Genomic DNA, 72,089 nt, shown 5'->3' on the forward strand with positions numbered 1-72,089 from the left:
GGGCATGCACAGTGCATATCCTTGCCTCTCACTCCCCTCCTTCCAGCTTCTTCAGACTGTGCGGCGTCATGGCCGTGGCATGCTATTATTGATCAGCTGACGGCGCACAGTCTGAAGAAGGCTGAGGGAGATGAGAGAGAGGCGGAGGTTAAGATATGCACTGCGCATGTCCATGGATCACAGGCCCGCAGTGGGATTAAATCAGAAGACACTACGAGGCGGGATCTCGTCCAGCGCGGCCGCACAGGCGCAGCCAGCCTGACACCAAATGATGTCAGAAGATGGGCAGCGCAAAATGTGTGCATGGACAAGGGCTAACATAAAAGCGCAGGCTCCGGGACAGATTCAAACAACGCTGAGGAGGCGGCGCACGGTGCCAAGGGGGTAAGAATGACAGCTGTGCTCCGTCACATGACAAAGGAAAGTCCCTCCGACCGGACGGTTTAACGGTGTGAGGGGACACATTTCATAAGTGTCAAGTTCAGCGTATGCAAGGAGCACCACAAAAAGAGCCACTTTTTCCTTTTGCATCATTATTACTGCTGCACAAGGTGGCTCTTTCAGTAACAAACGCCTTGGGGGGGGGGGGACAGGTTCCTTTAAATTTAAGTTGTTGTGCCTGCGTGGCGGTCGCATGACACGTTGCCGTATACACAGCAGGGGAGCAGCAGGCATTACTGAACCCCACTAACACATTGGCGAGGTGTTTGGCTCTGTGCGGACAGCACTTCTGGACAACAACTAGCGGTGTTGTAGCCCAGGGACAGCAGGAGGAGGAGGTGTAGGAGATAGGAGGGATTGCCACACACACAGCTGGGGAACAGCTGACGTTACTGAACCCCAATAACAGAAGAGCGACTGTTGATTGTGCGTACAGCACTACCAGGCAACAACTAGCGGTGTTGGAGCCCAGGGACAGCAGGAGGAGGAGGTGGAGGAGATAGGAGGGATTGCCACACACACAGCTGGGGAACAGCTGATGTTACTGAACCCCAATAACAGAGGAGCGACTGTTGACTGTGCGTACAGCACTACCAGGCAACAACTAGCGGTGTTGGAGCCCAGGGACAGCAGGAGGAGGAGGTGGAGGAGATAGGAGGGATTGCCACACACACAGCTGGGGAACAGCTGACGTTACTGAACCCCAATAACAGAGGAGCGACTGTTGACTGTGCGTACAGCACTACCAGGCAACAACTAGCGGTGTTGGAGCCCAGGGACAGCAGGAGGAGGAGGTGGAGGAGATAGGAGGGATTGCCACACACACAGCTGGGGAACAGCTGACGTTACTGAACCCCAATAACAGAGGAGCGACTGTTGACTGTGCGTACAGCACTACCAGGCAACAACTAGCGGTGTTGGAGCCCAGGGACAGCAGGAGGAGGAGGTGGAGGAGATAGGAGGGATTGCCACACACACAGCTGGGGAACAGCTGACGTTACTGAACCCCAATAACAGAGGAGCGACTGTTGACTGTGCGTACAGCACTACCAGGCAACAACTAGCGGTGTTGGAGCCCAGGGACAGCAGGAGGAGGAGGTGGAGGAGATAGGAGGGATTGCCACACACACAGCTGGGGAACAGCTGACGTTACTGAACCCCAATAACAGAGGAGCGACTGTTGACTGTGCATACAGCACTACCAGGCAACAACTAGCGGTGTTGGAGCCCAGGGACAGCAGGAGGAGGAGAGGAACACAGTGTAGGCCGAAGCCTGATTGGAGAAAGTCGAAAGGGAACCTTTAACCCCCCCCAAGGCGTTTGTAGCTGAAAGAGCCAGCTTGTGCAGCACAAAGGATGCAAAAGGAAAAGGTGGCTCTTTTCATTATGCTCCTTGCACACACAGAACTAAACACTTATAAAATGTGTCCCCTGATACCGTGAGACCGTCCCGGAGGTGGGACTTTCCTTCGTAATATGACACAGCACAGCTGTCATTCCTACCCCCTTGGCGCCATGCCCCGGCTCCTCAGCGTTGTTTGATTCCGTCCCAGAGCCTGCGCTGTTATGTTATCCTTTGGCCAGGCACACTTAGCGCTGCCCATCTTCTGACATCATTTGGTGTCAGGCTAGCTGCGCCTGTGCGGCCGCGCTGGCCGAGAGCCCGCCTCGCAGAGTCATCTAATGTAATCCCACCGCGGGCCTGGGATCCGTGGCCATGCGCAGTGCATATCCTCGCCTCTCACTCCCCTCCCTACGGCTTCTTCAGACTGTGCGGCATCACGGCCGTGGCATGCTATTAGGGATCAGCTGACGGCGCACAGTCTGAAGAAGGCGTAGGGAGATGAGTGAGAGGCGGAGGTTCAGATATGCACTGCGCATGTCCATGGATCTCAGGCCCCCAGTGGGATTAAATCAGAAGACACTGCGAGGCGGGCTCTCGGCCAGCGCGGCCGCACAGGCGCAGTCAGCCTGACACCAAATGATGTCAAAAGAGGGGCAGCGCTAAGTGTGCCTGGCCAAGGGATAACATAACAGCGCAGGCTCCGGGACGGAATCAAACAACGCTGAGGAGTCGGGGCACGGCGCCAAGGGGGTAGGAATGACAGCTGTGCTGCGTCATATTACGAAGGAAAGTCCCACCTCCGGGACGGTTTTACGGTATCAGTGAACACATTTTATAAGTGTTAAAGGGAACCTGTCACCACGTTTTTGGAAGATGGGATAAAAATAGCGTTAAATAGGGGCAGAGGTGGGCGTTACATTAGTGTGTGTGTTATGCGTTTATTACCCACCTAAGTTGCCGAAATAACTTTGCAAAGTCTCCGTTTTCGCCTGTCAATCAGGCTGGTCAGGTCGCATGGGCGTTGTCTTCCCCCAGATTTGGCGTAGTTTTCCGTTGGTGGCGTAGTGGTGTGCGCATGCCCAAAGTCCGGAATCCTCTTCCAGGGGATTTAAAATAGCGCGGTGTTCGTTATTGCATTGGTGATCGGTGGGCGCGGCCATCTTCCTTTGGCCGCGCGTGCGCAGAAGCGGCGCTCTGCTGGCCGCGGCTTCAGGAAAATGGCCGCCGCGATATCCATCTGCGCACGCGCGGCATCCCGCGGCCATTTTCCTGAAGCCGCGGCCAGCAGAGCGCCGCTTCTGCGCACGCGCGGCCAAAGGAAGATGGCCGCGCCCACCGATCACCAATGCAATAACGAACACCGCGCTATTTTAAATCCCCTGGAAGAGGATTCCGGACTTTGGGCATGCGCACACCACTACGCCACCAACGGAAAACTACGCCAAATCTGGGTGAAGACACCACGCCCATGTGACCTGACCAGCCTGATTGACAGGCGAAAACGGAGACTTTGCAAAGTTATTTCGGCAACTTAGGTGGGTAATAAACGCATAACACACACACTAATGTAACGCCCACCTCTGCCCCTATTTAACGCTATTTTTATCCCATCTTCCAAAAACGTGGTGACAGGTTCCCTTTAAGTTCTGCGTGTGCAAGGAGCTAAACAAAAATAGCTACCTTTTCCTTGTGCAGCATTACTGCTGCACAAGGTGGCTCTTTCAGTAACAAACGCCTTGGGGGGGGGGACAGGTTCCCTTACATTTCAGTTGTTGTGTCAGCGTGGCGGTCGCAGGACACATTGCTGGCTACACAGCTGGGGATCAGCTGACATTACTGAAACCCAATAACACTGGGTCGTATGTTTTGACTGTGCAGACGGCACTTCTGAGCCTCAACTGGCAGTGTTGGAGCCCAGGAATTAAAGTTCAGGTGGTAGAAAGATGAACACAACAGGAGACCTGGATACTGTAGACAGTCACCTAATTATTTAATCAGGAAGAGGAGTGGCAAATTCCTGCGAGATCCAGGCCTTGTTCATTTTCAGGAAAGTAAGCCGGTCAACGTTATCGGAGGATAGTCGCATGCGACGGTCAGTTAGTACACCACCTGCAGAACTAAAGACGCGTTCCGATAATACACTAGCCGCAGGGCAAGCCAGCACCTCCAATGCATACTGGTTTAGCTCTGGCCATGTATCCAGCTTTGAGACCCAAAACTTGAAAGGGGAAGAGCCGTCTGGGAGTACAGCAAGAGGGCAAGACATGTAGTCTGTCACCATCTGACGGAACCGTTGCCTCCTGCTGACTGGAGCCGTCTATGATGGTGTAGACTTTTGTGGCGGGCACAAAAAACTGTGCCACAGTTGGGCCATACTGGTCTTGCCTTGGGCAGAGGCACTGCTTCTGCTCCCTCTTTGTGCAGAGCCTCCTCGACTGCCTGGACGCACTGAGCTGCTTTGTAATGCACTAGCAGCACTTCTCTCACTTGGAATGGAGAAGATGATGGAATTCACCAGTGTGTCTTGGTACTCCCGCATTTTTTGCTCCCGGTTCAACGGTGTGATGAGTAGTGTTGAGCGATACCGTCCGATACTTGAAAGTATCGGTATCGGAAAGTATCGGCCGATACCGGCAAAGTATCGGATCCAATCCGATACCGATACCCGATACCAATACAAGTCAATGGGACTCATGTATCGGACGGTATCCCTGATGGTTCCCAGGGTCTGAAGGAGAGGAAACTCTCCTTCAGGCCCTGGGAACCATATTAATGTGTAAAATAAAGAATTAAAATAAAAAATATTGCTATACTCACCTCTCCGACGCAGCCTGCACCTTACCGAGGGAACCGGCAGCGTTGTTTGCTTAAAATTCGCGCTTTAACTTCCTTACGCGAAGTCCCGGCTTGTGATTGGTCGCGCGCCGCCCTTGTGGCCGGGACGCAACCAATCACAGCAAGCCGTGACGTAATTTCAGGTCCTTCAGGATTTTAAAATTACGTTCCGGCGTTGTGATTGGTTGCGTCGCGGTCACATGGGCGACGCAACCAATCACAAGCCGTGACGTCACAGGAGGCAGGAGACGCGCGCATTTTAAAATACGCGCGTGTCCAGCCTCCCGTGACGTCACGGCTTGTGATTGGTTGCGTCGCCCATGTGACCGCGACGCAACCAATAACAACGCCGGAACGTAATTTTAAAATCCTGAAGGACCTGAAATTACGTCACGGCTTGCTGTGATTGGTTGCGTCGCGGTCACATGGGCGACGCAACCAATCACAAGCCGTGACGTCACGGGAGGCTGGACACGCGCGCATTTTAAAATGCGTGCGTCTCCTGCCTCCCGTGACGTCACGGCTTGTGATTGGTTGCGTCGCCCATGTGACCGCGACGCAACCAATCACAACGCCGGAACGTAATTTTAAAATCCTGAAGGACCTGAAATTACGTCACGGCTTGCTGTGATTGGTTGCGTCCCGGCCACATGGGCGGCGCGCGACCAATCACAAGCCGGGACTTCGCGTAAGGAAGTTAAAGCGCGAATTTTAAGCAAACAACGCTGCCGGTTCCCTCGGTAAGGTGCAGGCTGCGTCGGAGAGGTTAGTATAGCAATATTTTTTATTTTAATTCTTTATTTTACACATTAATGTTGTTTCGATACCGATACCCGATACCACAAAAGTATCGGAATACCGGTATCGGAATTCCGATACAGCAAATATCGGCCGATACCCGATACTTGCGTTATCGGAATGCTCAACACTAGTGATGAGGCTTTCTACGTTGTCCCGCTAGCGAGGATCGAGGAGGGTGAACACCCAATAATCAGACATGTTGAGAATGTGGGCGATGCAGCGGTCGTTTCTCAGGCACTGCAGCATGTAATCCACCATGTGCTGCAGACTGCCAACTGGCCAAGAAACGCTGTCCCCTGCTGGAGGCGTAATCTCTGCCCGCTCGTCATCACCCCACCCTCGCTGTACACACTGAGTACTGGACAATTGTGTAACTCCCTCCTCTGGACGGATGTCTTCCTCCTCCATTGACTCCTCCTCATCCTCCTCACAAAGTGTCCCCTGCCTACGCGTTTGTGAGGAACCACGTGGCGCTGACTGTCCAGAAGATGATGGAAATGGTGAATCCTCATCCTCCACCTCTTCCACAACATCATCCCTTAGCGTTTGCAGTGATTTTTCAAGCAGGCAGATAAGGGGGACAGTCATGCTGACTAGTGCATCATCTGCACTCGCCATCCGCGTGGAATAATCAAAGGGACGCAAAACCTGGCAGACGTCCTTCATAGTGGCCTGTTGTGAATCTGCTTTTGGGCTCCTTCTGGTGGTGGCTAGTGGTACTGGTGACTCGGGTGTGTTTTCTTTCTCAGTTCACCTGTTTTCATCAGTAGTGGGGAGTTCCTATTTATTCCTGCTCTTCAGTCATTGCCTTGCCGGCCATCAATGTAACCAGAGCCTTTCTGTTGCATGTTCCTGCTCCTAGACTACTGATCAGCTAAGTTGGACTCTTAGTCCTAAGTTTGTTTGCATTTTTTGTTCCAGTTTACAGTTATATCATTCTCTGTAGCTGGAAGCTCTTGTGGGCTGAAATTACCACTCCGGTGTCATGAGTTGACACATGAGTCTTAAAGTAATTTCAGGATGGTATTTTAAAAGGGTTTTCAGCTGACCGTGCAGTTCCCTTTTGTATCTTTCTACTATCTAGTAAGCGGACCTCGCTTTGCTGAACCTACCTTCATACTGCGTATGTCTTTTCCTCTGAACTCACCGTCAATATATGTGGGGGGCTTCTGTCTCCTTTTCGGGGGAATTTCCCTAGAGGTAAGCCAGGTCTGTTTTTTCCTCTACTAGGGTTAGTTAGTCCTCCGGCTGGCGAGAGACGTCTAGGGATAAAACGTAGGCACGCCCCCCGGCCACTATTAGTTGTGTGGTAGGTTTAGCTCACGGTCAGCTCGAGATTCCATCACCCAAGAGCTCGTCCATTATTTATGTGTCCTGACGTTCCCCTGCCATTGGGAACCATGACAGTGGCCCACTCTCTGGTTGTGAAGTCTGAACGGCGTGGAGTGCGACTTCTTTGCGCCTGATGCAGCTGGTACTCCATTACAGCTTGCTGCTGCTCACACAACCGCTCCAACATATGTAACGTGGAATTCCACCTGGTAGGTAGGTCACATATGATGCGATGTTCCGGCAGGCGGTGTCGGCGCTGCAGAGCCGCAATGCGCGATTTTGCCGTGCTGGAATGCCGCAAGTGAGCACACTCTAGGCGGACCTTGTGCAGCAGTGCATCAAGATCCGGATGGTCCCTCAAAAAACTCTGCACGACCAAATTGAGCACATGTGCCAGACATGGGATGTGAGTGAGGTTGCCGAGGCCCAGAGCTGCCACCAGATTTCGGCCATTATCACACACTACCATGCCTGGCTGGAGATTCGCTGCCACAAACCACACATCGCTCTCCTGCTTGATGGCATTCCAGAGCTCCTGCGCTGTGTGGCTTCGATTCCCCAAAGAAATTAATTTCAAGACGGCCTGTTGACGTTTGGCCATGGCTGTGCTCATGTCGGTTGTAACAGGTAAACGTTCATCACAGGTCCATGTGGAGGTGGACTGTGACGGCTCCTGCAGCGATGATTCTGAGGAACTGGTGTAAGAGGAAGAGTCAATGCGTACAGAATGGATTCCTGCAATCCTTGGAGTGGGCAGGACACGTCCTGTGCCACTCGCACGATCTGTACCCGGCTCAACGACATTAACCCAATGGGCAGTGAGGGAAAGGTATCGCCCCTGTCCATGTTGACTGGTCCACGCATCGGTGGTGAGGTGGACCTTGCTACTGACGGCGTTCAGTAGCGTGTGTTTTATGTGTAACTCCACATGCTTGTGCAGGGCAGGGACAGCTTGCCTGCTGAAGTAAAAGCGGCTGGGCACATTGTACTGTGGGACTGCCAATGACATCAAGTCACGGAAGCTGTCAGTCTTCACCAGCCTGAATGACAGCATTTCCAGTGACAGAAGTTTGGCAATGCCTGCAGTCAGAGCCTGTGCTCGTTGGTGGTTTGACGAGAAAGGACGCCTTTTCTCCCATGCCTGTACTACCGATGGCTGTAGACTGGGCTGGGAGTGTGTGGATGACTGGGAAAGTGGTGCTGCGGGTGGAATTACAGTGGGTCTCTGGACAACAGTGCCAGAGGTTCTTCCACGGCGATCCTGGGAGGAAGCCGAACCAGCTGTGTGTGAGCTGGAGGAAGAGGCAACACGAGCTGAAGAGGTGGTAGCTGCCGCTGTTGGTTGGCCAAGCTCTTCAGTGTATTTTTCTAACTCCACCGTGTGCCTGTTGCGCACATGTTTCCACATGTTGGAGGTATTGAGGTTGCTGACATTTCGACCTCTTTTGACTTTGTGATGACACACCTTGCATTTGACATAGCAAATGTCATCTGCAACTGTGTCAAAAAAGGGCCAGACACTGCAAGTCTTGGGAGCGCCCTTTTTGGCTTTTGGAACAGACATGCTCCTAACGGGTGCCAAAGTGGAGGCTACAGGCTGCGCAGTCTTCCCCCTCCCTCTACCTCTTTGGCCCGTTCTAGGAATCTCTTCCTCGGAGCTGCTCCCACCACCTTCCTGTCCCTCATGCCACGATGGGTCAAGGACCTCATCATCTACACTACCCTCTGCCACCAACTGCTCCTCCTGGGTAGTCTCAGCAGCAGAGCACGCACCAGAAAGTGGCACCTGAGTGTCATCATCAGCGGATGCGGCCTGCGATGTGGTGACCGGAGGCACTGGCCCACCCGCCTCTTCAGACTCAGAGAGAAAAAGCTGTTGGGCATCAATGCACCCTGCCTCTTCTTCCATTTCTCCAATGCTGCTTGGCTGGCCCCCTGTTTCCAAGCCAAGAGATTCAGAGAACAGAAGTAGAGACGGCTCCTGTCCTGGGCTCTCTGTCTGCCTGGCCAATTTGGCAGGTGGTGAAGAGACAGATGGCTGCTCTCCAGTGCTCTGTGTCTGAGAGGATGTGGCACTAATTGAAGTCGATGCGTTAGCTGACATCCATCCGACAACGGCTTCAATTTGGTCTTCACGCAGCAGCGGTGTACGGCGCTCTGCGACAAAGCTGCGCATGAAGGACTGTTCCCTGGTGAAACTGGGTGCTGAGGAGTCACCGGTGCCCGCAGCAGGCACAGAATCCCCACGTCCTCTCCCTGCTCCGCGCCCACGCCCACGTGCCTTACTCCCTGCCTTCTTCATCTTGGTTGACTGATAAAGATAAGCAGAAAAGTACTAACGGCTTTGTGTGCTTATTCCTGAACAGCTCCGAGTCCTAACAGGTATAGGAAACACTAATTTTCTAAAGTATGGACTAGACTTTAATATGAGCTAATGTGGCCTACACAAATGTAAAGTGGTGTGTTTGGTGAACTTTATTATTTATTTATTTTTTGGAGGCTGAACTGACAACAGAGAGAGCTGCAGTCACACGGAGACCGTGCAGACAGCCGTAAACGGCGCTGCAAGGCCCTAAAAACCTCCTCTACTTTATCCTATGTAGTGTTTTTCCACAAGTTAGCTGGATACGGGTGGAAAGACACTAATAGGAATTTTTTTAAAAAATGTGCAGCAGCCTGCACTACTTAAAACAAAAGGAAAATTGATTTTACGGTATGACGCAGTGAAGAACCCTGAGCTGGATACAACCAGGCTTTAGCTGCTCACAGACTACAGGGCGAGCTGCAGTCACACGGAGACCGTGCAGACAGCCGTAAACGGCGCTGCAAGGCCCAAAAAACCTCCTCTACTTTATCCTATGTAGTGTTTTTCCACAAGTTAGCTGGATACGGGTGGAAAGACACTAATAGGAATTTTTTGAAAAAATGTGCAGCAGCCTGCACTACTTAAAACAAAAGGAAAATTGATTTGACGGTATGACGCAGTGAAGAACCCTGAGCTGGATACAACCAGGCTATGGCTGCTCACAGACTACAGGGCGAGCTGCAGTCACACGGAGACCGTGCAGACAGCCGTAAACGGCGCTGCAAGGCCCAAAAAACCTCCTCTACTTTATCCTATGTAGAGTTTTTCCACAAGTTAGCTGGATACGGGTGGAAAGACACTAATAGGAATTTTTTGAAAAAATGTGCAGCAGCCTGCACTACTTAAAACAAAAGGAAAATTGATTTTACGGTATGAGGCAGTGAACAACCCTGAGCTGGATACAACCAGGCTATGGCTGCTCACAGACTACAGGGCAAGCTGCAGTCACACGGAGACCGTGCAGACAGCCGTAAACGGCGCTGCAAGGCCCAAAAAACCTCCTCTACTTTATCCTATGTAGTGTTTTTCCACAAGTTAGCTGGATACGGGTGGAAAGTCACTAATAGGAATTATTACAAAAAATGAGCAGCAGACTACACTACTTGAAAAAAAAAAAAGAACAGTATGAGGCAATGAACCACCCTCCCTGAACTGAATACAACCAGCTATGGATGGCCTATGGCTGCACACAGACTAGAGAGTGGGCTGCACTCACACACACACACACACACACACACCTTGCAGATCGCTGTGAAAACAGCGCTGCAAGGCAAAAGCAAGGTGATTAGTAGGTGAACACAGCGGTTGCTAAATTAGCCTTGGAAATGCACAAAGAAGCAAATCGCTATCTCTAAACTGGCCCTCAGTCAGCAAACAGCATCCTGTCACTAACTGAATTCACAGCAGAGTGAGCAAAAAATGGCTCCAGCGACTTTTAAACTGCATCCTGACATCATTTCAGCAGCCAATCACAGCCTTGCCAGTAGTTTCATGCCCTCCATGCTGAACAGGATGTGTCCACACTTGGAATTATTCTCATTGGCTGATTTCGTGCAAATTTGTGCAGTTTGAATCCTGGGAACTTCCGATTCCGGTATCCGATACGCGGCAAGTATCGGATCTCGGTATCGGAATTCCGATACCGCTAAGTATCGGCCGATACCTGATACTTGCGGTATCGGAATGCTCAACACTATTTGAGACCTAAAATTTTTCCATATTTTGGTCCACAGAGTCATGTGAGGTCTTGTTTTTTGCAGGACGAGTTGATGTTTTTGTTGGTAACATTTTCACACGTGACAGTTTTTGATCGCTTTTTATTCTGAGTTTTTGTGAGGCAGAATGACCAAAAACCAGGTATTCATGAATTTCATTTGGGGGAGGCGCTTTTCCACGTTTGGTAAAATTGATAAAGCAGTTTTATTCTTTGGGTCAGTACGATTACAGCAATATCTCATTTATATCATTTTTTTATGTTTTGGCGCTTTTATACGATAAAAGCTATTTTATAGAGAAAATAATTATTTTGGCATCGCTTTATTCTGAGGACTATAACTTTTTTATTTTTTTGCTGATGATGCTGTATGGTGGCTCGTTTTTTGCGGGACAAGATGCCGTTTTCAGTCGTATGATGGTTATTTATATCCGTCTTTTTGATCGCGTGTTATTCCACCTTTTGTTCGCGGTATGATAATAAAGCATTGTTTTTTGCCTCGTTTTTTTTTTTTCTTATGGTGTTCACTGAAGGGGTTAACTAGTGGGACAGTTTTATAGGTTGGGTCGTTACGGATGCGGCGATACTAAATATGTGTACTTTTATTGTTTTTTTTTTTATTTAGATAAAGAAATGTATTTATGGGAATAATATATATATTTTTTTCTTTATTTAGGATTTTTTTTATTTTTTTTTTACACGTGGAATTTTTTTAAAAACTTTTTTACTTTGTCCCAGGGGAAGACATCACAGATCGCTGATCTGATAGTTTGCACAGCGCTGCAGGCTTACCAGCGCCTGCTCTGGACCCGGAAGTAGTCCCTGCAGGACCCGGATGCAGCCCCGTGGCCATTTTGGATCCGGGGCCTGCAGGGATAGGAGGTAAGAGATGCTCGGAGCAACGCGATCACATCGCGTTGCTCCGAGGGTCTGAAGGAAGCCAGCAGGGAGCCCCCTCCCTGCGCGATGCTACCCTATACCGCCGGAACACTGCGATCATGTTTGATCGCAGTGTGCCGGGGGTTAATGTGCCGGGGGTTAATGTGACCGCTACTGGCACATAGAGCCGGATGTCAGCTGCGATAGTCAGCTGACACCTGGCCGCGCTCCCCCCATGAGCGCGGCCGATCCACTATGACGTACTATCCCGTTGGTGGAAATTAAGGCCCACGGCACCTCGACGGGATCTCGACGGGATAGTACGTCATATGGGATTAAGGGGTTAATTCTTATGCCATTAAACCAGAGAGATATGTCACACAAAATTGTTAATAACTAACATATCCCACATATCTACTTTACATCTGCACAATTTTTGAAGTATAATTTATTTTTTGTTAAAGGGAACCTGTCACCACGTTTTTGGAAGATGGGATAAAAATAGCGTTAAATAGGGGCAGAGGTGGGCGTTACATTAGTGTGTTTGTTATGCGTTTATTACCCACCTAAGTTGCCGAAATACCTTTGCAAAGTCTCCGTTTTCGCCTGTCAATCAGGCTGGTCTGGTCAAAAGGGCGTGTTGTCTTCCCCCAGATTTTGCGTAGTTTTCCGTTGGTGGCGTAGTGGTGTGCGCATGGCCAAGGTCCCGAATCCTCTGCCAGGGGATTTAAAAGAGCGCGCTGTTCGTTATTTCATTGGTGATCGGTGGGCGCGGCCATCTTCCTTTGGCCGCGCGTGCGCAGAAGCGGCGCTCTGCTGGCCGCGGCTTCAGGAAAATGGCCGCGGGATGCCGCGCGTGCGCAGATGGATATCGCGGCGGCCATTTTCCTGAAGCCGCGGCCAGCAGAGCACCGCTTCTGCGCACGCGCGGCCAAAGGAAGATGGCCACGCCCACCGATCACCAATGAAATAACGAACAGCGCGCTCTTTTAAATCCCCTGGCAGAGGATTCGGGACCTTGGGCACATTTTTTTTAGGGACCACATCTCATTTGAAGTCATTTTGAGGGGTCTATATGATAGAAAATTGTGACACCATTATAAAAACTTCACCCCTCAAGGTTCTTAAAACCACATTCAAAAGTTTATTAACCCTTCAGGTGTTTCACAGGAATTTTTGGAATGTTTAAATGAACATTTAACTTTTTTTCACAAAAAATTGATTTCCGCTCCAATTTGTTTTATTTTACCAAGGGTAACAGGAGAAAATGGACCCCAAATGTTGTTGTACAATTTGTCCTGAGTACGCTGATACCCCATATGTGGGGGTAAACCACTGTTTGGGCACATGGCAGAGCTCGGAAGCAAAGGAGCACTATTTGCCATTTCAATGCAAAATTGACTGTAATTGAGATGGGACGCCATATTGCGTTTGGAGAGCCTCCGATGTGCCTAAACATTGACCCCCTACAAGTGACACCATGTTGGAAAGTAGACCCCCTAAGAAACTTATCTAGATGTGTGGTGAGCACTTGGACCCATTAAGTGATTCACAGAAGTTTATAATGCAGAGCCGTAAAAATAAAAAATCATATTTTTTCGCAAAAATGTTTTTTTTGCCCCCAATTTTTTATTTTCCCAAGGGTAAGGGAAGAAATTGGACCACAAACATTGTTGTACAATTTGTCCTGAGTACGCTGATACCCTATGTGTGGGGGTAAACCATTGTTTGGGTGAATGGGAGAGCTCAGAAGGGAAGGAGCGCCGTTTGACTTTTCAATGCAAAATTTACAGGAATTGAGATGGGACGCCATGTTGCGTTTGGGGAGCCACTGATGTGCATAAACATTGAAACCCCCCACAAGTGACATCATTTTGGAAAGTAGACCCCCTAAGGAACTTATCTAGATGTGTGGTGAGCACTTTGACCCACCAAGTGCTTCACAGACGTTTGTAATGCAGAGCCGTAAAAATAAAAAAATATATTTTTTCACAAAAATGATCTTTTTGCCCCCAATTTTTTATTTTCCCAAGGGTAAGAGAAGAGATTGGATGCCAAAAGTTGTTTTACAATTTGTCCTGAGTATGCTGATACCCCATATGTGGGGGAAAACCACTGTTTGGGCGCATAGCAGAGCTCGGAAGGGAAGGAGCGCCATTTGACTTTTCAATGCAAAATTGACTGGAATTGAGATGGGACGCCATGTTGCGTTTAGAGAGCCACTGATGTGCCTAAACATTGAAACCCCCCACAAGTCACACCATTTTGGAAAGTAGACCACCTAGGGAACTCATTTAGGTGTGTTGTGAGTGCTTTAAACCCCCAAGTGTTTCACTACAGTTTTTTTTTTTTTCCCACAAAAATTATGTTTTAGCCCCCAGTTTTGAATTTTCCCAAGGGTAACAGGAGAAATTGGACCCAAAAGTTGTTGTACAATTTGTCCTGAGTACGCTGATACCCCATATGTGGGGGGAACCACCGTTTGAGCGCATGGCAGAGCTCGGAAGGGAAGGAACGCCATTTGGAATGCAGACTTAGATGGATTGGTCTGCAGGCATCACATTGCGTTTGCAGAGCCCCTAATGTATCCCAACAGTAGAAACCTCCACAAAAGACCCCATATTGGAAACTAGACCCACCAAGGAACTTATCTAGATGTGTTGTGAGTAGTGTTGAGCGATACCTTCCGATATCGGAAAGTATCGGTATCGGAAAGTATCGGCCGATACCGGCAAAATATCGGATCTCGCCGATACCGATACCCGATACCAATGCAAGTCAATGGGACAAAAATATCGGAATTAAAATAAACCCTTTCTTTCCTTGTAGGTTCATTCTACATGAAGGAAAACAACTAAGAATAATGTAGGATGTATTGGGGGAGGTGGCGGATACATTAAAGGCATAGTGGTTTAGCCCGAACAAATAGAATAGCAGGAATTTTATTTTTTTTAAGATGTTCGGAGTTACCAAGATATTGACTATGTTAAGAATTTGTTTATTTTGTCAGATATTGATGTCACTACTTCCACGCCCTTCACCTTTTTTTTTTACTTCTCCCACACTTTCTTCTTCATCATCATCAGCATCTTTGACATCAACTTCTTCTTCACCTTATTCATCTTCTTCTTCATCTTCTACCTATTATTTTTTTTTGTTACATTCTTCATATTTTTTTATTCAACTATTATTCTTCTTCATATTCTACTTCTTCATCATATTCTTATTTGTGACAGGCATTCCTGTAGTTGTTATCTATAAAAGTTTGAAGATTACACCTTCCGTTCTGCCTGTCACAAAAGAGTTACATTTGTCCGCGTTCAGTTTGGCCTGCAGCATCAGGCTTTATCCAGGGGCACCACGAGGAGGAACGGACTCACCCCCATACACTGCTTAGTCTTCTTCTGCTCATAATTTAGATAATATCTTTTGCTCTGATATTTAGTGTTATGCTTAATGTTCTTCTGCTCTTTGTTCTGCAGCCTCTTGTTCTTCTGCTTCTCGGTCTTCCATGTCGTCGTCTCCAGGGTCGTCGTCTCCGGGGTCGTCGTCATCTCAGTGGTTGTCGTCTCTGGTGTCGTCGTCATCTTAGGGGTGGTCTTCCGGGTCGTCGCCTTTAGGGTCCTGAACTTGGAAATGTAGCAGAAGGTACAAGAAGGCTGAGAAAATGCCGAGAACCAGCTGATGGAACTGGAACTCGGATGGCTACCCGAAGGTCCAAGAGCCAATGGAACTACCGAGGACCAGCTGATGTTACTGGAACCCGGTTACTAAGCAGGAGGTACCCGTGCCTGAAAGCACTGCCAAGGACCACCTGACGTTGGTGGAACTCGGATACCCAGAAGGAGGCGCCTTAGCCAAAGGCTCTACCAGGAACCAGCTGATGGTACTGGAACCAGGATGGGGACCTATTCAAGATTGTCTTCCTAGAGCCCCAACTAGCGGTGTTGGAGCAAAGGGTCAGCAGGGGGAGCAGAGTGTAGGCCGAAGCCTGCACTGGAGGCATTTGGAGGTCAGTTGTGTCTGCGTGGCGTTTGCAGGACACGATGCTGGCTACACAGCAGGGGAACAGCTGGCGTTTCTGAACCCCACTGACACATTGGCGGGTGTTTTTCTCTGTGTAGCCAGCACTTCCGGGCACCAACTGGCAGTGTTAGAGCCCAGGGTCAGCAGGAGGAGCAGAGGAGCAGAGTGTAGGCCGAAGCCTGCACTGGCGACAGCTTTGTGTCTGCGTGGCATTTGCAGGACACGTTGCCGGCTACACAGCGAGGGAACAGCTGGCGTTGCTGAACCCCACTGACACATTGGCGGGTGTTTTTCTCTGTGCAGCCAGCACTTCCAGGCACCAACTGGCGGTGTTAGAGCCCAGGCTCTGCAGGAGGAGCAGAGTGTAGGCCGAAGCCTAATTGAACCAATTTTAAAGGTAACCTTTAACCCCCCTCAGGTGTTACAAACTAGAAGAGCCACGTTGTGCAGCAGTAATGCTGCACAAGTCAAAGGTTGCTCTTTTAATTTTGCACCTTGCACACGCTGAATGAAACACGTATAACATTTAGCCCTTTATACAGTCAAACTGTGTTGGAGGCGGGAGTTTCCTTCTTAATGAGACGCAGCACAGCTGTGAAAAAAACCACCTTGGTGCTGGGCGCGGCCTCCTGAGCATCGCATTTTGCTGTACAGGAGTCTACGCTGTTGTGTTATCCCTTGGCCCTGTGCTGTTATCGCTGTCCGTCTTCTGACATCATTTCATGTCGGCCGCTGCGGTTCGCGATGCCCATGAATCCCAGGCCCGCAGTATCTTTTCATTAATTCACACTGCGGGACTGGGAATCATGGCCTTGCGCAGTAAATATGTTCGCCTCTCACTCATGTCCTTACACGTGCTTCAGACTGTGCGGCGTCAGCTGATCCCTTATCGCATGCCAAGGCCATGAAGTCGCACAGTCTGAAGAAGGCGGAAGGAGATGAGTGACAGGCGAACATATGCACTGCTCATGCCCATCAATCACACCAGTCAAAATAAATAAGACACCCAGGGGCGTTGTGTCGGGCAGGGCGGCCGCAGAGGCGCAGCCTGCCAAACAATGATGTCAGAAGACGGGCAGCGCTATCAAGGTGGCTGCTGCGCGTCATTACAAAGGAAAGTCACACCTCAGGGACGGTTTAATGGTCTCAGGGGACACATTTTATACGTGTTGAGTTCGACGTGTGCAAGGACAATAACTGAATGAGCCACCTTGTACAAATGCAGCATTACTGCTGTACAAGGTGGCTGTTACACATACAAACGCCTGGGGGGGGACAGGTTCCCTTCAATTTCAGTTGTTGTGTCGGCATGGCGTTTTTGCAGGACACGATGCCAGCTACACAGCATGGGAACAGCTGGTGTTGCTGAACCCCACTGACACATTGGCGGGTGTTTTTCTCTGTGCAGCCAGCACTTCCGGTCACCAACTGGTGGTGTTAGAGCCCAGGGTCAGCAGGAGGAGCAGAGTGTAGGCCGAAGCCTGCACTGGAGCAAGTTGAAAGTGAACCTTTAACCCCCACCCCAGGCGTTTGTTGCTGAAACAGCCATCTTGTAAAGCACTAATGCTGCAAAAGGAAAAGGTGGCTCTTTTAATTATACTCCTTTCAAAGGCTGAACTAGACACTTATGAAATGTGTCCCTTCACACCGTTAAACCGTCCCGGAGGTGGGACTTTCCTTTGTAATGTGACGCAGCTCTGCCGTCATTCCTACCCCCGTGGCACCGTGCGCCGCCTCCTCAGCTTTGTTTCATTCTGTCCTGCGCTGTTATGTTATCCCTTGGCCAGGCACACTTAGCGCTGCCCGTCTTCTGACATCATTTGGTGTCAGGCTGGCTGCGCCTGTGCGGCCGCGCTGGCCAAGATCCCGCCTCGCAGTGTCGTCTAATGTAATCCCACTGCGGGCCTGGGATCCGTGGCCATGCGCAGTACATATCCTCGCCTCTCACTCCCCTCCCTCCGGCTTCTTCAGACTGTGCGGCATCACGGCCGTGGCATGCTATTAGGGATCAGCTGACGGCGCACAGTCTGAAAAAGGCGGAGGGAGATGTGAGAGGCGGAGGTGAAGATATGCACTGTGCATGCCCATGGATCCCAGGCCCGCAGTGTGATTAAATCAGAAGACACTGCGAGGCGGGATCTCGGCCAGCGCGGCCGCACAGGTGCAGCCAGCCTGACACCAAATGATGTCAGAAGATGGGCAGCGCTAAGTGCACCTGGGCAAGGGATAACATAACAGAGCAGGCTCCGGGACAGAATCAAACAACGCTGAGGAGGTGGCGCACGGCGCCAAGGGGGTAGGAATGACAGCTGTCCTGCGACACATTACAAAGCAAAGTCCCACCTCCAGGACGGTTAAACGGTGTGAGGAGACACATTTCATAAGTGTTAGGTTCAGCGTGTGCAAGGAGCACAAAGAAAATAGGCACCTTTTCCTTGTGCAGCATTACTGCTGCACAAGGTGGCTGTTTCGGTAACAAACGTCTGGGGGGGGGACAGGTTCCCTTAAATTTCAGTAGTTGTGCCAGCGTGGCGGTCGTATGACACTGTCAAGGTTGAGACTAGGTGAGCGAGAGCTAATAACCCAGGCCCCTGCAGTTTCCCTCAGACTAGGGAAATCCTGACTGACCCTCCACCTGGAGTTTACACTGAAGGTGTGCATGTCCAGGCCTCAAACCTCTCCCTGTCTCCTGAGCTCAGCCCTAGGCTGAAACCTCTGCCCACCACCCAGTGAAGATGTTATTCCCCAATACCCACAGTTAGCACAGACAAGGATAAAGACAAATATACACCACGCCGCAGTCACTCAGGAATACACTATAAATGTGAAGGGCAAAATAAATACAAATATAGGAAGGAGTAAATAAGACAAAGGAAAATACACCACCAGCAACGAATCTCCAACCACCAGCTCTCCTCACCAGACCGAGATAACAACGCACAAGACAGAAGCTATAATCGGCGACGCCCAAAAGATCAGGAGAACTATTTAAAGGCAGTGGGCATGGCCCAGCTTCCAATCCAAGGATTAGGTAAATTAACCCCGGAACAGCTAGATAAAATCTAGCAGACGCCAATGAGCAAATAGTGGTCAAAAGCGGAATTACCGCTGTCTGTCGGATGACCTGGTTTGAACAGCGTCTGACATGACAGACACGTTGCCGGATACACAGCAGGGGAGCAGCAGGTGTTACTGAACCCCACTAACACATTGGCGAGGTGTTTGGCTCTGTGCAAACAGCACTTCCGGGCACCAACTGGTAGTGTTGGAGCCCAGGAACAGCAGGAGGAGCAGATTTGTTTTGCCAGATACACAGCTGGGAATCAGCTGACGTTACTGAAACCCAATAACATGGCAGCAAGTGTTAAATGTGCAGCCAGCACTTCCAGGCACCAACTAGCGGTGTTAGAGCCCAGGGACAGCAGGAGGAGCAGATTGGAGGTATTGCCGCACACACAGCTGGGGAACAGCTGACGTTACTGAACCCCAATAACAGAGGAGTGACTGTTGATTGTGCGGACAGCACTTCCAGGCACCAACTGGTGGTGTTAGAGCCCAGGGACAGCAGGAGGAGCAGATTGGAGGTATTGCCGCACACACAGCTGGGGAACAGCTGACGTTACTGAACCCCAATAACAGAGGAGCGACTGACTGTGCGGACAGCACTTCCAGGCACCAACTGGCGGTGTTGGAACCCAGGGACAGCAGGAGGAGCAGAGGAATACCGTGTAGGCCGAAGCCTGATAGTAGCAAGTCGAAAGGGAACCTTTAACCCCCCCCCAAGGCGTTTGTAGCTGAAAGATCCAGCTTGAGCAGTACAAAGGATGCAAAAGGAAAAGATGGCTCTTTTCATTATGCTCCTTGCAAACACAGAACTAAACACTTATAAAATGTGTCCCCTGATACCGTGAGACCGTTCCAGAGGTGGGACTTTCCTTTGTAATGGGACGAAAGTCAGCCTTCATTCCTACCCCCTTGGCACCGTGCGCTGCCTCCTCAGCATTGTTTGATTCTGTCCCAGAGCCTGCGCTGTTATGTTATCCCTTGGCCAGGCGCACTTAGCGCTGCCCATCTTCTGACATCATTTGGTGTCAGGCTGGCTGTGCCTGTGCGGCAGCACTGCCCGAGATCCCGCCTCGCAGTGTCGTCTAATGTAATCCCACTGTGGGCCTGGGATCCATGGGCATGTGCAGTGCATATCCTCGCCTCTCACTCCCCTCCCTCCGGCTTCTTCAGACTGTGCGGCGTCACGGCCGTGGCATGCTATTAGGGATCAGCTGACGGTGCACAGTCTGAAGAAGGCGGAGGGAGATGAGTGAGAGGCAGAGGTGAAGATATGCACTGCGCATGCCCATGGATCCCAGGCCCGCAGTGTGATTAAGTCAGAAGACACTGCGAGGCGGAATCTTGGCCAGCGCGGCCGCACAGGCGCAGTCAGCCTGACACCAAATGATGTCAGAAGACGGGCAGCGCTAAGTGTGCCTGGCCAAGGGATAACATAACAGCGCAGGCTCCGTGACAGAATCAAACAACGCTGAGGAGGCGGCGCACGGTGCCAAGGGGGTAGGAATGACGGCTGTGCTGCGTCACATTAGGAAGGAAAGTCCCACCTGCGGGACGGTTTTACGGTATCAGTGGACACATTTTATAAGTGTTAAGTAGGGTTGAGCGACTTTCATTTTTTAAAGATCGAGGCGGGTTTTGTGAAACCCGACTTTGTCCAGAGTCGAGTCGAGTGCAGTCGGCCGATTATCGCTAAAAGTCGGGGATCGACCGAAACACGAAACCCAATGCAAGTCAATGGGGATGCATAGTCGGCAGTGAGTGGAGGCCAGGAAAACACCTACAGTGCCCATTTTAATGCCAAAAACATCCATTCTTCTTTCTGAAGCTTGTCAATCTTAATTAACTTTATAATAATAGTTGTTCAATGGAACTTGGGGGTCATTTGGCAAAAGTTGTGGGGGGGTAGGGCTGGTTCAAGGTTTTAGTGGGCCCAGGAATCGTGGACTACGTCACGGCGGTGGAGCAGGGAGAGGTAAGTATTTCAACGTTGCAAGTGCTGTGATCCTGAGCAAGCAGGGGGGCACACTTGTTCGCATTGGCACTGGCACAGGGCCCCTCAAAGTACAGTGGTGTGTTTGCACGGCGGGGGCGCCTCCCACCAGCAGCGACACTTTTGCGTACTCTGAGGGGCCCTGTGCCAGTGACGTCGCCAACGAGTATGCCCCCCCCACCTGATGAAGGAACCTGCACTTTCATCTGCACCTTCCTCTTTGTCCCTGTGTAAGGTGGTATAACATGCGGGAAGGGGAACCTTACTTTCAGCAGGGTCAGATTCTGGCTGTGTAGAGTGCAAGGGGAATGTAGTGGTCTAGGTCAATGTACCAGCAGACTCATCTAGCAGTGGCGGGGCAATGGGCAGGATGAGGAGGAAACAGATATAGGGCCAAAGAATAAAGTAGGCTAAATGCAGTTCAAAACTGGTAACAGGACTAAACAGGCGGCATTACTTTTTTCAGTGGAGTAGCAAACCCAGGAGCAGCAGACACTGTTTTAAGGGCCCAAACACACTAATAGGCCAAATGCAGTTTAATATCTGATACTTTAGGCCAAAAGCCTAAGACTGAAGCTCAGCTTTATTCAGTTGAGGGCAAACACCAGGGAGGGGCAGACACCGTTAGTAGGCCCTAACCACCAATTTTTAAAAACACAGCACTTAATGAGAGCCAGAAGGTTGAAGCTCAGCTTTATTCAGTTGAGGACAAACACCAGGCAGGGGCAGACACCGTTAGTAGGCCGTAACCAAAGTTGAAGGCCAAATGCAGTTTAATATCTGATACTATAGGCCGAAAGCCAGAAGGTGGAAGCTCAGCTTTATTCAGTTGAGGGCAAACACCAGGGAGGGGCAGACACCGTTAGTAGGCCCTAACCACCAATTTTTAAAAACACAGCACTTAATGAGAGCCAGAAGGTTGAAGCTCAGCTTTAAACACCAGGCAGGGGCAGACACCGTTAGTAGGCCGTAACCAAAGTTGAAGGCCAAATGCAGTTTAATATCTGATACTATAGACCGAAAGCCAGAAGGTGGAAGCTCAGCTTTATTCAGTTGAGGGCAAACACCAGGGAGGGGCAGACACCGTTAGTAGGCCCTAACCACTAGTGTTGAGCGATACCGTCCGATACTTGAAAGTATCGGTATCGGAAAGTATCGGCCGATACCAGCAAAGTATCGGATCCAATCCGATACCGATACCCGATACCAATACAAGTCAATGGGACTCATGTATCGGACGGTATCCCTGATGGTTCCCAGGGTCTGAAGGAGAGGAAACTCTCCTTCAGGCCCTGGGAACCATATTAATGTGTAAAAGAAAGAATTAAAATAAAAAATATTGCTATACTCACCTCTCCGACGCAGCCTGCACCTTACCGAGGGAAGCGGCAGCGTTCTTTGTTTAAAATTCGCGCTTTTCTTTCCTTTACGTGAAGTCCCGGCTTGTGATTGGTCGCGTGCCGCCCATGTGGCCGGGACGCAACCAATCACAGCAAGCCGTGACGTAATTTCAGGTCCTTCAGGATTTTAAAATTACGTTCCGGCGTTGTGATTGGTTGCGTCGCAGTCACATGGGCGACGCAACCAATCACAGCAAGCCGTGACGTAATTTCAGGTCCTTCAGGATTTTAAAATTACGTCCCGGCTTTGTGATTGGTTGACCGCGACGCAACCAATCACAAGCCGGGAGGCTGGACACGCGCGCATTTTAAAATGCGCGCTTGTCCAACCTCCCATGACGTCCCGGCTTGTGATTGGTTGCGTCGCGGTCAACCAATCACAAGCCGGGAGGCTGGACACGCTCGCATTTTAAAATGCGCGCTTGTCCAGCCTCACGGCTTGTGATTGGTTGATCGCGACGCAACCAATCACAAGCCGGGACGTCACGGGAGGCTGGACAAGCGCGCATTTTAAAATGCGCGCGTGTCCAGCCTCCCGGCTTGTGATTGGTTGATCGCGACGCAACCAATCACAAGCCGGGACGTCACGGGAGGCTGGACAAGCACGCATTTTAAAATGCGCGCGTGTCCAGCCTCCCGTGACGTCACGGCTTGTGATTGGTTGCGTCGCCCATGTGGCCGGGACGCAACCAATCACAGCAAGCCGTGACGTAATTTCAGGTCCTTCAGGATTTTAAAATTACGTTCCGGCGTTGTGATTGGTTGCGTCGCAGTCACATGGGCGACGCAACCAATCACAGCAAGCCGTGACGTAATTTCAGGTCCTTCAGGATTTTAAAATTACGTCCCGGCTTTGTGATTGGTTGACCGCGACGCAACCAATCACAAGCCGGGAGGCTGGACACGCGCGCATTTTAAAATGCGCGCTTGTCCAACCTCCCGTGACGTCCCGGCTTGTGATTGGTTGCTTCGCGGTCAACCAATCACAAGCCGGGAGGCTGGACACGCTCGCATTTTAAAATGCGCGCTTGTCCAGCCTCACGGCTTGTGATTGGTTGATCGCGACGCAACCAATCACAAGCCGGGACGTCACGGGAGGCTGGACAAGCGCGCATTTTAAAATGCGCGCGTGTCCAGCCTCCCGGCTTGTGATTGGTTGATCGCGACGCAACCAATCACAAGCCGGGACGTCACGGGAGGCTGGACAAGCACGCATTTTAAAATGCGCGCGTGTCCAGCCTCCCGTGACGTCACGGCTTGTGATTGGTTGCGTCGCCCATGTGGCCGGGACGCAACCAATCACAGCAAGCCGTGACGTAATTTCAGGTCCTTCAGGATTTTAAAATTACGTTCCGGCGTTGTGATTGGTTGCGTCGCAGTCACATGGGCGACGCAACCAATCACAGCAAGCCGTGACGTAATTTCAGGTCCTTCAGGATTTTAAAATTACGTCCCGGCTTTGTGATTGGTTGACCGCGACGCAACCAATCACAAGCCGGGAGGCTGGACACGCGCGCATTTTAAAATGCGCGCTTGTCCAACCTCCCGTGACGTCCCGGCTTGTGATTGGTTGCTTCGCGGTCAACCAATCACAAGCCGGGAGGCTGGACACGCTCGCATTTTAAAATGCGCGCTTGTCCAGCCTCACGGCTTGTGATTGGTTGATCGCGACGCAACCAATCACAAGCCGGGACGTCACGGGAGGCTGGACAAGCGCGCATTTTAAAATGCGCGCGTGTCCAGCCTCCCGGCTTGTGATTGGTTGATCGCGACGCAACCAATCACAAGCCGGGACGTCACGGGAGGCTGGACAAGCACGCATTTTAAAATGCGCGCGTGTCCAGCCTCCCGTGACGTCACGGCTTGTGATTGGTTGCGTCGCCCATGTGACTGCGACGCAACCAATCACAAAGCCGGGACGTAATTTTAAAATCCTTAAGGACCTGAAATTACATCACGGCTTGCTGTGATTGGTTGCGTCGCCCATGTGACTGCGACGCAACCAATCACAAAGCCGGGACTTCACGTAAGGAAAGAAAAGCGCAAATTTTAAACAAAGAACGCTGCCGCTTCCCTCGGTAAGGTGCAGGCTGCGTCGGAGAGGTGAGTATAGCAATATTTTTTATTTTAATTCTCTCTTTTACACATTTTTACATTAATGTTGTTTCGATACCGATACCAGATACCACAAAAGTATTGGATCTCGGTATCGGAATTCCGATACAGCAAATATCGGCCGATACCCGATACTTGCAGTATCGGAATGCTCAACACTACTAACCACTAGTGTTGAGCATTCCGATACCGCAAGTATCGGGTATCGGCCGATACTTGCGGTATCGGAATTCCGATACCGGGATTCTGATACTTGCCGCGTATCGGATACCGGAATCGGAAGTTCCAAGATTCAAAATGCAGAAATTCAGCCAATGAGAATGATTCCAAGTGTGGGCACATCCTGTTTAGCATGGAGGGCATGAAACTACTGGCAAGGCTGTGATTGGCTGCTGAAATGATGTAATGATGCAGTTTAAAAGTCGCTGGCGCCATTTTGCGATCACTCTGCTGTGAATTCAGTTAGTGACAGGACGCTGTTTGCTGACTGAGGGACAGTTTAGAGATATCGATTTGCTTCTTTGTGCTTTCCAAAGGCTAATTTAGCAACCGCTGTGTTCACCTACTATTCACCTTGCTTTTGCCTTGTAGCGCTGTTTTCACAGCGATCTGCAAGGTCTGTGTGTGTGTGTGTGTGAGTGCAGCCCACTCTCTAGTCTGAGTGCAGCCACATAGGCCATCCATAGCTGGTTGTATTCAGTTCAGGGAGGGTGGTTCATTGCCTCACACTGTTCTTTTTTTTTTTTTTCAAGTAGTGTAGTCTGCTGCACATTTTTTCAAAAAATTCCTATTAGTGTCTTTCCACCCGTCTCCAGCTAATTTGTGGAAAAACACTACATAGGATAACGTAGAGGAGGGTTTTTGGGCCTTGCAGCGCCGTTTACGGCTGTCTGCACGGTCTCCGTGTGACTGCAGCTCGCCCTGTAGTCTGTGAGCAGCCATAGCCTGGTTGTCTCCAGCTCAGGGTTCTTCACTGCGTCATACCGCCAAATCAATTTTCATTTTGTTTTAAGTAGTGCAGGCTGCTGCACATTTTTTCAAAAAAATCCTATTAGTGTCTTTCCACCCATCTCCAGCTAACTTGTGGAAAAACACTACATAGGATAACGTAGAGGAGGGTTTTTGGGCCTTGCAGCGCCGTTTACGTCTGTCTGCATGGTCTCCGTGTGACTGCAGCTCTATCCGTTGTCAGTTCAGCCCAAAAAAAATAAATAAATAATAAAGTTCACCAAACACACCAGTTACACCACTTTACATTTGTGTAGGCCACATTAGCTCATATTAAAGTCTAGTCCACACTTTAGAAAATTAGTGTTTCTTATACCTGTTAGGAGGAGTTGCTCAGGAATAAGCACACAAAGCCGTTAGTACTTTTCTGCTTATCTTTATCAGTCAACCAAGATGAAGAAGGCAGTGAGTAAGGCACGTGGGCGTGGGCGTGGGCGCGGAGCAGGGAGGGGACGTGGGGATTCTGTGCCTGCTGCGGGCACCGGTGACTCATCAGCACCCACTTTCACCAGGCAACAGTCATTCATGCGCAGCTTTGTGTCAGAGCGCCGTACACCGCTGCTGCGTGAAGAACAAATTGAAGCCGTTGTCGGATGGATGGCAGCTAATGCATCAACTTCAATTAGTGCCACATCCTCTCAGACACAGAGCACTGGAGAGCAGCCATCTGTCTCTTCACCACCTGCTAAATTGCCCAGGCAGACAGAGAGCCCAGGACAGGAGCAGTCTCTACTTCTGTTCTCTGAATCTCTTGGCTTGGAAACAGGGGGCCAGCCAAGCAGCATTGGAGAAATGGAAGAAGAGGCAGGGTGCAGTGATGCCCAACAGCTTTTTCTCTCTTCCTCTGAAGAGGCGGGTGGGCCAGTGGCTCCGGTCACCACATCGCAGGCCGCATCAGCTGATGATGACACTCAGGTGCCACTTACTGGTGCGTGCTCTGCTGCTGAGACTACCCAGGAGGAGCAGTTGGGGGCAGAGGGTAGTGTAGATGATGAGGTCCTTGACCCATCTTGGCGTGAGGGACAGGAAGGTGGTGGGAGCAGCTCTGAGGAAGAGATTCCCCGTACGGCCCAAAGAGGGAGAGGGAGGGGGAAGACTGCGGATCCTGCAGCCTCCGCTTTGGCACCCGTTAGGAGCATGTCTCTTCCAAAAGCCAAAAAGGGCGCTCCCAAGACTTGCAGTGCCTGGTCCTTTTTTGACACAGTTGCAGATGACATTTGCTATGTCAGATGCAAGGTGTGTCATCAAAAAGTCAAAAGAGGTCGAAATGTCAGCAACCTCAATACCTCCAACATGTGGAAACATGTGCGCAACAGGCACCCGGCGGAGTTAGAAAAACACACTGAAGAGCTAGGCCAACCAACAGCGGCAGCTACCACCTCTTCAGCTCGTTTTGCCTCTTCCTCTAGCTCACACGCAGCTGGTTCGGCTTCCTCCCAGGATCGCCGTGGAAGAACCTCTGGCCCTGTTGTCCAGAGACCCGCTGTAATTCCACCCGCAGCACCACTTTCCCAGTCATCCACACACTCCCAGCCCAGTCTACAGCCATCGGTAGTACAGGCATGGGAGAAAAGGCGGCCTTTCTCGTCAAACCACCCACGAGCACAGGCTCTGACTGCAGGCATTGCCAAACTTCTGTCACTGGAAATGCTGTCATTCAGGCTGGTGGAGACTGACAGCTTCCGTGACTTGATGTCATTGGCAGTCCCACAGTACAATGTGCCCAGCCGCTTTTACTTCAGCAGGCAAGCCGTCCCTGCCCTGCACAAGCATGTGGAGGGACACATAAAACACGCGCTACTGAACGCCGTCAGTAGCAAGGTCCACCTCACCACCGATGCGTGGACCAGTCAACATGGACAGGGGCGATACCTTTCCCTCACTGCCCATTGGGTTAATGTCGTTGAGCCGGGTACAGACCGTGCGAGTGGCGCAGGACGTGTCCTGCCCACTCCAAGGATTGCAGGAATCCATTCTGTACGCATTGACTCCTCCTCTTACACCAGTTCCTCAGAATCATCGCTGCAGGAGCCGTCACAGTCCACCTCCACATGGACCCGTGATGAACGTGTACCTGTTACGACCGACATGAGCACAGCCATGGCCAAACGTCAACAGGCCGTCTTGAAATTAATTTTTTGGGGGAATCGTAGCCACACAGCGCAGGAGCTCTGGAATGCCATCAAGCAGGAGAGCGATGTGTGGTTTGTGCCAGCGAATCTCCAGCCAGGCATGGTAGTGTGTGATAATGGCCGAAATCTGGTGGCAGCTCTGGGCCTCGGCAACCTCACTCACATCCCATGTCTGGCACATGTGCTCAATTTGGTCGTGCAGAGCTTTTTGAGGGACTATCCGGATCTTGGTGCACTGCTGCACAAGGTCCGCCTAGAGTGTGCTCACTTGCGGCGTTCCAGCACGGCAAAAGCGCGCATTGCGGCTCTGCAGCGCCGACACCGCCTGCCGGAACATCGCATCATATGTGACCTACCTACCAGGTGGAATTCCACGTTACATATGTTGGAGCGGTTGTGTGAGCAGCAGCAAGCTGTAATGGAGTACCAGCTGCTTCAGGCGCAAAGAAGTCGCAGTCAGCGCCGTACAGACTTCACAACCACAGAGTGGGTCATGTTGTGAATTTGGATTCTGGGCTCCCCCGGTGGCTACTGGTGGAATTGAACTGGTGTCTTCATCTTCTCTGTTCACCTGTTCCCATCAAGATGTGGGAGTCGCTATATAACCTTGCTGCTCTGTTAGTTGCTTGCCGGTCAACAATGTTATCAGAAGCCTCTCTGTGCTTGTTCCTGCTCCTAGACAACTACTAGATAAGTTGGACTCTTGTCCATGTTTGTTTTTGCATTTTTGTTCCAGTTCACAGCTGTAGTTTCGTTACTGTGTCTGGAAAGCTCTTGTGAACAGGAATTGCCACTCTGGTGTTATGAGTTAATGCCAGAGTTTTAAAGTAATTTCTGGATGGTGTTTTGATAGGGTTTTCAGCTGGCCATGAAAGTGTCCTTTCTGTCTTCTGCTATGTAGTAAGTGGACCTCAAATTTGCTAAACCTATTTTCATACTACGTTTGTTATTTCATCTTGATTCACCGCCAATACATGTGGGGGGCCTCTGTCTCCTTTCGGGGTATTTCTCTAGAGGTGAGCTAGGACTAATATTTTCCTCTGCTAGCTTTATTTAGTCCTCCGGCTGGTGCTGGGCATCTAGAATCAACGTAGGCATGCTACCCGGCCACTGCTAGTTGTGCGTTAGGTTTAGTTCATGGTCAGCTCAGTTTCCATCTTCCAAGAGCTAGTTTCTATATATGCTGATGCTATGATCTCTTGCCATTGAGATCATGACAGTTTGACTGGCCCCTAAAGGGTTAAAATCCTTGGCTGAGAAAGGAGAGAAATAAGTAGTCTGCTGAAATTTTTTTTTTTTTTTTTTTTCTCTCCTCTTTGAATGGCTCTGTATCCACCTGTTTGTAATGGATCTTCAGAGTGTAACTGCAGGTTTGAATAATCTCGCCACGAAGGTGCAAAGTTTGCAAGATTTTGTTTGTCATGCACCTGTATCTGAGCCGAGAATTCCTTTGCCGGAATTTTTCTCGGGGAATAGATCTGGGTTTCAGAATTTTCGAAATAATTGCAAATTATTTTTGTCCCTGAAATCTCGCTCTGCCGGAGATCCTGCACAGCAGGTCAGGATTGTGATTTCCTTGCTCCGGGGCGACCCTCAAGACTGGGCTTTTTCATTGACACCAGGGGATCCTGCGTTGCTCAATGTGGATGCGTTTTTTCTGGCCTTGGGGTTGCTTTATGACGAACCTCATTTGGAGCTTCAGGCAGAAAAAACTTTGATGTCCCTATCTCAGGGGCAAGATGAAGCGGAAATTTACTGCCAAAGATTCCGTAAATGGTCTGTGCTTACTCAGTGGAATGAGTGCGCCCTGGCGGCGACTTTCAGAGAGGGTCTCTCTGATGCCATTAAGGATGTTATGGTGGGGTTCCCTGTGCCTGCGGGTCTGAATGAGTCCATGACAATGGCTATTCAGATCGATAGGCGTTTGCGGGAGCGCAAACCAGTGCACCATCTGGCGGTGTCCACTGAGAAATCGCCAGAGAGTATGCAGTGTGATAAAATTCTGTCCCGAAGCGAGCGGCAGAATTTTAGACGGAAAAATGGGTTGTGTTTCTATTGTGGTGATTCTACTCATGTTATATCAGCATGCTCTAAGCGCACTAAAAAGCTTGGTAAATCTGTTTCCATTTGCACCTTACCGTCTAAGTTTATTCTATCTGTGACCCTGATTTGCTCTTTGTCATCTATTACCACGGACGCCTATGTCGACTCTGGCGCCGCTTTGAGTCTTATGGATTGGTCCTTTGCCAAACGCTGTGGGTATGATTTAGAGCCTTTGGAGACTCCTATTCCTCTGAAGGGGATTGACTCCACCCCATTGGCTAATAATAAACCACAATACTGGACACAAGTAACTATGCGTATTAATCCGGATCACCAGGAGATTATTCGCTTTCTGGTGCTGTATAATCTACATGATGATTTGGTGCTAGGATTGCCTTGGCTGCAATCTCACAACCCAGTCCTCGACTGGAAAGCTATGTCTGTGTTGAGCTGGGGATGTAAGGGGGCTCATGGGGATGTACCTGTGGTTTCCATTTCATCATCTATTCCCTCTGAAATTCCTGAGTTCCTGTCTGACTATCGTGACGTCTTTGAAGAATCCAAGCTTGGTTCGTTACCTCCGCACCGAGAGTGCGATTGTGCCATAGATTTAATCCCGGGTAGTAAATACCCAAAGGGTCGTTTATTTAATCTGTCTGTGCCTGAACATGCTGCTATGCGTGAATATATAAAGGAGTCCTTGGAAAAGGGACATATTCGTCCATCGTCATCTCCCTTAGGAGCCGGTTTTTTCTTTGTGTCAAAAAAAGACGGCTCTTTGAGACCATGTATTGATTATCGGCTTTTGAATAAAATCACTGTTAAATATCAATACCCATTGCCGTTGCTGACTGATTTGTTTGCTCGCATAAAGGGGGCCAAGTGGTTCTCTAAGATTGACCTTCCTGGGGCGTATAATTTGGTGCGAATCAGGCAGGGGGATGAGTGGAAAACCGCATTTAATACGCCCGAGGGCCACTTTGAGTATTTAGTGATGCCTTTTGGTCTTTCAAATGCTCCGTCAGTTTTCCAGTCCTTTATGCATGATATTTTTCGCGATTATTTGGATAAATTTATGATTGTGTATCTGGATGATATTCTGATTTTTTCGGATGACTGGGACTCTCATGTCCAGCAAGTCAGGAGGGTTTTTCAGGTTTTGCGGTCTAATTCTTTGTGTGTGAAGGGTTCTAAGTGTGTTTTTGGGGTACAGAGGATTTCCTTTTTGGGATATATTTTTTCCCCCTCTTCCATTGAAATGGATCCTGTCAAGGTTCAAGCTATTTGTGATTGGACGCAGCCCTCTTCTCTTAAGAGTCTTCAGAAATTTTTGGGCTTTGCTAACTTTTATCGTCGATTTATTGCTGGTTTTTCGGATATTGCTAAGCCATTGACCGATTTGACTAAGAAGGGTGCTGATGTTGCTGATTGGTCCCCTGATGCTGTGGAGGCCTTTCGGGAGCTTAAGCGCCGTTTTTCCTCTGCCCCTGTGTTGCGTCAGCCTGATGTTGCTCTACCTTTTCAGGTTGAGGTCGACGCTTCTGAGATCGGAGCTGGGGCAGTGTTGTCGCAGAAAAGTTCTGACTGCTCCGTGATGAGGCCTTGTGCCTTCTTTTCCCGTAAATTTTCGCCCGCTGAGCGGAATTATGATGTTGGGAATCGGGAGCTTTTGGCCATGAAGTGGGCTTTTGAGGAGTGGCGCCATTGGCTTGAGGGGGCCAGACATCAGGTGGTGGTATTGACTGACCACAAAAATTTGATTTATCTTGAGACCGCCAGGCGCCTGAATCCTAGACAGGCGCGCTGGTCATTATTTTTCTCTCGGTTTAATTTTGTGGTGTCATACCTACCGGGTTCTAAGAATGTTAAGGCGGATGCCCTTTCTAGGAGTTTTGAGCCTGACTCGCCTGGTAACTCTGAGCCCACAGGTATCCTTAAGGATGGAGTGGTATTGTCAGCCGTTTCTCCAGACCTGCGGCGGGCCTTGCAGGAGTTTCAGGCGGATAGACCTGATCGTTGCCCACCTGATAAACTGTTTGTTCCTGATGATTGGACCAGTAGAGTCATCTCTGAGGTTCATTCTTCTGCGTTGGCAGGTCATCCTGGCATTTTTGGTACCAGGGATTTGGTGGCAAGGTCCTTCTGGTGGCCTTCCCTGTCACGAGATGTGCGAGGCTTTGTGCAGTCTTGTGACGTTTGTGCTCGGGCCAAGCCTTGTTGTTCTCGGGCTAGTGGATTGTTGTTGCCCTTGCCTATTCCTAAGAGGCCTTGGACGCACATCTCGATGGATTTTATTTCAGATCTGCCTGTTTCTCAGAAGATGTCTGTCATCTGGGTGGTGTGTGACCGTTTCTCTAAGATGGTCCATTTGGTTCCTCTGCCCAAGTTGCCTTCTTCTTCCGAGTTGGTTCCTCTGTTTTTTCAAAATGTTGTTCGTTTGCATGGTATTCCTGAGAATATCGTTTCTGACAGAGGGACCCAATTCGTGTCTAGATTTTGGCGGGCATTCTGTGCTAGGATGGGCATAGATTTGTCTTTTTCGTCCGCTTTCCATCCTCAGACGAATGGCCAGACCGAGCGGATTAATCAGACCCTGGAGACATATCTGAGGTGTTTTGTGTCTGCTGACCAGGATGATTGGGTTGCTTTTTTGCCATTGGCGGAGTTCGCTCTCAATAATCGGGCCAGCTCTGCCACTTTGGTGTCCCCGTTTTTCTGTAATTCGGGGTTTCATCCTCGATTTTCCTCTGGTCAGGTGGAATCTTCGGATTGTCCTGGAGTGGATGCTGTGGTGGAGAGATTGCATCAGATCTGGGGGCAGGTGGTGGACAATTTGAGGTTGTCCCAGGAGAAGACTCAGCTTTTTGCTAACCGCCGTCGTCGTGTTGGTCCTCGTCTTCGTGTTGGGGACTTGGTGTGGTTGTCTTCTCGTTTTGTCCCTATGAGGGTCTCTTCTCCTAAGTTTAAGCCTCGGTTCATCGGCCCGTATAAGATATTGGAGATTCTTAACCCTGTTTCCTTCCGTTTGGACCTCCCTGCATCCTTTTCTATTCATAACGTTTTTCATCGGTCATTATTGCACAGGTATGAGGTACCGGTTGTGCCTTCCGTTGAGCCTCCTGCTCCGGTGTTGGTTGAGGGTGAGTTGGAGTACGTTGTGGAGAAAATCTTAGACTCTCGTGTTTCCAGACGGAGACTCCAGTATCTGGTCAAGTGGAAGGGATACGGCCAGGAGGATAATTCTTGGGTGAATGCATCTGATGTTCATGCCTCTGATCTGGTTCGTGCCTTTCATAGGGCCCATCCTGATCGCCCTGGTGGTTCTGGTGAGGGTTCGGTGCCCCCTCCTTGAGGGGGGGGTACTGTTGTGAATTTGGATTCTGGGCTCCCCCGGTGGCTACTGGTGGAATTGAACTGGTGTCTTCATCTTCTCTGTTCACCTGTTCCCATCAAGATGTGGGAGTCGCTATATAACCTTGCTGCTCTGTTAGTTGCTTGCCGGTCAACAATGTTATCAGAAGCCTCTCTGTGCTTGTTCCTGCTCCTAGACAACTACTAGATAAGTTGGACTCTTGTCCATGTTTGTTTTTGCATTTTTGTTCCAGTTCACAGCTGTAGTTTCGTTACTGTGTCTGGAAAGCTCTTGTGAACAGGAATTGCCACTCTGGTGTTATGAGTTAATGCCAGAGTTTTAAAGTAATTTCTGGATGGTGTTTTGATAGGGTTTTCAGCTGGCCATGAAAGTGTCCTTTCTGTCTTCTGCTATGTAGTAAGTGGACCTCAAATTTGCTAAACCTATTTTCATACTACGTTTGTTATTTCATCTTGATTCACCGCCAATACATGTGGGGGGCCTCTGTCTCCTTTCGGGGTATTTCTCTAGAGGTGAGCTAGGACTAATATTTTCCTCTGCTAGCTTTATTTAGTCCTCCGGCTGGTGCTGGGCATCTAGAATCAACGTAGGCATGCTACCCGGCCACTGCTAGTTGTGCGTTAGGTTTAGTTCATGGTCAGCTCAGTTTCCATCTTCCAAGAGCTAGTTTCTATATATGCTGATGCTATGATCTCTTGCCATTGAGATCATGACAGGGTCACTATGAATGACGTCTGCCAGGTTTTGCGTCTCTTTGATTATTCCACGCGGATGGCGAGTGCAGATGATGCACTAGTCAGCATGACTGTCCCCCTTATCTGCCTGCTTCAAAAATCACTGCAAGCGCTAAGGGATGATGTTGTGGAAGAGGTGGAGGATGAGGATTCACCATTTCCATCATCTTCTGGACAGTCAGCGCCACGTGGTTCCTCACAAACGCGTAGGCAGGGGACAGTTTGTGAGGAGGATGAGGAGGAGTCAATGGAGGAGGAAGACATCCGTCCAGAGGAGGGAGTTACCGAATTGTCCAGTACTCAGTGTGTACAGCGAGGGTGGGGTGATGACGAGCGGGCAGAGATCACGCCTCCAGCAGGGGACAGCATTTCTTGGGCAGTTGGCAGTCTGCAGCACATGGTGGATTACATGCTGCAGTGCCTGAGAAACGACCGCCGCATCGCCCACATTCTCAACATGTCTGATTATTGGGTGTTCACCCTCCTCGATCCTCGCTACCGGGACAACGTAGAAAGCCTCATCACACCGTTGAACCGGGAGCGAAAAATGCGGGAGTACCAAGACACACTGGTGAATTCCATCATCTTCTCCATTCCAACTGAGAGAAGTGCTGCTAGTGCATTCCAAAGCAGCTCAGTGCGTCCAGGCAGTGGTGGAGGCTCTGCACAAAGAGGGAGCAGAAGCAGTGCCTCTGCCCAAGGCAAGACCAGTATGGCCCAACTGTGGCACAGTTTTCTGTGCCCCCCACAAAAGTCTACACCATCACAGACGGCTCCAGTCAGCAGGAGGCAACGGTTCCGTCAGATGGTGACAGACTACATGTCTTGCCCTCTTGCTGTACTCCCAGACGGCTCTTCCCCTTTCAAGTTTTGGGTCTCAAAGCTGGATACATGGCCAGAGCTAAGCCAGTATGCATTGGAGGTGCTGTCTTGCCCTGCGGCCAGTGTATTATCGGAATGTGTCTTTAGTGCTGCAGGTGGTGTACTAACTGACCGTCGCATGCGACTATCCTCCGATAACGTTGACCGGCTTACTTTCCTGAAAATGAACAAGGCCTGGATCTCACAGGAATTTGCCACTCCTCCTCCTGATTAAATAATTAGGTCACTGTATACGTTATCCAGGTCTCCTGTTGTGTTCATCTTTCTACCACCTGAACTTAAATTCCTGGGCTCCAACACCGCCAGTTGAGGCTCAGAAGTGCCGTCTGCACAGTCACAACATACGACCCAGTGTTATTGGGTTTCAGTAACGTCAGCTGATCCCCAGCTGTGTAGCCGGCAATGTGTCCTGCGACCGCCACGCTGACACAACAACTGAAATGTAAGGGAATCTGTCCCCCCCCCCAAGGCGTTTGTTACTGAAAGAGCCACCTTGTGCAGCAGTAATGCTGCACAAGGAAAAGGTAGCTATTTTGGTTTAGCTCCTTGCACACGCAGAACTTAACACTTATAAAATGTGTCCACTGATACCGTAAAACCGTCCCGGAGGTGGGACTTTCCTTCGTAATATGACGCAGCACAGCCGTCATTCCTCCCCCCCCCCCGGCGCCGCGCCCTGGCTCCTCAGCGTTGTTTGATTCCGTCACGGAGCCTGCGCTGTTATGTTATCCCGTGGCCAGGCACACTTAGCGCTGCCCGTCTTCTGGCATCATTTGGTGTCAGGATGGCTGCGCCTGTGCGGCCGCGCTGGCCGAGAGCCCGCCTCGCAGTGTCTTCTGATTTAATCCAACTGGGGGCCTGGGATCCATGGACATGCGCAGTGCATATCTGAACCTCCACCTCTCACTCATCTCCCTATGGCTTCTTCAGACTGTTCGGTGTCAGCTGGTCCCTAATAGCATGCCACGGCCGTGACACCGCACAGTCTTAGGAAGCCGTAGGGAGGGGAGTGAGAGGCGAGGATATGCACTGCGCATGGCCATGGATCCCAGGCCCCCAGTGGGATAAAATCAGAAGACACTGCGAGGCGGGCTCTCGGCCAGCGCGGCCGCACAGGCGCAGCCAGCCTGACACCGAATGTCAGAAGATGGGCAGCGCTAAGTGTGCCTGGCCAAGGGATAACATAACAGCGCAGGCTCCGGGACGGAATCAAACTACGCTGAGGAGCCGGGGCGCGGCGCCGGGGGGGTAGGAATGACGGCTGTGCTGCGTCATATTACGAAGGAAAGTCCCACCTCCGGGACGGTTTCACGGTTTCAGGGGACACATTTTATAAGTGTTTAGTTCTGTGTTTGCAAGGAGCATGTTTGCCTGGTAGTGCTGTACGCACAGTCAACAGTCCCTCCTCTGTTATTGGGGTTCAGTAACGTCAGCTGTTCCCCAGCTGTGTGTGTGGCAATCCCTCCTACCTCCTCCTACCTCCTCCTCCTCCACCTGTCCCTGGGCTCCAACACCGCTAGTTGTTGCCTGGTAGTGCTGTACGCACAGTCCCAACAGTCCCTCCTCTGTTATTGGGGTTCAGTAACGTCAGCTGTTCCCCAGCTGTGTGTGTGGCAATCCCTCCTACCTCCTCCTGCCTCCTCCTCCTCCACCTGTCCCTGGGCTCCAACACCGCTAGTTGCCGTCCAGAAGTGCTGTCCGCACAGTCCCAACAGTCGCTCCTCTGTTATTGGGGTTCAGTAACGTCAGCTGTTCCCCAGCTGTGTGTGTGGCAATCCCTCCTACCTCCTCCTACCTCCTCCTCCTCCACCTGTCCCTGGGCTCCAACACCGCTAGTTGCCATCCAGAAGTGCTGTCCGCACAGTCCCAGCAGTCGCTCCTCTGTTATTGGGGTTCAGTAACGTCAGCTGTTCCCCTGCTGTGTGTGTGGCAATCCCTCCTACCTCCTCCACCTCCTCCTCCTCCACCTGTCCCTGGGCTCCAACACCGCTAGTTGTTGCCTGGTAGTGCTGTGCGCACAGTCAACAGTCCCTCCTCTGTTATTGGGGTTCAGTAACGTCAGCTGTTCCCCAGCTGTGTGTGTGGCAATCCCTCCTACCTCCTCCACCTCCTCCTCCTCCACCTGTCCCTGGGCTCCAACACCGCTAGTTGCCGTCCAGAAGTGCTGTCCGCACAGTCCCAACAGTCCCTCCTCTGTTATTGGGGTTCAGTAACATCAGCTGTTCCCCAGCTGTGTGTGTGGCAATCCCTCCTACCTCCTCCTCCTCCACCTGTCCCTGGGCTCCAACACCGCTAGTTGCCGTCCAGAAGTGCTGTCCGCACAGTCCCAACAGTCGCTCCTCTGTTATTGGGGTTCAGTAACGTCAGCTGTTCCCCTGCTGTGTGTGTGGCAATCCCTCCTATCTCCTCCACCTCCACCTCCCCCTCCTGTCCCTGGGCTCCAACACCGCTAGTTTTTGCCTGGTAGTGCTGTGCACACAGTCAACAGTCCCTCCTCTGTTATTGGGGTTCAGTAACGTCAGCTGTTCCCCAGCTGTGTGTGTGGCAATCCCTCCTACCTCCTCCACCTCCTCCTCCTCCACCTGTCCCTGGGCTCCAACACCGCTAGTTGCCGTCCAGAAGTGCTGTCTGCACAGTCCCAACAGTCGCTCCTCTGTTATTGGGGTTCAGTAACGTCAGTTGTTCCCCTGCTGTGTGTGTGGCAATCCCTCCTATCTCCTCCACCTCCACCTCCCCCTCCTGTCCCTGGGCTCCAACACCGCTAGTTGTTGCCTGGTAGTGCTGTGCGCACAGTCAACAGTCCCTCCTCTGTTATTGGGGTTCAGTAACGTCAGCTGTTCCCCAGCTGTGTGTGTGGAAATCCCTCCTACCTCCTCCACCTCCTCCTCCTCCACCTGTCCCTGGGCTCCAACACCGCTAGTTGTTGCCTGGTAGTGCTGTGCGCACAGTCAACAGTCCCTCCTCTGTTATTGGGGTTCAGTAACATCAGCTGTTCCCCAGCTGTGTGTGCGGCAATCCCTCCTACCTCCTCCACCTCCTCCTCCTCCACCTGTCCCTGGGCTCCAACACCGCTAGTTGTTGCCTGGTAGTGCTGTGCGCACAGTCAACAGTCCCTCCTCTGTTATTGGGGTTCAGTAACGTCAGCTGTTCCCCAGCTGTGTGTGTGGCAATCCCTCCTACCTCCTCCACCTCCTCCTCCTCCTCCACCTGTCCCTGGGCTCCAACACCGCTAGTTGTTGCCTGGTAGTGCTGTACGCACAGTCCCAACAGTCCCTCCTCTGTTATTGGGGTTCAGTAACGTCAGCTGTTCCCCTGCTGTGTGTGTGGCAACCCCTCCTACCTCCTCCTACCTCCTCCTACCTCCTCCTCCTCCACCTGTCCCTGGGCTCCAACACCGCTAGTTGCCGTCCAGAAGTGCTGTCCGCACAGTCCCAACAGTCGCTCCTCTGTTATTGGGGTTCAGTAATGTCAGCTGTTCCCCAGCTGTGTGTGTGGCAATCCCTCCTACCTCCTCCACCTCCTCCTCCTCCTCCACCTGTCCCTGGGCTCCAACACCGCTAGTTGTTGCCTGGTAGTGCTGTACGCACAGTCAACAGTCCCTCCTCTGTTATTGGGGTTCAGTAACGTCAGCTGTTCCCCAGCTGTGTGTGTGGCAATCCCTCCTACCTCCTCCTACCTCCTCCTCCTCCTCCTGTCCCTGGGCTCCAACACTGCTAGTTGTTGCCTTTTAGTGCTGTACGCACAGTCAACAGTCCCTCCTCTGTTATTGGGGTTCAGTAACGTCAGCTGTTCCCCAGCTGTGTGTGTGGCAATCCCTCCTACCTCCTCCTACCTCCTCCTCCTCCACCTGTCCCTGGGCTCCAACACCGCTAGTTGCCGTCCAGAAGTGCTGTCCGCACAGAGCCAAACACCTCGCCAATGTGTTAGTGGGGTTCAGCACCGCCAGGTGTTCCCCTGCTGTGCAGCCGGCAACGTGTACTGCGACCGCCACGCAGGCACAACAAGTTAAATTTAAGGGAACCTGTCCCCCCCCCCCAGGCGTTTGTTACTGAAGGAGCCACCTTGTGCAGCAGTAATGATGCAAAGGGAAAAAGTGCCTCTTTTCGTGGTGCTCCTTGCACATGCTGATCCTAACACTTATGAAAAGTGTCCCCTCCTACCGTGATACCGTCCGGTTGGTGGAACTTTCCTTTGTGATGTGACGCAGCACAGCCGTCATTCTTACCCCCTTGGCGCCGTGCGCCGCCTCCTCAGCGTTGTTTGAATCAGTCCCGGAGCCTGCGCTGTTAGGTTAGCCCTTGGCCATGCACACATTTAGCGCTGCCCGTCTTCTGACATCATTTGGTGTCAGGCTGGCTGCGCCTGTGCGGCCGCGCTGGCCGAGAGCCCGCCTCGTACTGTCTTCTGATTTAATCCCACTGGGGGCCTGAGATCCATGGACATGCGCAGTGCATATCTGAACCTCCACCTCTCACTCATCTCCCTACGGCTTCTTCAAACTGTGCGGTGTCAGCTGGTCCCTAATAGCATGCCACGGCCGTGACACCGCACAGTCAGAAGAAGCCGTAGGGAGATGAGTGAGAGGTGGAGGTTCAGATATGCACTGCGCATGTCCATGGATCTCAGGCCCCCAGTGGGATTAAATCAGTGGGAAAGTTCCACCTACCGGACGGTATCACGGTAGGAGGGGACACTTTTTATAAGTGTTAGGTTCAGCATGTGCAAGGACCATAATTAAAAGAGCTAAGTTTACCTTTTCCAGCATTAGTGCTGTACACGATGGCTCTTTCAGCTACAAACGCCTGGGGGGGGGGTTAAAGTTTCCCTTTCAACTTGCTCCAGTGCAGGCTTCGGCCTACACTCTGCTCCCTCTCCTCCTCCTGCTGACCCTGGGCTCTAACACCGCCAGTTGGGGCCCAGATGTGCTAGCTGCACAGAGCCAAACACCAGCCAATGTGTCAGTGGGGTTCAGCACCGCCAGCTGTTCCCCTGCTGTGTAGCCGGCAACGTGTCCTGCAACAGCCACGCAGACACAAGAACTGAAATTGAAGGAAACCTGTCCCCCCTCCCCCAGGCGTTTTTACGTTTTACAGCCACCTTGTACGACAGTAATGCTGCATGTGTGCAAGGTGGCTCAGAAACTTAATCTCCTTGCCCATGTTGAAGTGAACACGTCTAAAAATGAGTCCTCTGCGACCATTAAAACATCCCTCAGGTGTGATTTTCCTTTGTATTGACACGCAACAAGCTCCTTGGTAGCGCTGCCCGTCTTCTGATATCATTGTTTGGCTGCCTGCGCCTCTGCGGCCGCCTTGCCCCACACAACGCCCCTCGGTGTCTTATTTATTTGGACTGCGAGGGTGTGATTGATGGGCATGAACGGTGCATTTCTTCGCCTGTCCCTCATCTCCTTCCGCCTTCCTCAGACTGTGCGGCTTCATGGCCGCGGCATGCGATAAGGGATCAGCTGACGCCGCACAGTCTGAAGCGGGTGTAAGGACCCGAGTGTGAGAGGCGAACATATGTGCTGCGCCAGGCCATGAATCCCAGCCCCGCAGTGTTTTAGCAATGTTAAGACACTGCGGGGCTGGGATTCATGGTCATCGCGAACCGCACCGGCCGACATTAAATGATGTCAGAAGATGGGCAGCGCTAACAGCGCTAGGCCAGGGGATAACACGACAGCGCAGACTCCTGTACAGCAAATAACAACGCTCAGGAGGCTGCACCCAGCACCAAGGTGGGATTCTTGACATCTGTGCTGCGTCTCATTACAAAGGGAACTCGCGCCTCCAACACAGTTTGACTGTATAAAGGGCTAAATGTTATACGTGTTTCATTCAGCGTGTGCAAGGAGCAAAATTAAAAGAGCAACCTTTGACTTGTGCAGCACTACTGCTGCATAAGCTGTGGCTCTTCTACTTTGTAACCCCTGAGGGGGGGTTAAAGGTTACCTTTGAAATTGGTTCAAGTAGGCTTCGGCCTACACTCTACTCCCCCTGCAGAGCCCGGGCTCCAACACCGCCAGTTGGGGCCCGGTACTGCTAGCTGCACAGAGCCAAACACCAGCCAATGTGTCAGTGGGGTTCAGCACCGCCAGCTGTTCCCCTGCTGTGCAGCCGGCATCGTGTCCTGCAAAAGCCACGCAGACACAAGAACTGAAATTGAAGGGAACCTGTCCCCCCTCCCCCAGGCGTTTGTACGTTTTTAAGGCCACCTTGTACAGCGGTAATGCTGCATGTGTGCAAGGTGGCTCATAAACGTATTCTCCTCGCACATGTGGAACTGAAAACACGTCTGAAATGTGTCCTCTGTGTGACCATTTAACCGTCCCGGGGGTGTGACTTTCCTTTGTAATGACACGCTGCAACCCCCTTGGTAGCGCTGCCCATCTTCTGGCATCATTGTTTGGCTGCCTGCGCCTCTGCGGCCACCCTGACCCACACAACGCCCCTCGGTGTCTTATTTCTTGGGACTGCGAGGGTGTGATTGATGGGCATGAGCAGTGCATCAGTTCGCCTGTCCCTCATCTCCTTCCGCCTTCTTCAGACTGTGCGGCTTCATGGCCGTGGCATGCGATAAGGGATCAGCTGACGCTGCACAGTCTGAAGCGGGTGTAAGGACCCGAGTGTGAGAGGCGAACATATGTGCTGCACCAGGCCATGAATCCCAGCCCCGCAGTGTTTTAACAATGTTAAGACACTGCGGGGCTGGGATTCATGGTCATCGCGAACCGCACCGGCCGACATTAAATGATGTCAGAAGATGGGCAGCGCTAACAGCGCTAGGCCAGGGGATAACACGACAGCGCAGACTCCTGTACAGCAAATAACAACGCTCAGGAGGCTGCACCCAGCACCAAGGTGGGATTCTTGACATCTGTGCTGCATCTCATTACAAAGGGAACTCGCGCCTCCAACACAGTTTGACTGTATAAAGGGCTAAATGTTATACGTGTTTCATTCAGCGTGTGCAAGGAGCAAAATTAAAAGAGCAACCTTTGACTTGTGCAGCACTACTGCTGCATAAGCTGTGGCTCTTCTACTTTGTAACCCCTGAGGGGGGGTTAAAGGTTACCTTTGAAATTGGTTCAAGTAGGCTTCGGCCTACACTCTACTCCCCCTGCAGAGCCCGGGCTCCAACACCGCCAGTTGGGGCCCGGTACTGCTAGCTGCACAGAGCCAAACACCAGCCAATGTGTCAGTGGGGTTCAGCACCGCCAGCTGTTCCCCTGCTGTGCAGCCGGCAACGTGTCCTGCAACTGCCACGCAGGCACAACAGACCCAAAGCTGCCGCCAGTGCAGGCTTCGGCCTACACTCTGCTCCATCTCCTCCTCCTGCTGACCCCGGGCTCTAACACCGCCAGTTGGGGCCCGGTACTGCTAGCTGCACAGAGAAAAACACCAGCCAATGTGTCAGTGGGGTTCAGCACCGCCAGCTGTTCCCCTGCTGTGCAGCCGGCATCGTGTCCTGCAAAAGCCACGCAGACACTTGCTCTTGTACCTTCTGCTCCCCATCCTGGTTCCAGTACCGTCAGCTGGTTCCGGGCAGAGCCTTTGGCTTAGGTGCCTCCCTCTGGGTATCCGAGTTCCACCAACGTCAGGTGGTCCTTGGTAGTGCTTTCAGGCACGGGTACCTCCTGCTTAGTAACCGGGTTCCAGTAACGTCAGCTGGTCTTCGGTAGTTCCATTGGCTCTTGGACCTTCGGCTACCCATCCGGGTTCCAGCACCGTCAGCTGGTTCTCGGCAGTGTCTTTTGCTCTTGTAACTTCTGCTCCCCATCCTGGTTCCAGTACCGTCAGCTGGTTCCGGGCAGAGCCTTTGGCTTAGGTGCCTCCCTCTGGGTATCCGAGTTCCACCAACGTCAGGTGGTCCTTGGTAGTGCTTTCAGGCACGGGTACCTCCTGCTTAGTAACCGGGTTCCAGTAACGTCAGCTGGTCCTCGGTAGTTCCATTGGCTCTTGGACCTTCGGGTAGCCATCCGAGTTCCAGTTCCATCAGCTGGTTCTCGGCATTTTCTCAGCCTTCTTGTACCTTCTGCTACATTTCCAAGTTCAAGAGACTAAACACGATGACCCGGAAGACCACCCCTAAGATGACGACGACACCAGAGACGACAACCACCGTGATGACGACGACCCTGGAGACGATGACCCTGAAGACCACCCCGATGACGACGACCCCGGAGACGACGACCCTGAAGACCACCCCGATGACGACGACCCCGGAGACGACGACCCTGGAGACCACCCCGATGACGACGACCCCGGAGACGACGACCCTGGAGACGACGACGACCTGGAAGACCGAGAAGCAGAAGAACAAGAGGCTGCAGAACAAAGAGCAGAAGAACATTAAGCATAACACTAAATATCAGAGCAAAAAATATTATCTAAATTATAAGCAGAAGAAGACTAAGCAGTGTATGGGGGTGAGTCCGTTCCTCCTCGTGGTGCCCCTGGATAAAGCCTGATGCTGCAGGCCAAACTGAACGCGGACAAATGTAACTCTTTTGTGACAGGCAGAACGGAAGGTGTAATCTTCAAACTTTTATAGATAACAACTACGGGAATGCCTGTCACAAATAAGAATATGATGAAGAAGTAGAATATGATGAAGATAATAGTAAAATAAAAAGAATATGAACAATGTAACCAAAAAAATAATAGGTAGAAGATGAAGAAGAAGATGAATAAGGTGAAGAAGTTGATGTCAAAGAAGCTGATGATGAGGATAATGAAGAAGAAAGTGTGGGAGAAGTAAAAAAGAAGGTGAAGGGCGTGGAAGTAGTGAAACATCAATATCTGACAAAATAAAAAAAAAATTAACATAGTCAAAATCTTTCTACCGCCGAACGTCATAAAAAAAAACAAAATCCTGCTATTCTATTACATTGGGCTAAACCTCTGTGCCTTTAATGTCTCCGCCACGTCCCCCAATACATCCTACATTATTCTTAGTTGTTTTCCTTCATGTAGAATGAACCTACAAGTTTATAAAGGGTTTATTTTAATTCCGATATTTTCGTCCCACTGACTTGCATTGGGATCGGGTATCGGTATCGGATTAGATCCGATATTTTGACGGTATCGGCCGATACTTTCCGATACCGATACTTTCCGATATCGGAAAGTATCGCTCAACACTACTAACCACCAATTTTTAAAAACACAGCACTTAATGAGAGCCAGAAGGTTGAAGCTCAGCTTTATTCAGTTGAGGACAAACACCAGGCAGGGGCAGACACCGTTAGTAGGCCGTAACCAAAGTTGAAGGCCAAATGCAGTTTAATTTCTGATACTATAGGCCGAAAGCCAGAAGGTGGAAGCTCCGATTTAGACAGTGGAGGACAATTTGAATTAGGGACTGCAGACAGACTTAGTAGGCTGTCCCCTGTGGATCATGCATCCACCACATTAACCCATTGCGCCTTAATGGACACGTAATCTTCCGTGGCCATGCCTACAGGTCCATGCGTCTTGTCAGGTGCACCTTTGTACTCACAGATTGCCAGAGTGCATGGACAATGCGGTCTTTTACATGCTGGTGGAGGGTTGGGATAGCTTTTCTCGCAAAAGAAGTGTCGACTGGTTAGCTTGTAGCGTGGTACAGCGTAGTCCATCATGGCCTTATTAATAGTAAATAAAATATATAACTAGGCTCTATGAACTTTTAAATAGGTTCTAGGGGTACACGGGCAGCATTGGTGTGGTCAGTGGAGGAGTATTGCAAGTAGGGGCCGCAGACAGGCTGTCAAAGGCCTAAAATAACAAACAATAGGCAGGCATGGCAGTTTTAAATCGGTTACATGGATACACAGGCAGGCACTCCAGGCAGCATTGTGGTCAGTGGAGGAGTATTGCAAGTAGGGGCCGCAGACAGGCTATCAAAGGCTTAAAATAACAAACAATAGGCAGGCATGGCAGTTTTAAATCGGTTACATGGATACACAGGCAGGCACTCCAGGCAGCATTGTGGTCAGTGGAGGAGTATTGCAAGTAGGGGCCGCAGACAGGCTATCAAAGGCCTAAAATAACAAACAATAGGCAGGCATGGCAGTTTTAAATCGGTTACATGGATACACAGGCAGGCAGCATTGTGGTCAGTGGAGGAGTATTGCAAGTAGGGGCCGCTGACAGGCTATCAAAGGCCTAAAATAACAAACAATAGGCAGGCATGGCAGTTTAAAATCGGTTACATGGATACACAGGCAGGCACTCCAGGCAGCATTGTGGTCAGTGGAGGAGTATTGCAAGTAGGGGCAGCAGACAGGCTATCAAAGGCCTAAAATAACAAACAATAGGCAGGCATGGCAGTTTAAAATCGGTTACATGGATACACAGGCAGGCACTCCAGGCAGCATTGTGGTCAGTGGAGGAGTATTGCAAGTAGGGGCCGCAGACAGGCTATCAAAGGCCTAAAATAACAAACAATAGGCAGGCATGGCAGTTTAAAATCGGTTACATGGATACACAGGCAGGCACTCCAGGCAGCATTGTGGTCAGTGGAGGAGTATTGCAAGTAGGGGCCGCAGACAGGCTATCAAAGGCCTAAAATAGCAAACAATAGGCAGGCATGGCAGTTTTAAATCGGTTACATGGATACACAGGCAGGCACTCCAGGCAGCATTGTGGTCAGTGGAGGAGTATTGCAAGTAGGGGCCGCAGACAGGCTATCAAAGGCCTAAAATAACAAACAATAGGCAGGCATGGCAGTTTTAAATCGGTTACATGGATACACAGGCAGGCAGCATTGTGGTCAGTGGAGGAGTATTGCAAGTAGGGGCCGCAGACAGGCTATCAAAGGCCTAAAATAGCAAACAATAGGCAGGCATGGCAGTTTTAAATCGGTTACATGGATACACAGGCAGGCACTCCAGGCAGCATTGTGGTCAGTGGAGGAGTATTGCAAGTAGGGGCCGCAGACAGGCTATCAAAGGCCTAAAATAACAAACAATAGGCAGGCATGGCAGTTTTAAATCGGTTACATGGATACACAGGCAGGCAGCATTGTGGTCAGTGGAGGAGTATTGCAAGAAGTGTCTGACACAGTTAGTACTCCCAAAAAATAAATAGATGTTAATGTCTTGCAAAACAACTATAAATAAAAAAAAGGGTGGCATGCTTAGGTACAGGGGTGGGCTCATCTGCAGAGTTTATGACAAAGTAATTTGGCAGTAAATTAGTATTTACTGGTGTCAATATAGGACACTGACCCAGACTACTGTAACTATCATCATAGATGTCAACAAATTGGTATTGATTGTCAGTGCCAGGCATTGAATGATGTCAGCGCATAGACTAAACATTGGTGGAGCTGTGCGAGATAATTTTGCACGTGGTAGAGCACAGTTTGAGCTGGGGGGGGGAACTCTCTTGTGGCAGGCGGTACCGCCCCAGGGCCCCTCATGTTACAACGGTGTGTCTGACGTTGGGTGCGCACCACCACCACCAGAGACACTACATTGTACTATGAGGGACCCAGTGGCAGTGCCCTCGACCAAAAGCGAGCACACCCACCTCTTCTGACAAACAGCACTGTAACTAACGGGTGCTTGCGCCAAGTGTCGAGAGTGAGACAACGGCCCCGTGGGGGGAGTTTTCCCATTGGGGGATGTGTAAACATGTCGTATGCTGGTCAAACAGCTGCTGCAAATTAAGAGATTTTAACACTCAGTAAGACCAGTCCACAAGCAAGACCTTTTTATAGGAAAGCTAGGTGTCAGCCGGGAAAGGTGGGGCAAAATAATTTGAAATCCAGGAGTGGTTCATTTTAATGAAGGTGAGATCATCCACATTTTGGGTAGCCAGACGAGTCCTTTTTTCAGTTAATATTGAACCAGCAGCACTGAATACTCTTTCTGATAGCACACTAGCTGCTGGGCAAGCAAGCTCCTGCAATGCATATTCTGCCAATTCAGGCCAGGTGTCTAATTTGGATGCCCAGTAATCAAATGGGAATGACGGTTGAGGGAGAACATCAATAAGGGCTGAAAAATAGTTAGTAACCATACTGGACAAATGTTGTCTCCTGTCACTTTGAATAGATGCTGCAGTACCTGTCCTGTCTGCGGTCATTGCGAAATCACTCCACAACCTGGTCAGAAAACCCCTCTGTCCAACGCCACTTCTGATCTGTGCACCTCTAACACCTCTGCCCTGTAGCCCCCTGCAGCTCGTGTGAGAACCATCACCGGCGCTGTGTGCTGGGAATGCCTGAATCAAACGGTCTACAAGAGTAGCTTGTTTGGTTGCTAATATTTGTTCGAGGTTCTCATGTGGCATAATATTTTGCAATTTGCCTTTATAGCGAGGGTCAAGGATGCAGGCCAACCAGTAATCGTCATCGCTCATCATTTTAATAATGCGTGGGTCCTTTTTGAGGATACGTAAGGCATAATCCGCCATGTGGGCCAAAGTTCCAGTTGGCAAATCTGCGGTTGTGCTGGTTTGAGGGGCAGTTACAGGCAAATCTACGTCACTTGTCTCCCTTACAAAAACAGAACCCGGCCTTGCAACGCCACTAATTTCTGCTGGCCCAGGAGAAGCTTCCTCATTAAAAAAGTACTCATCCCCATCATCCTCCTCGTCCTCCTCCTCCTCTTCGCCCGCTACCGCGTCCTCTACACGGCCCTGACCAGACAATGGCTGACTGTCATCAAGGCTTTCCTCTTCCTCGGCTGCAGACGCCTGCTCCTTTATGTGCATCAAACTTTGCATCAGCAGATGCATTAGGGGGATGCTCATGCTTATTATTGCGTTGTCTGCACTAACCAGCCGTGTGCATTCCTCAAAACACTGAAGGACTTGACACAGGTCTTGTAGCTTCGTCCACTGCACACCTGACAACTCCATGTCTGCCATCCAACTGCCTGCCCGTGTATCCTCCCACAAATACATAACAGCACGCCTCTGTTCGCACACTCTCTGACGCATGTGCAGTGTGGAGTTCCACCTTGTTGCAACGTCGGTGATTAGGCAATGCTGAGGAAGGTTCAAAGAATGCTGATAGTTCTGCATACGGCTGGAGTGTACAGGCGAACGGCGGATATGCGAGCAAAGTCTGCGCACTTTGAGGAGCAGGTCGGGTAACCCCGGATAACTTTTCAGGAAGCACTGCACCACCAGGTTTTAGGTGTGAGCCAGGCAAGGAATGTGTTTCAGTTGGGAAAGGGCTATGGCAGCCATGAAATTCTTTCCATTATCACTCACTACCTTGCCTGCCTCAAGATGTACAGTGCCCAGCCATGACTGAGTTTCTTTCTGCAAGAACTCGGACAGAACTTCTGCGGTGTGTCTGTTGTCACCCAAACACTTCATTGCCAATACAGCCTGCTGATGCTTGCCACTAGCTGTCCCATAATGGCACACCTGGTGTGCAACAGTGGCAGCTGCGGATGGAGTGGATGTGCGACTGCGGTCTGTGGACGAGCTCTCGCTTCTGCAGGAGGAGGAGGAAGAGGAGGAGGGGGGCGAACGCCTACAGCCAACTCTTTCCTTGACCGTGGGCTAGGCAGAACTGTCCCAATATTGCTGTCCCCTGTGGAGCCTGCATCCACCACATTCACCCAGTGTGCCGTGATGGACACGTAACGTCCCTGGCCATGCCTACTGGTCCATGCATCTGTTGTCAGGTGCACCTTTGTAGTCACAGACTGCCTGAGTGCATGGACGATGCGGTCTTTAACATGCTGTTGGAGGGCTGGGATGGCTTTTCTAGAAAAGAAGTGCCGACTGGGTAGCTCATAGCGTGGTACAGCGTAGTCCATCAGCGCTTTGAAAGCTTCGCTTTCAACTAACCGGTAGGGCATCATCTCTAATGAGATTAGTCTAGCAATGTGGGCGTTCAAACCCTGTGTACGCGGATGCGAGGATGAGTACTTCCTTTTCCTAACAAGAGTCTCATGTAGGGTGAGCTGGACTGGAGAGCTGGAGATCGTGGAACTAGTGGTGGTGCCAGTGGACATGGGTGAGTGAGAGAGGGTTGGAGATGGTATTCTTGCAGGTGCCCTACATGCAGTGTTTCCTACTACTAACCTGGTGATTCCCTGACTGCTTTGGCCTGGCAACGAAAGCTGCACAGATACTGCAGGTGGTGTGGGAAATGGTCGGCTTACAGGGAGGGAAGGGATGTAGCGTTGCTGACTAGCTTCAATGGCCGAGGGTGCTGCAACCTTTAGGGATGTTTGGTAGTTAGTCCAGGCTTGCAAATGCATGGTGGATAAATGTCTATGCATGCAACTTGTATTTAGACTTTTAAGATTCTGACCTCTGCTTAAGGTAGTTGAACATTTTTGACAGATGACTTTGCGCTGATCATTTGGATGTTGTTTAAAAAAATGCCAGACTGCACTCTTTCTACTATCGGATACCTTTTCAGGCATTGCAGACTGAGCTTCTTTAACTGGATGGCCACGCTGTCCTCCAACTGGTTTTGGATTTGCCACGCATTTTTGGCCAGATACGGGCCCGGTAGATGAAACCTGTTGTGATGTTGATGCCTGCTGCGGCTCCTCCTCCTCCGCTTCAGAACTACTGCTGCCTGCACCCTGTTCCCCCAATGGCTGCCAATCGGGGTCCACAACTGGGTCATCTATGACCTCCTCTTCTATGTTGTGTGCAACTTCGTCTGTGTCACCGTGTAAGCCGGTGGTATTGCGTTCGTGACGGAGCACCATAGTCTCCGCTGGTTTTAATTCTGCCTCAGTACACTGCGAGGGCAATGTTCTGGTCTGAGTCAAAGGAACAGCATAGTAATCTGGCTGTGGCTGTGCATCTGTGCACTCCATGTCCGATTCAACTTCTAATGGGCATGGCCTGTTAACTGTTTCACTGTGTAACGCAGGAACGGTATGTGTAAAGAGCTCCATGGAGTAACCTGTTGTGTCGACTGACGCATCCTTCACTGTTGTTTTTAGTGAAGGACACAAGGAAGCGACTTGTTCCTGACCGGGAACATCCACTGACGATGCACTGCTCTGACATTTGGCACTTTCTGAGGAGGAGGCGAAAGAGTTAGAGGCAGAGTCAGCAATGAAAGCCAATGCTTGTTCCTCCTGCTCCGGCTTCAAAAGTGGTTTTCCTACTCCCAGAAAAGAGAGCGTTCGAGGCCTTGTGTAGCCAGACAACGAACCTGGCTCAACAACTCGAGACTTAGGTGCTGTACTGCTTTTACCACGACCACCTGATGCTCCACCATCACTACCATCATTACCAGCTGACAATGATCGCCCACGGCCACGACCTCTTCCACTAGACTTCCTCATTGTTTGCAAAACGTAACCAAAGTAACGCTATTTGTTACTGTAAAACAACTTATCAGGTGAACTCAAACTTCTGTAGGATTTATATATACCTTTATAGGTGCCTGACACTGAAAGGAAAATCAGGCCCAATGTTACACACTAGGTTTTCTGTGCCCCAATAATTTGAGACAGATGGCACACACAGGACCAGCACTCAAGCAGAAATGCCAATCTTAATCTCCCACTATTTTTTTTTTTTCTGGGAGAATTTACCCTAAAAAAAAAAAAATGGCCAAGTATTACACAGTGTTTTCGGTGCCACACAATGACAGACAGATACCACACACAGCAATGGCACGGAGGCAGACTTGCCAATATTTATCTCCCACTAATTTTTTTTTTGGAAAAGGGAGAATGTACCCCCGAAAAAACCAAAATGGCCAAGTATTACACAGTGTTTTCGGTGCCACACAATGACAGACAGATGCCACACACAGCAATGGCACGGAGGCAGACTTGCCAATATTTATCTCCCACTAATTTTTTTTGGGGAAAAGGGAGAATGTACCCCCCCCAAAAAAAAAGGCCAAGTATTACACAGTGTTTTCGGTGCCACACAATGAGAGACAGATGCCACACACAGCAATGGCACGGAGGCAGACTTGCCAATATTTATCTCCCACTAATTTTTTTTTTGGAAAAGGGAGAATGTACCCCCCAAAAAAAAAAAAAAGGCTAAGTATTACACAGTGTTTTCGGTGCCACACAATGAGAGACAGATGCCACACACAGCAATGGCACGGAGGCAGACTTGCCAATATTTATCTCCCACTAATTTTTTTTTTGGAAAAGGGAGAATTCAGCAAAAAAAAAAAAAGAGCCAAGTATTACACAGTGTTTTCGGTGGCACACAATGAGAGACAGATACCACACACAGCAATGGCACGGAGGCAGACTTGCCAATATTTATCTCCCACTAATTTTTTTTGGGGAAAAGGGAGAATTTAGCAAAAAAAAAAAAAATGGCCAAGTATTACACAGTGTTTTTGGTGGCACACAATGAGAGACAGATACCACACACAGCAATGGCACGGAGGCAGACTTGCCAATATTTATCTCCCACTAATTTTTTTTTTGGAAAAGGGAGAATGTACCCCCCAAAAAAAACAAAATGGCCAAGTATTACACAGTGTTTTTGGTGCCACACAATGACAGACAGATGCCACACACAGCAATGGCACGGAGGCAGACTTGCCAATATTTATCTCCCACTAATTTTTTTTTTGGAAAAGGGAGAATTTAGCAAAAAAAAAATAAAAATGGCCAAGTATTACACAGTGTTTTCGGTGGCACACAATGAGAGACAGATACCACACACAGCAATGGCACGGAGGCAGACTTGCCAATATTTATCTCCCACTAATTTTTTTTTGGGAAAAGGGAGAATGTAAAAAAAAAAAAAAAAAAGGTTCAGGTATTACACAGTGTTTTCGGTGCCACACAATGACAGACAGATGCCACACACAGCAATGGCACGGAGGCAGACTTGCCAATATTTATCTCCCACTAATTTTTTTTTTGGAAAAGGGAGAATTTAGCAAAAAAAAAAAAAAAATGGCCAAGTATTACACAGTGTTTTCGGTGGCACACAATGAGAGACAGATACCACACACAGCAATGGCACGGAGGCAGACTTGCCAATATTTATCTCCCACTAATTTTTTTTTGGGAAAAGGGAGAATGTAAAAAAAAAAAAAAAAAATGTCCAGGTATTACACAGTGTTTTCGGTGCCACACAATGACAGACAGATGCCACACACAGCAATGGCACGGAGGCAGACTTGCCAATATTTATCTCCCACTAATTTTTTTTTTGGAAAAGGGAGAATGTACCCCCCCCAAAAAAAAAGGCCAAGTATTACACAGTGTTTTCGGTGCCACACAATGACCGACAGATGCCACACACAGCAATGGCATGGAGGCAGACTTGCCAATATTTATCTCCCACTAATTTTTTTTTTGGAAAAGGGAGAATGTACCCCAAAACAAAAAAAAAAAGGCCAAGTATTACACAGTGTTTTCGGTGCCACACAATGACAGACAGATGCCACACACAGCAATGGCACGGAGGCAGACTTGCCAATATTTATCTCCCACTAATTTTTTTTTTGGAAAAGGGAGAATGTACCCCCCCCCAAAAAAAAAGGCCAAGTATTACACAGTGTTTTCGGTGCCACACAATGACAGACAGATGCCACACACAGCAATGGCACGGAGGCAGACTTGCCAATATTTATCTCCCACTAATTTTTTTTTTGGAAAAGGGAGAATGTACCCCAAAACAAAAAAAAAAAGGCCAAGTATTACACAGTGTTTTTGGTGCCACACAATGACAGACAGATGCCACACACAGCAATGGCACGGAGGCAGACTTGCCAATATTTATCTCCCACTAATTTTTTTTTTGGAAAAGGGAGAATTTAGCAAAAAAAAAAAAAAATGGCCAAGTATTACACAGTGTTTTCGGTGGCACACAATGAGAGACAGATACCACACACAGCAATGGCACGGAGGCAGACTTGCCAATATTTATCTCCCACTAATTTTTTTTGGGGAAAAGGGAGAATGTAAAAAAAAAAAAAAAATGTCCAGGTATTACACAGTGTTTTCGGTGCCACACAATGACAGACAGATGCCACACACAGCAATGGCACGGAGGCAGACTTGCCAATATTTATCTCCCACTAATTTTTTTTTTGGAAAAGGGAGAATGTACCCCCCCCCCAAAAAAAAAAGGCCAAGTATTACACAGTGTTTTCGGTGCCACACAATGACAGACAGATGCCACACACAGCAATGGCACGGAGGCAGACTTGCCAATATTTATCTCCCACTAATTTTTTTTTTGGAAAAGGGAGAATGTACCCCAAAACAAAAAAAAAAAAAGGCCAAGTATTACACAGTGTTTTCGGTGCCACACAATGACAGACAGATGCCACACACAGCAATGGCACGGAGGCAGACTTGCCAATATTTATCTCCCACTAATTTTTTCTTTGGAAAAGGGAGAATTTAGCAAAAAAAAAAAAGGGCCAAGTATTACACAGTGTTTTCGGTGGCACACAATGAGAGACAGAAACCACACACAGCAATGGCACGGAGGCAGACTTGCCAATATTTATCTCCCACTAATTTTTTTTTTGGAAAAGGGAGAATGTACCCCCCCCCAAAAAAAAAAAAGGCCAAGTATTACACAGTGTTTTCGGTGCCACACAATGACAGACAGATGCCACACACAGCAATGGCACGGAGGCAGACTTGCCAATATTTATCTCCCACTAATTTTTTTTTTGGAAAAGGGAGAATGTACCCCCCCCCCAAAAAAAAAGGCCAAGTATTACACAGTGTTTTCGGTGCCACACAATGACAGACAGATGCCACACACAGCAATGGCACGGAGGCAGACTTGCCAATATTTATCTCCCACTAATTTTTTTTTTGGAAAAGGGAGAATGTACCCCAAAACAAAAAAAAAAAGGCCAAGTATTACACAGTGTTTTCGGTGCCACACAATGACAGACAGATGCCACACACAGCAATGGCACGGAGGCAGACTTGCCAATATTTATCTCCCACTAATTTTTTCTTTGGAAAAGGGAGAATTTAGCAAAAAAAAAAAAGGGCCAAGTATTACACAGTGTTTTCGGTGGCACACAATGAGAGACAGAAACCACACACAGCAATGGCACGGAGGCAGACTTGCCAATATTTATCTCCCACTAATTTTTTTTTTGAAAAAGGGAGAATGTACCTCAAAAAAAAAAAATGGCCAAGTATTACACAGTGTTTTCGGTGCCACACAATGAGAGACAGATGCCACACACAGCAATGGCACGGAGGCAGACTTGCCAATATTTATCTCCCACTAATTTTTTTTTGGAAAAGGGAGAATTTAGCAAAAAAAAAAAAAAGGGCCAAGTATTACACAGTGTTTTCGGTGCCACACAATGACAGACAGATGCCACACACAGCAATGGCACGGAGGCAGACTTGCCAATATTTATCTCCCACTAATTTTTTTTTTGGAAAAGGGAGAATGTACCCCCCCCCCCAAAAAAAAGGCCAAGTATTACACAGTGTTTTCGGTGCCACACAATGACAGACAGATGCCACACACAGCAATGGCACGGAGGCAGACTTGCCAATATTTATCTCCCACTAATTTTTTTTTTGGAAAAGGGAGAATGTACCCCAAAACAAAAAAAAAAAGGCCAAGTATTACACAGTGTTTTTGGTGCCACACAATGACAGACAGATGCCACACACAGCAATGGCACGGAGGCAGACTTGCCAATATTTATCTCCCACTAATTTTTTTTTTGGAAAAGGGAGAATTTAGCAAAAAAAAAAAAAAAATGGCCAAGTATTACACAGTGTTTTCGGTGGCACACAATGAGAGACAGATACCACACACAGCAATGGCACGGAGGCAGACTTGCCAATATTTATCTCCCACTAATTTTTTTTTGGGAAAAGGGAGAATGTAAAAAAAAAAAAAAAATGTCCAGGTATTACACAGTGTTTTCGGTGCCACACAATGACAGACAGATGCCACACACAGCAATGGCACGGAGGCAGACTTGCCAATATTTATCTCCCACTAATTTTTTTTTTGGAAAAGGGAGAATGTACCCCCCCCCCCAAAAAAAAGGCCAAGTATTACACAGTGTTTTCGGTGCCACACAATGACAGACAGATGCCACACACAGCAATGGCACGGAGGCAGACTTGCCAATATTTATCTCCCACTCATTTTTTCTTTGGAAAAGGGAGAATTTAGCAAAAAAAAAAAAGGGCCAAGTATTACACAGTGTTTTCGGTGGCACACAATGAGAGACAGAAACCACACACAGCAATGGCACGGAGGCAGACTTGCCAATATTTATCTCCCACTAATTTTTTTTTTGGAAAAGGGAGAATGTACCCCCCCCCCCAAAAAAAAAAAGGCCAAGTATTACACAGTGTTTTCGGTGCCACACAATGACAGACAGATGCCACACACAGCAATGGCACGGAGGCAGACTTGCCAATATTTATCTCCCACTAATTTTTTTTTTGGAAAAGGGAGAATGTACCCCCCCCCCCAAAAAAAAGGCCAAGTATTACACAGTGTTTTCGGTGCCACACAATGACAGACAGATGCCACACACAGCAATGGCACGGAGGCAGACTTGCCAATATTTATCTCCCACTAATTTTTTTTTTGGAAAAGGGAGAATGTACCCCAAAACAAAAAAAAAAAGGCCAAGTATTACACAGTGTTTTCGGTGCCACACAATGACAGACAGATGCCACACACAGCAATGGCACGGAGGCAGACTTGCCAATATTTATCTCCCACTAATTTTTTCTTTGGAAAAGGGAGAATTTAGCAAAAAAAAAAAAGGGCCAAGTATTACACAGTGTTTTCGGTGGCACACAATGAGAGACAGAAACCACACACAGCAATGGCACGGAGGCAGACTTGCCAATATTTATCTCCCACTAATTTTTTTTTTGAAAAAGGGAGAATGTACCTCAAAAAAAAAAAAATGGCCAAGTATTACACAGTGTTTTCGGTGCCACACAATGAGAGACAGATGCCACACACAGCAATGGCACGGAGGCAGACTTGCCAATATTTATCTCCCACTAATTTTTTTTTTGGAAAAGGGAGAATTTAGCAAAAAAAAAAAAAGGGCCAAGTATTACACAGTGTTTTCGGTGGCACACAATGAGAGACAGATACCACACACAGCAATGGCACGGAGGCAGACTTGCCAATATTTATCTCCTACTAATTTTTTTTGGGGAAAAGGGAGAATGTAGCAAAAAAAAAAAAATGGTCAAGTATTACACAGTATTTTCGGTGCCACACAATGAGAGACAGATGCCACACACAGCAATGGCACGGAGGCAGACTTGCCAATATTTATCTCCCACTAATTTTTTTTTTGGAAAAGGGAGAATGTACCCCCCCCAAAAAATGGCCAAGTATTACACAGTGTTTTCGGTGCCACACAATGAGAGACAGATGCCACACACAGCAATGGCACGGAGGCAGACTTGCCAATATTTATCTCCCACTAATTTTTTTTTTGGAAAAGGGAGAATTCAGCAAAAAAAAAAAAAGAGCCAAGTATTACACAGTGTTTTCGGTGGCACACAATGAGAGACAGATACCACACACAGCAATGGCACGGAGGCAGACTTGCCAATATTTATCTCCCACTAATTTTTTTTGGGGAAAAGGGAGAATTTAGCAAAAAAAAAAAAATGGCCAAGTATTACACAGTGTTTTTGGTGGCACACAATGAGAGACAGATACCACACACAGCAATGGCACGGAGGCAGACTTGCCAATATTTATCTCCCACTAATTTTTTTTTTTGGAAAAGGGAGAATGTACCCCCCAAAAAAAAAAAAAAGGCCAAGTATTACACAGTGTTTTCGGTGCCACACAATGAGAGACAGATACCACACACAGCAATGGCACGGAGGCAGACTTGCCAATATTTATCTCCCTGCAGTTATCTCAGAAAAGTATGGCAGGCAGCTATAAAAAGGACTGCTGCACACAAAAGTGTGGACAAACACACAAGATAGCTGTGCAGAAAGGAAGGAAAAACAGGATTTGTGCTTGGAAAAAAGCAGTTGGTTTGCACAGCGGCGTACACACAGGCACAGCAACGCAGCTATCAGGGTCAGGGAGCCTTCTAGTGCAGCCCAATGAGCTACAGCGCTGAGGAAAAAAATGTAGCTTCCACTGTCCCTGCAATCAAATGTGGTGTTGGACAGTGGAAATCGCTACAGCACAAGCGGTTTGTAGCTTTATGTCCCCTGCCTATCACTATCCCTGCTTCCGAAGAAGCTGCAGCAACCTCTCCCTATGCTCAGATCAGCAGCAGTAAGATGGCGGTCGGCGGGAACGCCCCTTTATAGCCCCTGTGATGCCGCAGAAAGCAAGCCAATCACTGCAATGCCCTTCTCTAAGATGGTGGGGACTAAGATCTATGTCATCACGCTGCCCACACTCTGCGTCCACCTTCTTTGGCCGAGAAATGGCACTTTTAGCGTCATTGAAACACGACTTTGGCGCGAACGTCGCGTACCGCATGGCAGACCCCACACAGGGATCGGCTCGGTTTCATGAGACGCCGACTTTGCCAAAAGTCGGCGACTTATGAAAATGAACGATCCGTTTCGCTCAACCCTAGTGTTAAGTTCTGCGTGTGCAAGGGGCTAAACAAAAATAGCTACATTTTCCTTGTGCAGCATTACTGCTGCACAAGGTGGCTCTTTCAGTAACAATTGCCTGGGGGGGTGGGACAGGTTCCCTGAAATTTCAGTTGTTGTGTCAGCGTGGCAGTCGCAGGTCACATTGCCGGCTACACAGCTGGGGATCAGCTGAAGTTACGGACACCCAATAACACTGGGTCGTATGTTTTGACTGTGCAGACGGCACTTCTGAGCCTCAACTGGCGGTGTTGGAGCCCAGGAATTACAGTTCAGGTGGTAGAAAGGTGAACACAACAGGAGACCTCGATACTGTAGACAGTCACCCAATTATTTAATCAGGAAGAGGAGTGGCAAATTTCTGAGAGATCCAGGCCTGGTTCATTTTCAGGAAAGTAAGCCGGTCAACGTTATCGGAGGATAGTCGCATGCGACGGTCAGTTAGTACACCACCTGCAGCACTAAAGACGCGTTCCGATAGTACACTAGCCGCAGGGCAAGCCAGCACCTCCAATGCATGCTGGCTTAGCTCTGGCCATGTATCCAGCTTAGAGACCCAAAACTTGAAAGGGGAAGAGCTGTCTGGGAGTACAGTAAGAGGGCAAGACATGTAGTCTGTCACCATCTGATGGAACCGTTGCCTCCTGCTGACTAGAGCCGCCTGTGATGGTGTAGACATTTGTGGCGGGCACACAAAACTGTGCCACAGTTGGGCCATACTAATCTTGCCTTGAGCAGAGGCACTGCTTCTGCTCCCTCTTTGTGCAGATCCTCCTCCACTGCCTGGACGCACCGAGCTGCTTTGTAAAGCACTAGCAGCACTTCTCTCAGTTGGACTGGAGAAGATGATGGAATTGACCAGTGTGTCTTGGTACTCCCGCATTTTACGATCCCGGTTCAACGGTGTGATGAGGCTTTGTACGTTGTCCCGGTAGCGAGGATCGAGGAGGGTGTACACCCAATAATCAGCCATGTTGAGAATGTGGGCGATGCGCCGGTCATTTCTCAGGCACTGCAGCATGTAATCAACCATGTGCTGCAGACTGCCAACTGGCCAAGAAACGCTGTCCCCTGCTTGAGGCGTGAGCTCTGCCTGCTCTTCATTACCCCACCCTCGCTGTACACACTGACTACTGGACAATTGTGTAACTCCCTCCTCTGGACGGATGTCTTCCTCCTCCATTGACTCCTCCTCATCCTCCTCACAAAGTGTCCCCTGCCTATGCATTTGTGAGGAACCACATGGCGCTGACTGTCCAGAAGCTGATGGAAATGGTGAGTCCTCATCCTCCACCTCTTCCACAACATCAACCCTTAGCGCTTGCAATGTTTGTTGAAGCAGGCAGATAAGGGGGACAGTCATGCTGACTAGTGCATCATCTGCACTCGTCATCCGCGTGGAATAATCGAAGGGATGCAAAACCTGGCAGACGTCCTTCATAGTGGCCCACTCTGTGGTTGTGAAGTCTGAACAGCGCGGAGTGAGACTTCTTTGCGCCTGATGCAGCTGGTACTCCATTACTGCTTGCTGTTGCTCACACAACCGCTCCAACATATGTAACATGGAATTCCACCTGGTAGGTAGGTCACATATGATGCGATATTCCGGAAGGCGGAATCGGCGCTGCAGAGCTGCAATGAGCGATCTTGCCGTGCTGGAGCGCCGCAAGTGAGCACACTCTAGGCGGACCTTGTGCAGCAGTGCATCAAGATCCGGATAGTCCCTCAAAAAACTCTGCATGACCAAGTTGAGCACATGTGCCAGACATGGGATATGAGTGAGGTTGCCGAGGCCCAGAGCTGCCACCAGATTTCAGCCATTGTCACACACTACCATGCCTGGCTGGAGATTCGCTGGCACAAACCACACATCGCTCTCCTGCTTGATGGCATTCCAGAGCTCCTGTGCTGTGTGGCTTCGATTCCCCAAAGAAATTAATTTCAAGACGGCCTGTTGACGTTTGGCCACGGCTGTGCTCATGTCGGTCGTAACAGGTAAACGTTCACGGATCCATGTGGAGGTGGACTGTGACGGCTCCTGCAGCAATGATTCTGAGGAACTTGTGTATGAGTTGGAGTCAATACGTACAGACTGGATTCCTGCAATCCTTGGAGTGGGCAGGACATGTCCTGCGCCACTCGCACGATCTGTACCCGGCTCAACAACATTAACCCAATGGGCAGTGAGGGAAAGATATCGCCCCTGTCCATGGTGACTGGTCCACGCATCGGTGGTGAGGTGGACCTTGCTACTGACGGCGTTCAGTAGAGCGTGCTTTATGTGTCCCTCCACATGCTTGTGCAGGGCAGGGACGGCTTGCCTGCTGAAATTAAAGCGGCTGGGCACATTGTACTGTGGGACTGCCAATGCCATCAAGTCACGGAAGCTGTCAGTCTCCACCAGCCTGAATGACAGCATTTCCAGTGACAGAAGTTTGGCAATGCCTGCATTCAGAGCCTGTGCTCGTGGGTGGGTTGCCGAGAATGGCCGCCTTTTCTCCCATGCCTGTACTACCGATGGCTGTAGACTGGGCTGGGAGTGTGAGGATGACTGGGAACGTGGTGCTGAGGGTGGAATTACAGTGGGTCTCTGGACAACAGTGCCAGAGGTTCTTCCATGGCGATCCTGGGAGGAAGCCGAACCAGCTGTGTGTGAGCTGGAGGAAGAGGCAACACGAGCTGAAGAGGTGGCAGCTGCCGCTGTTGGTTGGCCTAGCTCTTCAGTGTGTTTTTGTAACTCCGCCGCGTGCCTGGTCCGCACATGTTTCCACATATTTGAGGTATTGAGGCTGCTGACATTTCTCCCTCTTTTGATTTTCTGATGACACACCTTGCATTTGACAAAGCAAATGTCATCTGCAACTGTGTCAAAAAAGGCCCAGGCACTACAAGTCTTGGGAGCGCCCTTTTTGGCTGTTGGAAGAGGCATGCTCCTAACGGGTGCCGAATTGGAGGCTACAGGCTCCGCAGTCTTCCCCCTCCCTCTCCCTCTTTGGCCCGTTCGGGGAATCTCTTCATCAGAGCTGTTCCCACCACCTTCCTGTCCCTCACGCCACGATGGGTCAAGGACCTCATCATCTACACTACCCTCTGCCACCAACTGCTCCTCCTGGGTACTCTCAGCAGCACAGCACGCACCAGAAAGTGGCACCTGAGTGTCATCAGCGGATGCGTACTGCGGTGTGGTGACCGGAGGCACTGGCCCACCCGCCGCTTCAGACTCAGAGAGAAAAAGCTGTTGGGCATCACTGCACACTGCCTCTTCTTCCATTTCTCCAATGCTGCTTGGCTGGCCCCCTGTTGCCAAGCCAAGAGATTCAGAGAACAGAAGTAGAGACGGCTCCTGTCCTGGGCTCTCTGACCGCCTGGGCAATTTGGCAGGTGGTGAAGAGACAGATGGGTGCTCTCCAGTGCTCTGTGCCTGAGAGGATGTGGCGCTAATTGAAGTTGATGCATTAGCTGCCATCCATCCGACAATGGCTTCAATTTGGTCTTCACACAGCTCTCTGACAAAGCTGCACATGAAGGACTGTTCCCTGATGAAACTGGGTGATGATGAGTCACCGGTGCCCGCAGCAGGCACAGAATCCCCACGTCCTCTCCCTAATCCACGCCCACGCCCACGTGCCTTACTCCCTGCCTTCTTCATCTTGGTTGACTGATAAAGATAAGCAGAAAAGTACTAACGGCTTAGTGTGCTTATTCCTGAACAGCTCCTAACAGGTATAAGAAACACTAATTTTCTAAAGTGTGGACTAGACTTTAATATGACCTAATGTGGCCTACACAACTGTAAAGTGGTGTGTTTGGTGAACTTTATTTTTTATTTATTTTTGGGGGGCTGAACTGACTACAGGGCGAGCTGCACTCACACGCAGACCATGCAGACAGCCGTAAACGGCGCTGCAAGGCCCCAAAAACCTCCTCCACGTTATCCTATGTAGTGTTTTTCCACAATTTAGCTGGATACGGGTGGAAAGCCACTAATAGGAATTATTTGAAAAAATGTGCAGCGGGCTGCACTATTTGCAAAAAAGGACAATGTATTTTACGGTATGAGGCAGTGATGCACCCTGAGCTGGATACAACCGGCTGTGGCTGCACACAGACTACAGGGCGAGCTGCACTCACACGGAGACCGTGCAGACAGCCGTAAACGGTGCTGCAAGGCCCAAAAAACCTCCTCCACGTTATCTGTCATGGTTCCCAATGGCAAGGGAACGTAAGAAACATATAAGTAACGAACGAGCTCTCGGGTGATGGAAACTCGAGTTGACCGTGAGCTAAATCTACCACACAACTAACAGTAGCCAGGGAGCATACCTACGGCTTCCTATATGCCACGCGCCAGCCGGAGGACTAACTACGCCTGGTAGAGGAAGAAACAGACCTGGCTTACCTCTAGGGAAATACCCCAAAAGATGATAGCAGCCCCCCACATGTAATAACGGTGAATTAAGAGGAAAAGACATACACAGTATGAAAGTAGATTTAGCAAAGAGAGGTCCACTTACTAGATAGCAGAAGGATACAAAAGAGGACTTCACGGTCAACTGAAAACCCTTTCAAAAACCATCCTGAAATTACTTTAAGACTCCTGTGTCAACTCATGACACAGGAGTGGCAATTTCAGCCCGCAAGAGCTTCCAGCTACAGAGAATTACAAAAACTGCAAACTGGACAAAAGGTACAAAACAAAAGGACAAAGTCCACTTAGCTGATCAGCAGACTAGTAGCAGGAACATGCAACCGAAGGCTCTGGTTACAATGATGACCGGCAAGGAAATGACTGGAGAGCAAGGCTAAATAGGAAACTCCCAAACACTGATGGAAGCAGGTGAACAGAAGCAGCAAAGTGCAAACAAGTCACCAGTACCACCAGCAACCACCAGGGGAGCCCAAAAAGCGGATACACAACAGTACCCTCCCCTTAAGGAGGGGGCACCGAACCCTCACAAGAACCGCCAGGGCGATCTGGATGAGCCCTATGAAAGGCACGAACCAAATCCGAGGCATGAACATCAGAGGCAGTTACCCAAGAATTATCTTCCTGACCATAGCCTTTCCATTTAACCAGATATTGAAGTCTCCGTCTGGAAATACGGGAGTCCAAGATCTTCTCTACGACGTACTCCAATTCACCCTCCACCAGCACAGGAGCAGGAGGTTCAGTAGAAGGAACCACCGGTACCTCATATCTCCGCAACAACGACCGATGGAACACATTATGGATAGCGAAAGATGCCGGGAGGTCCAAACGAAAGGAAACAGGGTTAAGAATCTCCAAAATCCTATAAGGACCGATGAACCGAGGCTTAAATTTGGGAGAAGAAACCCTCATAGGGACAAAACGGGAAGACAACCACACCAAGTCCCCAACGCGAAGGTGGGGACCAACACGACGACGACGGTTAGCAAACTGCTGAGTCCTCTCCTGGGACAATTCCAAATTATCCACCACTTGTCCCCAAATCCGATGCAACCGATCCACCACCGCATCCACTCCAGGACAATCCGAAGATTCAACCTGACCAGATGAAAAACGCGGATGAAACCCTGAATTGCAAAAGAAAGGAGAAACCAAAGTGGCAGAACTAGCCCGATTATTAAGAGCAAACTCCGCCAACGGCAGAAAGGCAACCCAATCATCCTGATCCGCAGACACAAAACACCTCAAATAAGTCTCCAAAGTTTGATTAGTTCGCTCCGTCTGGCCATTGGTCTGAGGATGGAATGCAGACGAAAAGGACAAATCAATGCCCAACCTGGCACAGACTGCCCGCCAAAATCTAGACACGAACTGGGTACCCCTGTCAGAAACGATGTTTTCCGGAATACCATGCAAGCGAACCACATTTTGAAAAAACAGAGGGACCAACTCAGATGAGGAAGGCAACTTAGGCAATGGCACCAAATGAACCATTTTAGAAAAACGGTCACACACCACCCAGATGACAGACATCTTCTGAGAAACAGGGAGATCCGAGATAAAGTCCATAGAGATGTGCGTCCAAGGCCTCTTCGGAATAGGCAAGGGCAACAACAACCCACTAGCCCTAGAACAACAAGGCTTGGCCCGAGCACACACATCGCAAGACTGCACAAAAACACGCACATCTCGAGACAGGGAAGGCCACCAGAAGGATCTAGCCACCAAATCTCTGGTGCCAAAAATTCCCGGATGACCTGCCAGAGTAGAAGAATGAACTTCCGAGATGACTCTAGTGGTCCACTCGTCAGGAACAAACAGTCTACCAGACGGACAACGATCAGGTCTATCCGCCTGAAATTCTTGCAAAGCACGTCGCAAATCTGAAGAGACAGCAGACAAAACCACTCCATCCTTAAGAACACCAGCAGGTTCAGAATTCCCAGGAGAGTCAGGCTCAAAACTCCTAGAAAGAGCATCTGCTTTCACATTCCTAGAACCCGGTAAGTACGAGACCACAAAATTAAACCGGGAAAACGACCAACGTGCCTGTCTAGGATTCAGGCGCCTGGCAGACTCCAAATAAATTAAATTCTTGTGATCAGTCAAAACTACCACCTGATGTCTGGCACCCTCAAGCCAATGACGCCACTCCTCAAATGCCCACTTCATGGCCAAAAGCTCCCGATTACCAACATCATAGTTTCGCTCGGCGGCCGAAAATTTTCGCGAGAAGAACGCACAAGGTCTCATCACTGAGCAGTCGGAACTTTTCTGCGACAAAACCGCCCCCGCTCCGATCTCGGAAGCATCGACCTCAACCTGAAAGGGAAGAGAAACATCAGGCTGGCGCAACACAGGGGCAGACAAAAAGCGGCGCTTAAGCTCCCGAAAGGCCTCCACGGCAGCAGGGGACCAATTGGCAACATCAGCACCCTTTTTAGTCAAATCCGTCAGAGGTTTAGCAACGCCAGAAAAACCAGCTATAAATCGATGATAAAAATTAGCAAAGCCCAAGAATTTCTGGAGACTCTTCAGAGAAGTAGGCTGCGTCCAGTCGTAAATAGCCCGAACCTTGACAGGGTCCATCTCAATAGAAGAAGGGGAAAAAATATACCCCAAAAATGAAATTTTTTGAACCCCAAAAACACACTTTGAACCCTTTACACACAAAGAATTCTCCCGCAAAACCTGAAAAACCCTCCTGACCTGCTGAACATGAGACTCCCAGTCATCAGAAAAAATCAAAATATCATCCAAGTACACAATCATAAATTTATCCAAATATTCACGGAAAATATCATGCATTAAGGACTGAAAGACAGAAGGTGCATTAGAAAGGCCGAAAGGCATTACCAAATACTCAAAATGGCCCTCAGGCGTATTAAATGTGGTCTTCCACTCATCCCCCTGCTTAATTCGCACCAAATTATACGCCCCACGAAGATCAATCTTAGAGAACCACTTAGCCCCCCTTATGCGAGCAAACAAATCAGTCAGCAAAGGCAACGGATACTGATATTTGACTGTAATTTTATTCAGGAGACGATAATCAATACAAGGCCTCAGAGAGCCATCCTTTTTAGAGACAAAGAAAAAACCGGCTCCTAAAGGTGATGAAGAAGGACGAATATGTCCCTTTTCCAGGGACTCCTTAATATACTCGCGCATAGCAGCATGTTCAGGTACAGACAGGTTAAACAAACGACCCTTTGGAAATTTACCGCCAGGAATCAGATCTATGGCGCAATCACAATCCCTGTGAGGAGGGAGTGAACCAATCTTAGGCTCTTCAAAAATATCACGATAATCAGACAAAAATGCCGGAATCTCAGATGGAATAGATGACGAAATGGACACCATAGGAGTGTCCCCATGAGCCCCCCGACATCCCCAGCTTAACACAGACATAGCCTTCCAGTCAAGGACTGGGTTATGAGACTGTAACCATGGTAATCCAAGCACCAAAACATCATGTAAATTGTACAACACAAGGAAGCGAATCACCTCCTGATGGTCTGGAGTCATACGCATAGTCACTTGCGTCCAGAACTGTGGTTTATTACAAGTCAAAGGTGTAGAATCAATACCCTTCAGAGGTATAGGGACTTACAGAGGCTCTAAATCAAACCCACAGCGCCTGGCAAAGGACCAGTCCATAAGACTCAGAGCGGCGCCAGAGTCCACATAGGCATCCACGGTAATAACTGATAATGAACAAATCAAGGTTACAGACAAAATAAATTTGGACTGTAAAGTGCCAATTGAAATGGACTTGTCAACCTTCCTAGTACGCTTAGAGCATGCCGATATAACATGAGCAGAATCACCACAATAGAAGCATAACCCATTTTTACGCCTATAATTCTGCCGCTCGCTTCTGGACATAACTCTGTCACATTGCATTTTCTCTGGCGTCTCTTCAGAAGATACCGCCAAATGGTGCACGGGTTTGCGCTCCCGCAAACGCCGATCAATCTGAATTGCCATTGTCATGGACTCATTCAGACCTGTAGGCGCAGGGAACTCGACCATAACATCTTTAACGGCATCAGAAAGGCCCTCTCTGAAATTTGCCGCTAAGGCGCACTCATTCCACTGAGTAAGCACAGACCACCTACGAAATTTTTGGCAGTATATCTCCGCTTCATCTTGCCCTTGAGATAGGGCTATCAAAGCTTTTTCAGCTTGAATCTCCAAATTAGGTTCCTCATAAAGCAACCCTAAAGCCAGGAAAAACGCATCCACATTGAGCAACGCAGGATCCCCTGGTGCCAATGAAAATGCCCAATTTTGAGGGTCACCTCGCAGCAAAGAGATTACAATCTTAACCTGCTGGACAGGATCTCCTGAGGAGTGAGGTCTGAGAGAAAGGAATAATTTACAATTATATTTGAAATTCAAAAACCGAGATCTATCTCCGGAAAACACCTCTGGTGTAGGGATTTTAGGTTCAGAAATAGGAGCATGTATAACAAAATCTTGTAAATTTTGAACCTTCGTAGCAAGATTATTTAAACCTGCAGCCAAACTCTGAGGATCCATCTTTAAACAGGTGAGCTCAGAGCCATTCAAGGATTATAAGGAGAGAAAGGCAAAGGCTGTAATTAAAGCTGAAATACAACTGATCCAACTATGGAGCAAGCATAGAGGAAAAAGGGGAAAAAAAAAAATAAAATTTACAGACTTCTTTTTTCTCTCCTTTCTTCTGCCAATAAGTTTAACACATGGCCGGTCATACTGTCATGGTTCCCAATGGCAAGGGAACGTAAGAAACATATAAGTAACGAACGAGCTCTCGGGTGATGGAAACTCAAGTTGACCGTGAGCTAAATCTACCACACAACTAACAGTAGCCAGGGAGCATACCTACGGCTTCCTATATGCCACGCGCCAGCCGGAGGACTAGCTACGCCTGGTAGAGGAAGAAACAGACCTGGCTTACCTCTAGGGAAATACCCCAAAAGATGATAGCAGCCCCCCACATGTAATAACAGTGAATTAAGAGGAAAAGACATACACAGTATGAAAGTAGATTTAGCAAAGAGAGGTCCACTTACTAGATAGCAGAAGGATACAAAAGAGGACTTCACGGTCAACTGAAAACCCTTTCAAAAACCATCCTGAAATTACTTTAAGACTCCTGTGTCAACTCATGACACAGGAGTGGCAATTTCAGCCCGCAAGAGCTTCCAGCTACAGAGAATTACAAAAACTGCAAACTGGACAAAAGGTACAAAACAAAAGGACAAAGTCCACTTAGCTGATCAGCAGACTAGTAGCAGGAACATGCAACCGAAGGCTCTGGTTACAATGATGACCGGCAAGGAAATGACTGGAGAGCAAGGCTAAATAGGAAACTCCCAAACACTGATGGAAGCAGGTGAACAGAATCAGCAAAGTGCAAACAAGTCACCAGTACCACCAGCAACCACCAGGGGAGCCCAAAAAGCGGATACACAACAGTTGTCCTATGTAGTGTTTTTCCACAATTTAGCTGGATACGGGTGGAAAGCCACTAATAGGAATTATTTGAAAAAATGTGCAGCGGGCTGCACTATTTGCAAAAAAGGAAAATGTATATTACGGTATGAGGCAGTGACGCACCCTGAGCTGGATACAACCGGCTGTGGCTGCACACATGTGATAGAAATATATATATCATGTAGATCTCACTTGCATGTATACTCCTCTATAATCAAATATATACTTATATGCTCACAACTAATATATACATTATAATCAATGGTTTAAAATGGCTGACACAAACTGAACTGATATAAGCCTGATATAACCCAGACAGATCATATGGTGTTTTTCCATCTTAAAAACAGGAAATCGGGTCAGATGTCTGAGATAATGCCTAGAATCTAGCTGAATCTTGCTGAAACGGCAGACCAACAGTGTCAGGTGTCTCCACTTTGTCCTAGACAGAGAACTCGAGTTTAGTTGCTTGATCAGCAGTCATATGAGCATTAATCACAATATTCCATATATGTTTAGATAACCAATGACAGAGGAGCTAGACAATATGGTAATTAACTAACCACCCCTGACAACCCCTAACCACTCCTTTCTATGTGAAAATATAAAACTATGTATGTACAATAAAGTATCAGTATTGATGGAATGTTGTTCTGTCACAGTTGTGTACAGTCCATTCTTGATGAGCGCTCAAAATACTCAGTCTAATTGGGAGCGGCCACAGCACACACAGGGATATATTTATCCAACCCTAATATTTCCATAACAGAATGGCCCCCAACAGCGAGGCACGGATGAAAGCACGGGATCCTTCTAACCGGAGATACGGAAGTGTAGCGGTGGCCTTGGCACAGGGGCAGGAGACTGCGCAGCTCCATAAGTAAGGTAAGAAAATGTTATCATCTTACCTGAAAGTCCCCTGTGCCCAGTCCTTGTCTATGCCTCTTGCCGGTAAGATGAGGTCACAAATTCCCAGGTAGTGTAAAAAAATCCGTAGCCACGAATCCACCCTGGGAGGTGTCTGCTGTGGACCGTGTATGTGTTTTGTGTAAAATCCGAGAGAAGAAGGAAAAAGTGACTTTTGTTTGTGGTTGCTGAGAAACAGACCGCAGGAGGTCAAATCGCTGAGTAAGCTATCACAGATTCCCGTGCAAGAGGAAAGGAACAGGTAGTTCCGGAGCAGGTGGCTCCAGAATCCAGGCTCGGATGGTGATAGATTACAGGGGCTGCCACAGATTCCCGTAGTGCCGGCGATCCAGTCAGGACGTCCGGACCGGGGTGGTAGATTTCCCGCTTGTTGTGCTTCTCAAGCACTCAGGTGGCCCGGGCGCAGGTGCGTCCAGTGCGATTGGCAGTAGTCTGTTCCCAGCGCAACCTGCATGTGTCACAGAATTTAAAAGGGCATCTCTCGGATTGTCTATCTGTCTGTTTGTGTCATGTACTATTGCCGCTTTAAGAAGCAGAAATAGTTCTCTTGTCCGAACTTCCTCTTTCTCCGTGCTGTTTAGCAGAGAGATATGCATTGTAAATCAAACTGTCACATTTTTTTTCCGGACTGTTTTCAGCTGCAGTGCTGGGTATGTGTAGTTTTTTTTGTGAAGAAGTGAAATTTAAGTTGTATCTATCATTTTTGATGTGACATAAGTGTTTTCAGAAACGTGATTTTAGTGACATTTGATATTATTGCAATTTCATACGGAATAAAGAGGAAGTGTGTCTCTGACTGACAGCCGTTTTAATTTTTAATTTTTTTTACTCTCTTAAAGGGTCTTTCTTTTTGCGGCATTTTAAAGTTTTTAATTAAGTTTTCCTCAATCTTCAATCTCTTTACCTTTTTATTTTTTATTTATATATATTTTTGAAAAAGTTTTTTTTTTTCTTTACTATTGTATCAAAGTTTTGAGTTTTTGGTTGTGAACTAAGTTTTTGACGGTTTTTCTTATCGTTTTGGGTTTTACTTAGTGTTTTATATACTCATTTTTAGAAGTTTTTTTTAGTACTGTTTTCTTTTCTCATTTTTGTGTGTTTTTCATTTTCATTTTTTGCTTTTGCCATGGGGAATAGAGTGGCCGAGCAACAGGAAAGTCAGTAGATAGTGACAGAATACGAAGATGTTAAGTATGTGAAGATTTTTGGAAGGTATAAAGTACGTGAAATTCATTAGAATGGCAGATTTCAAGCTGCAGAGTGGCATGACGTAGAAAGGAAAATAAGGGAAGTTAGCTGATGTTAGATTGCTGAATACTAATACATGGTATGAAGTGGCAGCAGAGCTTACATCGTTTAGATGGTACAGAAAGTTATGTGAGCAAACCAGGAAGTGATTTTTGTGGGTATGAGACATCTGCGCAGTCTGCTTTTAGCAGAATCCATGGTTTAGGTAGTTATTTTTGCACAGTATGTGGTGCGCCCCATCTCTCCCTACAGGGAGAAGGCATAATTGCTCCTCTCTATTATTCTTGTTGTTCTAATCTATCCTCTTTTTCCTCTGTCAGTCTTTTCTCTCCGCACTCTCTCTCTCTCTCTCTCTCTCTCTCCTTTCCTCTTCCTCCACATTTTTTCTCTTCTCTCTCTTCCCCTCTTTCTCCACTCCTCTCTTCTCCTCCCTCCTTATCCACTCCCCCACCACACCTTTCTTCTCTCTCTCTCCACATTCTCTCTCCCCTCCTACTATTCCTTTGTCTCACTCCTCAACCCCTCCTCCTTCTTCTTCCTCTTTTTTTTCCTCCGTGTTGCCGGCTGGGCCAACGCCCAATTCAAACAATATGGTGCTTACAGCACAAGGTGTCCCTGGCACAGTCCAGCCATTGCCAGTTGTGATATCGGGGAAAGAAGGTGAAAGCCCCCCCTACAGTGGGCAGCCCCAGACATATCAGGCAGCAGTCAGCTCAGCCCTGGGTGCAGAGGGGGGAGGAGTGATATCAGAACGAGCTCACTGACAGATCCTCCGTTACCTCATTTCACAGTCAACAATATTGTAACCCTTAAGGTTTTACGTGAACTTTGATATCACCATGTATTGATAATGTACAGCTTCAGCACCGGTCAGAGCTGCCTACATCCACATTCACACCAACATGAAACTATAAGCCTAATCCATCATAGCTTCAGCAAGGGGGGAGACATCCTCACATAAAAAAGCAACTTCTAAGTCCAAAATCAGTCAGTGTATGACCCCGGTACAAGCCATCACAACTATTCCTCTGATGAAGATGAAGAGGGAACATCATACATGCTGTCTAGTACTAGAAAAGAAACCCACAGGCACCAAGAATGCAGGGGCAGATAGAGGCACCACCATTACACTATGTGCACTGCACTTCAAGTCAGATGACAATCTTCCAGACCCAGGGATGCATCCCATGCCATTTTACCGAAGAATGTAGCAGAAGCAGTAAACATATGCAGCCAGCTGGAATGATCTCTGGGCCATGAATGAAAATAGAAGCAGGTGATGCACTCTGGCCAATCATGAAGGAACAATTCAAACTTCCAGCAGAATCAGACATACACGCTTGGAAGTCAGGGCCACAGCTAATTGAACAGCTCAGAGAGTGAGCCATGACATGAGCCAAGAAAAGACAGAGTCTGTAAAGAAGTTTCATTGCAGAGTAATGCAAGTATTCCAAGACTTGGGCTTCACCATTGATGACCAGATACACAGGCCTTTGTGCATGGACTGAGACAGCCAATCAGGAAACCACTGATAGTGGCTAGGCCTAGGAACAGGTCAATAGCAGTGGACTGACCCAGAAAAAATGTTTTATGTGCGCCTAGGAGACTGTCTATTGCCGATTGTCACCAAAACTGCCACCATTATAGCACCACAAAGAGCGCGAAGAAGGAAACGGGTGCCGTGCTGCTGAGAACGCTCGAAGGGGAGCCAGAGGTGAAGACGCTGCAAAGTGCCGACCAACACACCACCAGAAGAACCGCTGCAGACTCCAGAGAGGAGACACCGACCTCAATAAGGTTAGCAAAGGGGAGAAGCTATGTCGGAGCAGGAGGAAGAAGTGATGGCAGATGCAGCCACAGCCCCTGTAATGCCCCAAGACCTTGGGTTGGATGCAGCCGTCGGTCTCATGGCACCCCGGGCCTCGCCACGAATGCACCTGCAGGCCCCGTCTTACCACCGCAGCTTCAATCAGCAGGCCGGACCCCGCTGCCGCTACAGTACCCATCATGCCGTTGTCCACAGTAGCCAAAAGGATTGAGTCTCAACCAGGGGTGCAGAAGACAGCCCCCCTCATGGTGACCACTGACCTGGAAGAGCAACCACCCTACAAAGACAGAAGAAGTGTCAAGGGTTACATCTGTGGCAAGTTTGGCCATTACCAGAACCAGTGCGAAGCACCCACGCCCCCGAAGAGACTGGACCCATGCAACCCAAGAGTTGGTCCAGAGAAACAGGTCAAGGAGGAAGTGCAGAAAGCAGTGAAGTACCCCATTCATAGGACAGAGGCAAGCAAGCCAGGTCCGCAAGACACTACGCTCCTGACATGTAAAACTTCATCTGCAGGACCAATACCTCAAATTACCTTTAAAAGTGGATGGCGTTGTCAGATCCAAAGTGGTGCAGCCAGAAGTGTGATGACACCTGTGGAACTCGCTGATCCCACCTGCCTATCAGAATTCTCTGTGTCTCGCATGGGCATTGATAGTCAAGTCAGACATTCTCAGCTTACAAAACCACTGAGCGTGTGCACTCAGCCAGGACACTCTATCCTGTCCCAGTTTGTGGTGTAAAGGACCTGCCACTCAACGTACTGGGAGCGAACCTACTGCAGAAGCTGAAGGCAACCACAGTGTTCCAGGGAGATGGGACAGTGACACTTTCTTCATCCCTGACCCAAGAAGAGTCATGCTGGCGGCCCTACAAGAACATTAAGCAACCAATGAGGCCTACTCAAGGAGGTACTGGACGTAGTACCAGAAAGTCTATGGTCTAAGGGACCCCAGCACATGAGAAAACCTCAAGTTGCCCCAGTACGGGTGTCACTCAAGCCATGTACCCCGTACCCTCGTAAGGCCCAGGCCAGGCCTAGAGTCAAGCTGCCTCTGACCAACTGAAGGTCTACCTGGAAATAGGAATCATTGTTCCTCGCACATCGCCTTGCAATACCCCGCTTTTCCCCATCAAGAAAAAGACTGTAAAAGGAGAGCCAGCCAAGTTCAG

This window comes from Ranitomeya variabilis, chromosome 1 (genome assembly GCF_051348905.1).
Source record: "Ranitomeya variabilis isolate aRanVar5 chromosome 1, aRanVar5.hap1, whole genome shotgun sequence".
Classification (NCBI taxonomy): domain Eukaryota; kingdom Metazoa; phylum Chordata; class Amphibia; order Anura; family Dendrobatidae; genus Ranitomeya; species Ranitomeya variabilis.